Source organism: Balaenoptera ricei, chromosome 5 (genome assembly GCF_028023285.1).
Source record: "Balaenoptera ricei isolate mBalRic1 chromosome 5, mBalRic1.hap2, whole genome shotgun sequence".
NCBI lineage: Eukaryota > Metazoa > Chordata > Mammalia > Artiodactyla > Balaenopteridae > Balaenoptera > Balaenoptera ricei.
Window position 1 is genome coordinate 2,193,343 of NC_082643.1, and position 72,089 is coordinate 2,265,431.

Sequence of the window (72,089 nt, forward strand, 5' to 3'; positions counted from 1 at the left end):
CACGCCCCTAGAGATTCTATTTCAGTTGGTCTGGTGTGGGGTGCAGGTATTAGTACTTAAAAAACGAAACACGACAGAAACTCTCCCCTGGGGACTGTTACAGGCAGTCAGCCTTGAGCGTCTAGAAGATCTGTTCTCGGCCCTCAGAATAGACCAAATAAATATACAGACAAATGGTCTGGGGGCGTTTATAAAGGATTAGTGATTACAAGTGAAATCTGGTGATGTCGCAAGAGATAATTAGTGACATTAGTGGTTCAGATGAATTTCTTGACGTTCCATGAAAAAAAAAATTCAGCTTTAGATAATCTCTAACGACTGTGTGAAATTCCTTGTCCTTTTATCCATAAACGGTACAAATCATACCAAGCCCTGCGACATCTGGAGAGGGTGACACGCTCAGAGTTCCCTAAGCAATCATCTCTTAAGATGCACAAAACCTCTCTAGTTTGCTGGTTGATTGACAGAGGGCCTGGTGACTTCACATGCAGTCACGTGACCGTCCGCTGCCCAGCAGCTGGAAGAAGGTGTTTTCCAACCTGCCGCTCCGGGCAGGTCCCGGGTCTCCTTTGCTAAGCCCTCCCCCCTCCTCCCCCCCGCCAGGTGCGTCGGTCACCGTCTCGGCGGTAAGGAACGGCGCCCGGACTAGCGCGGGAACGTGGGTGCCGGAGTCCCGCCCTCCCCTCCGGCAGGTGCACAGGTAAGGGTCCCGCAGGAAGTCCAGGCTGGCCGGGTGCCCGGCGCAGAGGGAATCAGGCGGGTGCAGGCTGGGCGCCGGCGCGGGGGAGGCGGCCGCCCGGGTGCAGAGCCCAGGGAATTTCAGCCGCGGCCCCGGGCGCGGCGAGGACCGCAACTCAAGGAAACCCGAGCAGCTTTGCAGGGGAGTGTCTGATAAATTTTCAAAAAGTGCTCCTGATTGAAAAGAAAAAAAAAAAAAATCAAGGCTCAGAATAAGTAGGTTCAAGCACTGCTAATTTTAGCCAAGACACCGGAGGAGCTTGCCAGGGGATTTGAGGAAATTAACACGAAACTAAAACCGAATCTTAGGTGAAGTGGAGCAAGGAATATTGATCAGCACATACTAAATGCTAACAAAAGGTCTCCAGAGAGAGAGGTTCACAGGAAAAAGCTTAAACTACTACGAGAGATTTAAGGGAGAAGTACTATTCAATGAAACAAAAGTACTAGAACAAAAATAAATGAATATAGTTTAACAATATATCAGCATATACTTAAACATGTGAAAACTACTTTAGTCTAAAGTATATTAAGTTAATTTAAATATTATTCAAAAGTAGTCTGAGCCTTGTTAACTCAACAGGTTTGCATTTTAAAAAACTGGGTCTAGAGTGTGCTGGAGTGATATTTTTTTCCTTTCCACAGAACTTCATTGATTTAGAATGAGGTAGATTCTTCCTTAAAGATAGTAAACATTGCCAACCCACAGTGAAATTAGATCACATGCTTTCTGAAATGTACCAGAGGGGCATGCAATAAACTTCATTTATTTGCAGGTAATAACTAAGTAACACTGGTTAATGTTCACTCAGCAGTCAAAATGCAGTGTATGCGCCGTGATTAGCACGCCAGATTATTCTTTCAAGGAAACCTGAGAGGTTTAGGGTTGTCAGTATTCTTCAGTAGACACATCGTTTTGCTCATGTTGCTATTTTTTTAAGGGTAGGCATTCTCTTCGCAATGTGCTTATAAAGGGATTTTTTCGCTTAGCTGATTTTAGTTAAAATGGAAACAAAATTAGTTTCTTAGCTGAACTTAATCATGTGTCCTCAGTCGTGTGATATCCTTCCTGGATACCTCCTGCTCCTCTGACCTATTGCAGCTCTGGTATTTTAGCAACAATCCACCAGCTTGACCCTTGAGCAAAACCCATGGAAGCCATTGATGGAAGCCACAGGGCTGAAACTTTCTTTGCATCTAATAGTAAGACTATTATTATTTTTATTGAAGTAGTGTTACTGGGTCAGTGTTTAAATGTCTTAGCATCTCTTCCTCAACTATGGTCCCATGGAGGATATTGTCTTAACAGCATTTTGTCTTATTTTAAGAAAACACACAAGATTTTAAATAGATATCTTTTTTGCTAAAATTTATTCATCAATTTGAAGTTATTCCTGTTTTGGGTTAAACTATGTTTAATAATACCAAAGAAGATATATTGTAGGTAGTTGTATATTTGATAATTCTCTGCAAAGAACACATAAGGAACAATACGTGAAAAAAAATGAAACACCTTAAATGTAAAAATTTATCATTGTAAAATAAAATAATAAGGAAAGGTAATTTCAGATGTACTTTGTTCAATACATATCCACAAGAGGTTATCACTATAATATTAAATTTGGGGGAAAAAAACCACTGGATTATTTTAAATTCCATTCCAGAAGATTTATATAGAGAAGTGAATGAATCAAAAAGTCAATGTGCAAAATGATTTCAAAATGGTATTGTGGCATGACTCTGGTTACCTCCTGTGTTAAAAATGACTGTTATTTTTTTCTCATGTAGCTTGTACAACTAAAACAGTGAATTATGTTCAACACCCTTTTCCAGATGTTATCTTATGAAAAATGTCTGGTTTTTAGCCATTTGGGTTTTGGTCCTTTAGGAAACTAGAACTTTCTAATAAGCTTAGCAGTGTTGCCCAGTAGAATTTTCTACAATGATAGGCGTGTTCTACATATAATCTGCTCTGTCCAGTATGGTAGCTGCTGATTATATGTGGCCATTGAGCACTTGAAATGTAGTTAACTTAGCTAAGGAACTGAGTTTTTTTCTTTTACTAAATTTTAATTGATGTTAATGAAGATTCCGTTACCCATACGTGGCCAGTGGCTGCCGGATTGCACAGATATCTGAGTAGCTGCTCGCCTTTGTTCTGCTGGCTGGTTGATAGTATTACGCAAGACACAGCTGCTGACCTTGTACTGTCGGGGAGTCCTGAAGGTATTTTTCAAGAGCCTTAATCTGGAAGGGATTTAAGAGATATGTTTTTTTCATTTCATTTTTGATGACATTTATTGCTTTGTTTTCATATTACGAGCAATACATGTTCACTGCACACTACCAGAAACACATAAAAGCATAACGTAAAAATTTGCAGTCTCCCATAATCCCCACCCTCCAGAGATAACTATTTTAGCATTTTGACACATTTCCTCCCAGTGTCTACCTATTTTTTTTTTCAATTGAGGTATAGTTGACCTACATCACTCTGTTATTTCCAGGTGCACAATACAGTGACTCGATATTTCTATGCATTACAAAAGGATCCCTGCAATAAGTCTAGTTACCATCGTTCCCTATACAAAGTTACTACAATATAATTAACAATTTTCCCCATACTGTACCTTTCATCTTTATCCCTGGGACTCATTTATCTTGTAACTGGAAGTTTGTCCCTCTTAACTCCCTCACCTATTTCACTCACCCCCCAACCCTGTTCCCCTCTGGTGACCACCTATTTGTTCTCTGTATCTATGAGTCTGTTCTTTGTTATGTTTGTTCCTTTGTTTTGTTTTTCAGAGTCCACATATTAGTGAAATCATACGGTATTTATTTTTCTCCATATGATTTATGTCACTTAGTATAATACCTTCTAGGTCCATCCATGTTTTCACAAATGGCAAGATTTCCTTATTTTTATGGCTGAGTAGTATTCTATGTTGTGTGTGTGTGTGCATGTGTGTGTGTGTGTGTGTGTGTGTGTGTGTGTGTGTATATCACATCTTCTTTATCCATTCATCTGTTGCTGGGCACTTAGGATGCTTCCATATCTTGACTGTTGTAAATAATGTAATGAATAGAGGTGTGCATATATCATTTTGAATCAGTGTTTCAGTTTTTCTTCAGAATGATACCAAGAAGTGGATTTTCTGGATGATATGGCAGTTCTATCTTTAGTTTTTTTGAGAAACCTCCATACTGTTCTCCATAGTGGCTGCACCAATTTACATTCGCACCAACTGTGTAGGAGGGTTCCCTTTCTCCATACCCTCTCCAGCATTTGTGATTTGTAGACTTTTTGATGATGGCCATTCTGAAAGGTGTAAGGTGATATATCATTGTGGTTTGATTTGCATTTCTCTGATGATTAGTGCTGTTGAGAATCTTCCATGTATCTGTTGGCCAAGGGTGTGTCTTCTTTGGAAAAATGTCTATTCACGTCCTCTGCCCATTTTTTAATTAGGTTATTTGTTTTTTGATATTGAGTTTTATGAGTCCTTTGTATATTTTGGATATTAACCTATTATGAGGTATATCATTTGCAAATATCTTCTCTGATTTAGTAGGCAGCCTTTTCATTTGATTGGTAGTTCCCATGCTGTGCAAAAGCTTTTTAGTTAGAGTAGTCACATTTGTTTTTGTTTTTTAAAGATTTATTTATTTATTTATCTATTTATTTTTGGCTGCGTTGGGTCTTCGTTGCTGCGCGCGGGCTTTCTCTTGTTGCGGTGAGCAGGGGCTATTTTTCGTTGTGGTGTGCGGGCTTCTCATTGCGGTGGTTTCTCTTGTTATGGAGCACGGGCTCTAGGTGCGCAGGCTTCAGTAGTTGTGGCACACGGGCTCAGTAGTTGTGGCTCGTGGGCTCTAGAGCGCAGGCTCAGTAGTTGTGGCGCACGGGTTTAGTTGCTCCGCGGCATGTGGGATCTTCCCGGACCAGGGCTCGAACCCGTGTCCCCTGCGTTAACAGGCGGATTCTTAACCACTGCACCACCAGGGAAGTCCACCATTTGTTTTTTAATTTTGCTTTTGTTTCCCTTGTCTGGAGAGACAGATTCAAAAAAATATTGCTGAGGCCAGTGTCAAAGAGTGAACAGCCTATGTTTTCTTCTAGGAATCTTATGGTTTCAGGCCTCACATTTAAGTCCTTAATCCATTTTGAGTTTATTTTTGTACGTGGTGTGAGAAAGCAGTCCAGTTTGACTCTTTTTCATGGAGCTGTCCAGTTTACCCAACACCGTTTATCAAAGAGGCTTTTTCCCCATTGCATATTCTTGCTTCCTTTGTCATAGATTAATTGACCATATGTGTGTAGGTTTATTTCTGGGCTCTCTGTTCTTTTCCATTGATCTATATTTCTGTTTTTGTGCCAGTACCATATTGTTTTGACTACTGTAGCTTAGAAGTATGAAATCAGGGAGCATAATAACTCAAGCTTTTTTCTTCTTTCTCAAGATTGTTTTGTCTATTTGGGGTCTTTTGAGTTTCCATACAAATTTTAGAATTATTTGTTCTAGTTCTGTGAAAAATGCCATTGCTGTTTTGATGGGAATTGCAGGAAATCTGTAGATTGCCTTGGGTAGTATGGTCATTTTAACGATATTAATTCTTTTGATCTATGAGCATGGTATAGTTTTCCACTTGTTTGTATCATCTTCAATTTCATCAGTGTCTTATAGTTTTCCAAGTTCAGGTCTTTTACCTCCTTGGTTAGATTTATTCCTAGATATTTTATTCTTTTTGATGCTATTGTAAATGGGATTGTTTTATTAATTTTTCTCTCTGATAGTTCATTCTTAGTGTACAGAAATACAACAGATTTTGTATATTAATTTTGTATCCTGCAACTTCACTGAATTCATTTACTAGTTCTAATGATTTTTTTATTCATTTTTAGGATTTTCTATATATAGTATCCTGGCATCTGCAAACAGTGACAGTTTTACTTCTTTCTTTCCAATTTGGATTCCTCTTATTTCTTTTTTTGTCCACATTGCCACGGCTAGGACTTCCAATACTGTGTTCAATAAGAGTGATGAGAGTGGACATCTTTGTCTTGTTCCTGATCTTAGAGGAAATGCTTTCAGCTTTTCACCATTGAGTATGATTTTTGCTGTGGGTTTGTCATATATGGCCTTTATTATGCTGAGGTAGGTTCCCTCTCTATCCACTTTGTTGAGAGTTTTTACCATAAATGGATATTAAATTTTGTCAGAAGTTTTTTCTGCATCTGTTGAGATGATTATATGGTTTTTATTATTCAATTTGTTATGTGGTGTATCACACTGATTGATATACAGATATTGAAATATCCCTGCATCCCTGGAATAAATCCTACTTGATCAGGGTATGTGATCCTTTTAATGTGTTGTTGAATTCAGTTTGCTAATATTTTGTTGAGTATTTTTGCATCATGTTCGTCAGGGATGTTAGCCTCTAATTTTCTTTTCTTGTGATGTCTTTGTCTGCTTTTGAAATCAAAGTGATGCTGACCTCGTAGAAAGAGTATAGAGCATTCCTTGCTCTGCAATTTTTTGGAATAGTTTGAGAAGGATAAGCATTAATTCTTTTTAAATGTTTGGTAGAATTCACCTGTGAAGCCATCTGGTCCTGGATTTTTGTTTGTTGGAATTTTTTTTTTAACTGAGTAAATTTCATTTTCGTAATTGGTTTGTTCATATTTTCTATTTCTTTTTGATTCAATCTTGGGATATTGTACATTTCTAGAAATTTGTCTATTTCTTCTAATTTGTTTATTTTATTGGTATATAATTGCTTGTAGTAATATCTTATGATCCTTTGTATTTCTGTGGTATCAGTTATAATTACTGTTTCATTTCTGATTAATTTATTTGGACCTTTTTTTCGTGATGAATCTGACTAAAGGTTTATCAATTTTATTTATCTTTTCAAAGAACAAGCTCTTAGTTTCAGTGATCAAATCTTAGTTTGATTTTTTTTTTTTTTTTAGGCTCTGTTTCATTTATTTCTGCTCTGATATTTATGATTTCTTTCCTTATACTAACTTGGGGTTTTGTTTTTTATTCTTTTTCTAGTTCCCTTAGGTTTAAGGTTAGGTTGTTTATTTGAGATTTTTCTTGTTTCCTGAGGTAAGTTTGTATTGCTATAAACTTCCCTTTTAGAACTGCTTTTGCTATATCCCATAGATTTTGGATCCTTGTGTTTTAATTTTCATTGGTCTCCAGGTATGTTTTGATTTCCTCTTAATTTCTTCAGTGACCTATTCGTTGTTTAGTAACATATTGTTTAGCTTCCAGGTGTTAGTGTTTTTTGCAATTTTTTGCTTGTAGTTGATTTCTACAATCTCAGAGCATTGTGGTTGGAAAAGATACTTGATATGATTTCAGTTTTTTAAATTTAATGTGATTTATTTTGTGGCCCAGCATGTGATCTATCCTGGAGAATGCTCCATTGCACACTTGAAAAGAATGTGTATTCTGCTGCTTTTGGATGGAATGGTCTATAAACATCTCTCCATTTATCTATTTATCTAAATCCATCTTACCTAATGTGCCATTTAAAGCTTGTGTTTCCTCATTGATTTTCTGTCTGGATGATCTGTTGATTGCTGTAAGTGGAGTGTTAAAGCCCCTTCCCATGTATTTAGGTGCTCCTGTGTTGGATGCATATGTATTTACACCCAATATCTTCTTGTTGTATTGACCCACTTATCAATCTGTAATGTCTGCCTTTGTCTCTTGTTAACAGTCTTTATTTTAAAGCCTATATTATCTGATTTGAGTATTGCTACTCCAGCTTTCTTTTGACCTCCATTTGCATGGAATTCCTTTTTCCATCCCCTCACATTCAGTCTGGGTGTGGCTTAAGATCAGAAGTGAGTTTTTAGTAGACAGCATATAGATGGGTCTTGTTTTTTTAATCCATTCAGCCACTCTGTGTCTTTTGATTGGAGCATTTAGTCCATTTACATTTAAAGTAATTGATGATTAGGTATGTACTTATTACCATTTTAAAAATTGTTTTGGGATTGTTTTTCAGTTCTTTTTTCCTCCTTTTTTTTTTCTTTTGCTCTCTTCCCGTGTGATTTGATGACTACCTTTAGTATTATGTTTAAATTCCTTTCTATTTTTTTTTTGTGTGTGTGCATCTATTATAGATTTTTGGTTTGTGGTAACCATGAAATTTATATATAGCAACCCATATATATATATATATAAATATATATATATATATGTGTGTGTGTGTGTGTGATTTTTTTAAGTTGATGATCTCTCAACTTTGAATACATTTTAATAACCCTGCATTTTCTGCCTTTATTTATTTATTTTTTTAAATTTATTTATTTATGGCTGTGTTGGGTCTTCATCTCTGTGCAAGGGCTTTCTCTAGTTGTGGCAAGTGGGGGCCACTCTTCATCGCAGTGCGCAGGCCTTTCACTGTCGTGGCCTCTCTTGTTGCGGAGCACAGGCTCTAGATGCGCAGGCTCAGTAGTTGTGGCGCACGGGCCTAGTTGCTCCGCAGCATGTGGGATCTTCCCAGACCAGGGCTCGAACCCGTGTCCCCTGCATTGGCAGGCAGATTCTCAACCACTGCACCACCAGGGAAGCCCAATAACCCTGCATTTTAATCCCCACCAGATGTTTAATGTTTTTGACATCATCAAGCTTTTTCTGCATCTTTTGAGATGATCATATGGTTTTTATTCTTCAGTTTGTTAGTATGGTGTATCAGCTATTATTTTTTTTAAATATGTTTTCTGCCCCTTTTCTCTCCCTTCTCATTCCTACACCCCTTCATGTGAATGCTAGTATGTTTGATGTTGTCCCAGGGGTCTCTTAAGCTATCCTTATTTTTTTTAATTCTTTTTTCTGTTTGGCTTGGGTGATTCCCACTCTTTTGTCTTCCAGTTTGATGATCCCTTCCTCTATATCATCTAATCTACTGTTATTTTTTTCTAGTGTCTTTTTTTATTTCAGTTATTGTGTTCTTCACCTCTCTTTTGTTCTTCTTTGTATTTTCTAACTCATTGTTAAAATTCTCACTGTTTCATCCATTCTTTCCCCAAGTTCGTTGAGCATCTCTCTGATCATTACCTAAACTCTTTATTGGGTAAATTGCTTATCTTCACTTCACTTAGCATTTCTTGTGGAGTTTTATCTTGTTTTTTCATTTTGAAAATATTCCTTTGTCACCTCATTTTTCTGGTTCTTTGTTTTTGTTCTTCTCTGTATTAGATAGGCTGGTTATATCTTCTGATCTTGGAGAAGTGGCCTTAAGTAGTAGACATCCTATTCATCCCAGCAGCACACTCCCCCCTGGTCACCAGAGATGTATTCTCTAGGGGTGCTTCTTGTATGGGCTGCATGAGCCCTTTTGCTGTGTTAGGGCCAACTACTGTGGGTACACTGGTAGGTGTGCCTGGCCCTCAGCCCAGTTGATTGCCAGACCCTGCCTAGTGCAGAGGCTGCTGGCCACTGGTGGAAGTGACCAAGTCCCAGCATGGCTGGCTGTGGGGACCATGTTGTCCCAAGGCTGGTGCCCACTCACTGGTTGGTGAGGCCAGCTCCTGAGGCAGCTGGCTGAAGTGCACCAGGGGGTCATGTGTCTAGTGCCAGCCCAGTGTGGAAACAGAGACTCCACTCTTAAAGAGAGAATGCAAAATCTCACATGCTGTACTAGTGGTCTAGCACTAGTTCCATGACCCCCTAATGCAGAATCAAGTCCTGCAAGCCAGGGGTTCCTGGAGCTAGTCTTGGCCTGCTGATAGGCAGGACCAGGTTCTGTGGATACTGGGGACTAGGGGGGCTACCTATGGCTTCTGCTGGCTTGCTAGTGGGTTGGGCTAGTCTCTGCGTTGCTGGCTGCTTAGCCTCGGGCATCACAGGACTGGTGACAACTGGCCTTTGGGCGAGGCCAGATTCCAGTGCCAATAGGCTAGTGGGAGGACTTCAAAATGGTGCTTGCTAGCACCAGTGTCCTAGTGGCAGCATGAGCTCCTGAAAATGGCTGTTGCCAACATCTGTGACCCCAGGGTGAGAATTGCTTGCCGCCTGCCTCTCCAGGCAACTCTCTAAGATCAGCAAGAGGTCTGACCCAGGCTCCTTTCATATTACTGCCTCTGCCCTGGGTCTTGGAGTGTGTGAGATTTTGTGTGCGCCCTCTAAGAGCAGAGGCTCTGTTTCCTACAGCCCTCTGGTTTTCCCAAATGCAAGTCTCGCTGGCCTTCAAAGCTAGACGTTCTGGGGACTCATCTTCTCTGTGCAAGATCTCCAGTCTGGGGAGCCCAATGTAGGGCTTAGACCCCTCGCTCCTTGGGGAAATCTCTGCAATTGTGATTATCCTACTGTTTGTGGTCACCTACCCATGGGTGTGGGTCTCGACTCTACTGTGTCTTCACCCCTCCTCCCATCCCCTTGTGGTTCCTTCTTTATATCTTTAGTTGTAGAAGATCTTTTCTGCTAGCCTTCAGGTCATTTTCACTGATAGTTTCTTTGTAAATAGTTGTGATTTTGGAAGGAGGTGGGCTCTGGGTCTTCCTTCTCCACCATCTTGGCCACCTTCAAGAGATTGTTAAAGAGATCTTTAGGAGATTCTTCTAACTGTTCAGTTTTTTTAAAAGTCACAAATATAATTTCATGAACTATTTAAACTAATACACACCGAGGTGGTGCTACTGTTGAAGAAAAGTGCCTTTAGCTCTAGGGGATCCTGAGTATGTAGCAACAATACAACTTAAATGTGCCCTTAAGCTCGTGTTAAATAGTAGAACAGCTTGTGCTCAGAAGGCACTGATAGTTCGCAAAGTCTTCACCCGTGCTCTGTCATTTACTTGTCACAACAACCAATTGAACTGAACAGGATCCTGGTACACAAATCTTCATTACACAATCTACACACACAGAAGAATTTCTTTACAATATCATACAAATTGTATCCAGGTCTTGGAAGAAGTTAGGTTTTCAAGCTCTGAAGACAAATTTTGCTTGTTTTTCTGTTTGTTTTGTAGGTCAGTGATCAAAAAATATTTGTTGACAAAACAAATGAAAAAATGAATGAATGAACATGGAGTGTGAATGTAATACATAATTTCATAATGTTCTAACTTTTTATCTGGAAGAAGGACTCTTAACCTACTTTTCAAAAACTCAATAAGTATCATGTATTGATCACAATTTGCTCACAGATTCACAACTTTTTAATTGTTTCATTTTTATTCCTTTCATTTCAGAAGCTCTTGAAAAGTACAACAAGTTGAAAGTGAACCAGCTTGCTCTCGGGCAGGACCAGAGCCATGAGCAATAACGGAACAGACCTCACCACTGGTTTCATCTCCTCTATTGCAGCCATCCTTTTGTTTGGCTCAAACTTTGTACCACTTAAAAAATATGAGACTGGCGATGGTAGTTATGTTTCCTTCATTGTTAGTCTTAAATTAATTTTAAATGTGAAGTTCACTTTTTCGGTCTTTTATAAATGATGGCTATAAAAATGAATTTTGCTGTACCTGAAGCCAAATGAATAGAGCTTAAAAAAAATCATCTGACAATGCCTATGCCACAGGTTATCTGACTGCTAGTCAGTATAGGATAACCTTAAGATTGTGTTTCATCATAAAGCCAGGATGGGGAAGGCTTTTTAGCCATGTCTGTTATGTTTAGAAAAGATGGAAGTTAGCTCTACTGATAACACTTGTTTTGCAAACACAAATTGCCAACACAATTGATATAATAGAAAACAATTTGCACATCACACGAAATTTGTGTTTGCCTATGAGCAATTCTGACTCTGACAAACATTAGGTGAACACAGAAAACTGCACCCAGATGAACAAAGATGCATAGTAATGCACAAAATATGCTCACACACACCCCTTCACACAACCACCAGGTCTGTTACACCACACCCATACACATCTGGTGTTCAAACCCTCATTCACCACCTTCCCAATAATTCACAAGCTACAACACTTCTGACATCCATTTGCATAAGCCAACTTCAGATCTTTTTTAAGGTAAAGTTCCATATTTATTGCAGCATTTGTGAATGTCTTAACCACTTAACCAGTGTAAAACTGCACTACCATTTTTTTAGGCTCCTATCTTTTCTTAATAAGTTGTTGATGAAGTTTCTGAGTGTTGTGTCCTTAGCCCCATTTTCCCCCTAAGTTCTGCAGGTTTTATCACATGACTTTACACAGTGCGGTGATGTTTAGGAACACACATGTCGCATTATGGTAGAACTGACTGTAATGTGAATTTTAGGGAAGGAGAACAGTAGTTGTTTTTATCTACCTGCCTTTCCTGTTAAAGCCAGAAGGAGGGATTGGGGATGTTATGGTGAAAGCCTGGTGGGAAGCACAGTGTTTTCACTCCAATTTATGTCTTTTTTTTTTTTCAACTTTATCTCAGGCTTTTTTCTTATGTCTTTATACCACTAAGACAATAGAGTTACAAATCTTTTCCCTCCAGAGCCTTTCTTCTTCTTCCCTTTGGAGTTAGAACAGGAATGAAAAGTACTAAAAGAATAACAAAAAACATACTAAGGGGTAGAGGACCTGACTTTTGGGTGTTCTACAAGAACTGTGTGATCCCAGACAAACCTTATCCGCTCTTTTGTTCTCAGTTTCTCATTTGTAAAACGAAGTTCCCTTTCATCTCTGTGTTCTTACTTTTTTTGTCTTAGAGGTTAACAGCCTTTTTTCCTCTCCTCCACCATGAGATTGAATAGAAATAGTCAAAATTTTCCAATAGAGTCAAAAGTGCTACACTGAGTTATAACTACCTTAGTATTTTTTCCAATGTCGATGTTTTCTGTATCCTTTTAATCCCTAAACCCTCTTTCTAAGCCTCAGAAAAGTACAGATCCACCTCATATCACCATGTGACCTTCAAGTAACTGGCAGATGGTAGCCCAGAGCATAGGAAGGGGAGTAGCCCTGACCTAGAAGGCTAATTCTCAGGTCTGGAATGTCTGACTCATTGCCGACACTCAACTCCAAGTGCATGAGACCTACATATGCCCATAAAGGACTTTATGTTTATCCCAAAGTGGCGCATATGATCCCCAAAGGTTTAAATTACTATCATGCTATTGTGAAGTTCTTAATGCCATGTCTTTGGTGAGGAATGGCACTAAGTATAGCATCTGAATAAAAATATATGGTCTTGGTCTTGCCAACATTCTTTGGTAGAATTTTGATCCCTGTTAAGCAGGAATGCACAGTGTAGAGCAAGCTTTGGAGTCAAGTTAAGTTTAAATTCCAATTTTACAAACTGTTAGCTATCTGGACAAGTTGCTTCATCTCAGATTCATTTTCTGTCTTTGAATTAGGGTTAATTATGATGCATAGTAGTTACAAGAAATATAATAAACATGTAAAGTGCCTGGCATATAGGCATGCAATAAATTGTGACCATTACTGTAATAATTCATTGATATTCCTAAGCACTAATTTCCTTAAATCAGTTTGAACCAATGACACCAATTTTTTTTTTTATTTCCAGGAATGTTTCTCCAGTGGGTACTTTGTGCTGCCATATGGTTGGTTGCCTTGGTGGTCAATCTGATATTACATTGCCCTAAGTTTTGGCCTTTTGCAATGGTTGGGGGCTGCATTTGGGCAACAGGTAATATTTGATATAATTTATTCTTTAATCGTTTTATGCTATGATCAAAATAAATCTGGTTCATAATAGAAGGAAACTAAATGAACAGTTTAGTTTCTTTCATTTATATGCTCCATAAATATTTTTGTTACGTTTCCTGACTCTTTCCTTTTAATGATTTCTTTCTTAGTTCCTGGTAGATAATCGTGATAGTAAAATTATTACTATATATTATATATATAATTATATAAAATTATTATAGGAAAAATGTTTCACTCTCTATCTGTTCAAGCATAACTCATATATAAGTTTAAGTGTTCTGGTCTTTCTTTCTTTCTTTCCCATTATGTTTGTCAGAAAATATTTATTAAACAGTCATTTCTACTACTATCATTTTTAGGACTTGTCCTTAAAAGTAGACAAACACAGACACATTATTTCAAAAGCACCGGCAAAAAAACAAAAGCAAACAAAAATCTTCCCTCTGTTGCCTTCTCACTGTTGCCTGAAGTTATATAACTAGAACTCACACCTTTGCTTGGCCAATCAGGAATGTTTTTCTTCTGTTAATATAAATACACCCCAGGAGAGTTTTCTTCTCTTTAGCAAAGAGAATCCCAAGTATCAAGGCTCTCTAGAGGCCATTTGATTAAAAGCAAATAAATTTTTAAATGTTAAAAATGTATTGGGTAACTACTTAATTTGAATCTCTACAGAATTAAGTGATTTAGTGAAGATGATGAGTTGGAGGACAGAAGAGTTAACTTTTAAATTTCCACTAGAGTTGTAATTATTATAGCTCACTTATACCTTAGTATGCTTATGATTGCCATGTCTAATGGGAGAGGGGAACAGAGAAAGCAACCATTCATCCTGCAGATCTTGACAACCGCCATAGTATCTATATTCACCCAGCAGGTCCCACTGGGAGTCGGTGGGTTAGAGTCTAGTTTGAGAACTGCTGCAGACCGGGATGCTGTAGGTTACAGTAGCTGATTGGATGTGGGGAGCAGAGGAAAGGGAGGAGCCAATGGTGATGTAGGCATTTTATCGTTAAGTGATTAGGAGTGTGATGGTGTCATTGACTTGGATGAGGAAAACAGGGAAAAGAACATGTCTGAAAGGGAAAATAATGAGTTCATTTGGGACCTTTTGAGCTGAAAGTTCCTGGTGTTGGAAATTTCTTATTGGCACTAAGACTCTGGAGAAGGTCCAGGCTAGCACTGGGAGCATGTGACTCTAGCTGATAGCTGAAACCATGACACTAGTCAAGTATGCAAAGAAGCATACAGCAAGAGGTGGGGTGTGTTCTAGGGAAAATATTCAGAGGGCATCTAAATCCGGAAGGTGTGATGAGAAAGAGCAGCCAGAGAAAGAGAGAAACAGGAGGGAACTGGGAGATGGAGAGATCTTGGAAACCAAGAGAGGGAACCTTTCCAGAGGAGATTGACTGAGACCAGACAGCCAATCAAGAACTGGAAAGAGCAACCATGAATTTAGTCCAGAGCACGAAGCACTGGGTGCAGGAATCCAGAAGACAAGTTGGTGAGCACGGGAGAGCAAAGTCTGGGGCCGCACTGGCACAGGGACATCTGCCCGTGGTTGGCCCTGGTTCGAGTCGGAGGGGATGGTCACTACTGCTTTTATCATTGACCGGCTTCTGCAAAAAGACACAAAACAGAGACCTACGCTAAGGATGAAGAGCGCTGGTGCAGTTAGGCAAGGAGCTGATTCAACATTTTCTCTGTAGGACTTTGCCCCAAGCCTGGCTCTTTTAGCAGTCATAATCATGAGTTTAAATGCCAAAACATGTGGCTGTTTTATTTTTAAAATGATGAATTGCGCTTTACTAAGTTTGTCCAAATCCCATAAGCTTTTTTTTTTTCATTTTTATTAAATCTTTATTTTGTTTTATTTTTTTAAATTTTTATTGGGGTGTAGTTGATTTACAATGTTGTGTTAGTTTCTGCTGTACAGCAAAGTGAATCAGTTATAAATATACATATAACCACTCTTTTTTAAGATTCTTTTCCCATATAGGTCATTACAGAGTATTGAGTAGAGTTCCCTATGCTATACAGTATGTCCTTATTAGTTATCTATTTTATATATAGTAGTGTGTATGTGTCAATCCCAATCTTCCAATTTATCCCTCCACCCCCCTTACCCCCTGATAACCATAAATTTATTTTCTACATCTGTAACTCTATTTCTGTTTTGTAGATAAGTTTATTTGTAGCCTTCTTTTAGATTCCACATGTAAGCAATATCATATGATATTCGTCTTTGTATGACTTACTTCACTTAGTATGATCATCTCTAGGCCCATTCACATTGGTGCAAATGACATTATTTCATTCCTTTTTATGGCTGAGTAATATTCCACTGTATACACGTACCACATCTTCTTTATCCATTCCTCTGTTGATGGACATTTAGGTTACTTCCATGGCTATTGTAAATGCAAATCAAAACTACAATGAGGTATCACCTCACACCAGTCAGAATGGCCATCATCAAAAAACCTGCAAACAATAAATGCTGGCGAAGATGTGGAGAAAAGGGAACCCTCCCATGAGCTTCAGTTGAAATTAAAATAAAAATTAATTCAATTGATAAACATGTTTTCTGTATTGGAAATAAAACCTTTCTTCTGTATATTTCATCTACAGGAAACATTGCGGTTGTCCCAATTATCAAAACCATCGGTTTGGGCCTTGGAATCTTAATCTGGGGATCATTTAATACCTTAATCGGCTGGGCAAGCTCAAGGTAACACAAAGCAAAGTGTTTCAACTATGATTCTCTGCACTCACACTCTGTGTAAGGCCAGTGCTAAGAATGGGACTAGCTGAGAGGAATAATGCTTGGTTCCTACCCTCACAGAAGTCACCACTGGTAAGGCATACACATAACATATGCTACCTTGAATTACCATTTCCCTTAAGTTCTAAAGAAGTGATCTAACACTCTGATCAAGATAAAGTAAAGAATTGTCTCTAGGGAACAAAGTAGGGAGAGAGAAAGGACACTGATATTTATGTTCCCTTTCTATGTGTGGCAATTTGCTGGACATATTATACACATTATTCCCATCTCATTTTCACAACTATATGAGGTAAGTGCTATCTTATAAGAGAACTGACACACAAAGAAGATGAGGAACTTGCTGAAGTTCACAGAGCTAATCAGCCAGATTCAAATCCAGGCCTGCTGGTTCTAAAGCCCACATTCTTCCCTCTAGGGTCTGAGCCGGTGTCAGCAAACCCTGGTCCAGCTTCCCAGCCATTTTTGTAAATAAAGTGATATTGGAACACAGCCAAACACATCCGTTTAAGGAGTGTCTGTGACTGCTTGTTCCCTATAATGGTAGAGGTGAGTAGTTGCAAGAGGCCAACCAGCCCGCAAAGTCTAAAATATTTACCCTCTGGCCCTTTAAGGGAAAGTTTGCCAACCCCCAGCTCTAGAGCTGAGCTCTCCAGATAGGGTCACCGCAAGCCACATGTGGCCATGTGTATTTAAATTTAAATTAATTAAAATGTGATAAAGTTAAGCATCAAGTTCCTCGGCTGCACTGGCCACGTGTCAAGTGCTCCATCGCCGTATCTGGTGGAAGCTGCCCTGTTGTCCGGTGCAGCCTGGGAACAGCCTTATCATCTGAGAAGATGCACCACCCTCACTCAGCATTAAGATGAACATTCAAGTTGAGTTTGGGAAAATAAATAGAAAGGGGGCTTTTGCTCTAACCTTGCTTTCCGGGCTCCTCTTCCCGCTCAAAGCACTACAACAACCTCAGTTATAACAAAGCCAACTAACTTCCAGTACATTCTTTCCTGTCCTTTCCTCATCCTTGCCCTGCTTTTTACAAGTGCTGTTTTCTTTTTCCTGTCCTTGCCTCCTTTCTCTGGCCCTGGGTGGTTCACAGTGATTGTCGGTGATAATCACTACAACCTCAAGGCATGGAAAAAAAAAAAAAAGGAATTTAAAGGGATGCCAAAGAGCAGGGATCTTTAACCAAGCAGTTATTGAAGTCTATTTCAAGTATTATACAGAGTAGCCGTCAACTCATCAGCATTCGATTATCCACTTAATCTATTTTTTCTTCCTTCTTCCTTAGTCTTAATGAGAAAGGGACTTTTCTTTTAGACAAGTACTTTTACATATACTATCTCATTTAATCTTAAGAAACATGTACGTGAGGTATAATTATAGGTATAATTGTCCCAGCTTTAAACATGGGAAATTGAGGCACAATAAAGATAGTTAACTTATCCAAGTCACAGGTAGTAGGTAAGAGACCTAGGATTTCAATCCAGGAATCTGACCCCGAGTCCATGGCCTTAAACACTGTGATGAACACATATTCAACAATATCTACTTTGATATGACTCTTTCAATTTCCAGGTTTGGCTGGTTTGGAATGGATGCAGAAGAGGTGTCAAAACCACTGCTCAATTACATCGGAGCTGGGCTGTCAGTAGTAAGGTACATGGCCATTTCTTATGATTTAACTCTTCTTCCCAACATTCAGAACACTTGTTAAAGATCCTGATGTATTTACATTGTTTGACACCCACGTCTCATCAATCAACATGGTTTTTTCTCAGATTCTTCATTTACATTGACAGGCATGGCTTCAGAGGACAGAAAGTATCAGGTCTGGGGTTAGGGGCCCCAGCCTCAGTGGTCAAAAGCTCTGAGACCCTGGGAAACCTTTTAGCTGCTGTGAAGCTCATTTTCATTATCTGTAATATTCAGAAAAATCATAAGACATAGCTCATAAATGAGGATCAAATGGAATTAAAGTATTTTGCGAACTAGAAAATGCTGTTAAGTCAATGTTATTCTGGCTTCCTGATGCTCTGAAATAGCCACTGATTCTCTCTTATTACTCATGTATTCTTTGCCACTCACTTTCCGCTTTCCTGTCACATCACTCAGCTCTTCTCAACCCGCTCAGATAACCACTCTCTCACCTGTGACAACACACATTCATGTAAATACCTCTTTGGGGATGTCTAGTTATATTCACTGTATGAATGAGGATGAAAATGACTTTGAATCTCTGAATGGCAGTGTTCAGTCCATAAAACCATCACAGAATTAGGTCACCTTAGATTCGGTCCCTTTTCCTCTCTAGACTCCCATCTGTATTTCCCGTCAGCACCTCTCGTAATGGATAGTATTGCCTGCGAAGATTTTAGTACTTTTTTATTCTTCAGGGAAAGAACACTATATTTCCCTTCCTCCTGCGGTTGATGGCTTTTCTCCAGCCACATTCAGGAACAATCTCTTTGTCGTTGAAACGTTGCCTTAGAGAGTTCTTCCAGGCCAATCGGAGAGGAAATAACATTGATTATTCTAAAATAGCAGATTCTTGACATTTTTGGTGAGAGGCAATTTTGTATATTTTGTACAATTCACATAGCATTCGAGCTTTGAAGAGCTCTCTCAAAAAACATTTCTTTACACCCCAAAATTGGAATGTAGAATGCCTTAGTCTTGACTTAATGATAATTTGAGGCCAATTTATCCAGTCCATCAGGCTTTGTTTTTCTCCATATTCCTTCTTCCTTTGGAAAGTGTACATTCTCTAAAATTACAAATTATTCACGTTCTATCACTTCTACTTGTGTGACCTTGGACAAATCACTTAACTTCTCTAAACCTTGGTTTCTTTATCTGGGGATAAGGTGGGGATAATAATTGCACCAGCCTCATAGGATATTTTGAGGATTAAATAAATATGTTCAGTGCTACGTATAGTGCTAGACACATGGCTAACGCTCTATATGGTGGGTAATTTTAATTACAATAGTCACTCTTTTAATTAATAACTATTTCATGTTCGGTTACTGTTACCCCTTTGGGCCTACGTTGTCCATCTCAACAGTTAACTAGCCAGCGTGTCTGGGAGTCACCCAGCTTAGTCTGGATCTTGGTCTGAGGCAGGAAAATGCAGTGGTCTCTTCTGTGGTGCAACCTGGCTCTCTTCTAAGTTTCTTTTGTTGACCTGAAACAAATAGACGGCCAGATTGTCCCCAGCAAAAATGGGTTTATTCAGCATCAGCAGAGAATTGCAGTTCGGGGTCTGCAACCATGGCGAGCCAGTACAAGTCCCTCACATCAAGGGAAGGAGAACGCTTTTATAGAGGACACAAGGAAGTTGGGAGGGTTATAGTAAACAAGGAGTCCATGGCTGTCGGCCAGCTGAGGCCTGGCCAGGAAGGAAGAGGGGTCTTTCTCTTTCCTGTTGGGCTCTGCTATAATCACAGGGCATGTGAGCTCCCCATTCTGGTCTCTCGACTTGATTTAACTGAGGTTTCTGTTTGTTAATATTTTTTACCTTTTACTAAAAGGAATTTCTGGAACCTTTCCATTTTAACTCCGTTAAATCAGTTTGTTCTTAAGGGAATTCATTGAAATGACTTGGAGTTTCATAGCCACTATAAGGAAACTTGGAATCTGGTTACATTGGTTTAGGATGTTGCTTTTCTTTTTAAAATGGAAACAATTGCTCCCATCCTCTGTACAGCAATTGTAAAGCGTTGCTAAGGTCATGTCTAGCCTTACGTCTTCCCTACGTGTTATCCAGGGTAAGTATCAGTCAGTCTCCATATCCAAGACCACCCCAGGCATCTTAAACAGCAGAGGATTTAACACAGGGAATTGTTGACAAAAAGTGTTATAAAGCCCAAAAGAGCAAAGGGAGAAGGTGGCATCACCCAGAGCCCCAGGGCACCCACCCCAGCTGGCACTCGGGGGAGAAATGTGCCTGCCCTGAGCTGCTGACACGCCTGCAGCCAGCCAAGGCAAGATGATGCCCGACCCCCCCGCCCCCCCACCGCTGGCAAAGCTGAGATGAAGCACAGTTTGGGAAAATGTAGTTGTCAGTCTTCTGGTCCCTGTGGTTCAGGGTGGAAGTGGAGCGGATACCAAGAAACAAAGTCCAGGACACTCTCTTAGACACGCTTCAGTGAAGATCCAGGAGTCGGAGTTCACAGCAAGACAGATTTCCTTTTCTATTAACAAAAGGCTTTGAGGACTTCCCTGGTGGCGCAGTGGTTAAGAATCCGCCTGCCAATGCAGGGGACACGGGTTCAAACCCTGGTCCGGGAAGATCCCACATGCCACGGAGCAACTAAGCCCGTGCACCACAACTACTGAGCCTGCACTCTAGAGCCTGCGAGCCACAACTACTGAGCCCATGTGCCACAACTACTGAGCCCACGAGCCACAACTACTGAGCCTGCGTGCCACAACTACTGAAGCCCACGTGCCTAGAGCCTGTGCTCCGCAACAAGAGAAGGCACCGCAATGAGAAGCCCGCGCACCGCAACGAAGAGTAGTCCCCGCTCGCCGCAACTAGAGAAAGCCCGCACGCAGCAATGAAGACCCAATGCAGCCAAAATTAAATACATAAAAATTAAAAAATAAAAAAGGCTTTGAATTATCCTTGAATCTACTCTCCATTCTTTTCTCTACTTCCTTAACTTGCTTCCGCTGTAGAGTTGTGTTGTGAGGAAACCCAGATCTTTGATTCTAGCGGTTAGCTTTCTTCAGAGCCACAGTCCTTACATAGAACTGCGGACCAGGCTGAACATCTCGACGTGCATGCCCCCCGGGTGCCTCCTACTCCATCTCAGGTGGGGCTACCCGTGGAAGGGGACCCTGCCAGGTCAGGCACAAGGTCAGCCCTGCACAAACCCTGGGCTGGTGGTTCCTTTCTATCTGCCTTCAACATCTCCCAATCAGAATTACTTTTCTTACTTTAGCCTTCCCTGAAAACTGGTCCCTCTTCCTGCGTTCCTTCTCTCCGTAGAAGGTATTAGCCACAGTCATTCAAATTCAGAACCTCGGGCATCTTGAATTTTTTTCTTTGTACCTGACCCCAGATCAAATCCTGTAAAATTCTTTCTGAATCTTTCACAGGTTCCTCCTCTCCTTTCCCTCAGTCCCATACTACCTACCCACCTGTATACAGCTGTAAAAATCTCACATCTCATTTCCCTAGTTCCATTCTTTCCTGTTGCCAGTATGACTTGCTTGTATCTGCTCTCAAATCAGGACATCACTCTTCTATTTAGGAACCCCTGAAGGCTCCCCACTGGATTCAGAATAAATCTGTCTCCTTAATCCAGCATGTCCTCCGCAGTTGGAGATTCAACACTTCTTCCTAGCACAGTTTCGCCCTGGGTTGTCAGTTCACTGACCCAGGGTTACTTATACCCGACACTTCCCTCAGCCCCAAAAGCCCTTTCCTCTGCCTCCCTGAAATATCAGTTAAGATTTCCCATTCTATATGATGTTTTCTTGATTTTCTTCTTCCTAGTTATCAATAGAATGAGTCGCCCCTAAACTCCCGTTGTATTTTGCACTTCTTCTATTACCCACATTCTCAGGGTCTGTGTTGTATGATTCAGACAACCCTCTTTATCCTTAAACTATGAGATCCTGAAAGACAAAGTCTGTTATTTTCTTTGTGCACCATTTCTCCCACCATCACTATCAGACTTCGCTACACAGTGCTTGACATATAATAGATGCTTGTTGAAATCAGTTGTCAGTGTAAACACACATGTGAGTTTTACTAATAGTAATGTGTGTAGGGTTGCAAATCTAGGGAAATGGGAAAGGTTGAAAGTATAGAGAAGTACCCTTGCGTATAACATATTGATTTATTTTTAAAGTTTCCCATGCTTTTGAAAGCATTCACAGACTCGATCATGGAACTTTGTGTTTGACACACTGTACCAAGTTCTTCAAGTCTGTAGCCCAGAAGACCTTGTGATCTATTTGGCTTTATGTTCATATCCATAAGATACATCTCATTACCTTGTCCTAACTCAGCGCCACCAGATCTCCTCTTGACCTAATTGAGCTGGATTCTTCTTTCTGGCTCACCCATTTTGTGTCTAGTACACAGGCTCAGACCACTGATTCCTTAGTCTTCATTTCTTCCTCATGCTCAGCACCCCGTCTCCCATCCAATTTGCAGTTAAACTTCTCAACTGACTAACACATTTTGAGATTTTATCTCAAAAATACCAAAAAGTGCCAAAAAGTACCCTGAGAATTTTGTAGCCATTATTATTTAATTCTCATCACAGTTCTGTAAAGTGAGTATATCTCCTTTTTTTATTTTATTTATTTATTTTTTTTTATGTATTTAAAAAAATTTTTTGGCCGCATTGGGTCTTCGTTGCTGCGCGCGGGCTTTCTCTAGTTGCGGCGAGCAGGGGCTACTCTTCACTGTGGTGCGTGGGCTTCTCATTGTGGTGGCTTCTCTTGTTGCAGAGCACGGGCTCTAGGCATGTGGGCTTCAGTAGTTGTGGCTCGGGGGCTCAGTAGTTGTGGTGCACGGGCTTAGTTGCTCTGTGGCATGTGGGATCTTTCCAGACCGAGGCTTGAACCCGTGTCCCCTGCATTGGCGGGCAGATTCTCAACCACTGCGCCACCAGGGAAGTCCCTCCCCATTTTTTAGATGAAAAAAGTTGAGGGTCAGAGAGGTTAAGTGATTTGTTGGAGGGTCACACAGGTGTTTGAAGAAGCACTCTAGGGCTTTTCTCTGTGTCCTTCAAGTATATTTCTAACATATCATCCTCTATTGAAAAACAGACGGGTCTATACAAAGTAGAGGGTTTTCATGGTAACTTTGAGAAGAAAATGCAGTTGCAGTGTCTAATGTTAAGCTTTGCAAATTAACATATATACGAGCGCACACACATGCCTATTTAACAATTAAGATAGACACATATAATCAGGTTTTATGCATTCAATTTTACTGAGCGTCAGGTACTTCAAGGACCTTGAAGCAGATGGAAAATGTGGTTCCTATCTTCTATTGCTTTGGAAAGTCTTTAGAGAAAAAAGATTACATGGACCTGTGGCAGATGGTCTGGACCGTGTGATGACGATTCTCAGTGTTTTGGGAATTCAGAGAAGAGGAAGATAGGGGAGCACCGGCCGGGAGTGGGGCTCCCTTCTCACAGTCAGCACTTCACGTCTTCTCTAGTTTGGGTAAGAGGTGAGGACACGGTGTGTCCAGCTAAGGAAGGCTCACAAACAGGACACACAAGCTTGGAGCAAGGACTGGTCAGGGAAAGAAGTCTATGGGGGGATTATGTTGAGAAAGGTTGAATGGGGCATGAAGCAGAGAGCAGTAAAAATCAAAGCGAAACTTGAATTTCCTATGGAAGGGAATATGGAACCATTCAAGTTTATAAAGCAGCCAAGAAACTGAACTAAGGAAGCTCACTCGACATTTTTAATTTTTGTACAAAAGATAGCATATCTGGGTTCACTAGTCTGCACTCAGCTACCTATACTATTTCAGTCTCGTGTGCTTTGAAAACTTGTTATATTGCTTTAACTTTTGAACCATGCAAATGTTTTTAAAAAGGAAAATCAAAAGTATACCAAAGTTGTTAGTTTCCTTAAGTTAATATTTTAACACATTTTAGCATTTTTGCGTGGTTCAAAAGTCAAGGTCAGTGAGGCATTTGTTACAAAGATACTGTACATGAACAGTCAGTGCCTTAGGAGGGACAGGCGTTAAGCATAAGCGTGTGTTTTTATCTCTTAAAATATACTTTGGAGGTCTTTCCATGTCAGAGCACAGAGGGCATCCTCATTCCTTTTTTATGGCTGTGTCATATTCCACTGGACGATCATGAGGGTCGGCTCACCTGAGTGTGGCCGTACTTGTGTTAGAGGTCCTGGAGCAGGACCGGTAGGATTACGAGTGGACACACCTGTGCCTTTGGTCCATGGCCCCAGGGTCTCCTCTGTAGGGGGTCGCACAGTTCTGCACTCACACCAGTGGTACTTACCTCCTCAAGTTTGTCCAATTGAGGATGTTAAGCTTTGGGGGGGGGGGTTTGTCAATAGAACAGGTGAGATATATTATTTCAAGGTGTTTTCATTTGTGTTTTTTACCATGTGATTCCAGGGTTAAGCATGAATAAACAGAAAGATGGGGCCATTGACTAAAACAAGAAAATCAGGAGAAAGATCTGATTTGGGAGGGAAGCTTATGAGTCTAGCTTTTAAGCTGTTGTAATTAAGGACAAGGAGAGATGTCAAAGAGAACAGCAGCGCTGGAGAAATGGCAGGACCGCCAAAGAGGCAGTTTGGAAGTAATCATCGTATCGTTAAGACTTAATTTAAGCTGTGTTTTCCCTTAAAATTCAGTGAACTTAATGTGAACCAGGGTTATGATAAATGTCACTAAAATTTATTTTCTTTGCAGTGCTTTCATATTTTTGTTCATCAAAAGCAAAATACCAAATAACACATATTCTGTGGACACCACACCATTAATAACAGAACATGTGAGTAGAGAATGAGAACCACCTTGATCTGAAACATATAATTAAGATAAAAGGAAAATGCATGGATTTGAACGCAGATAAGAGGGTAATGGGGTATTTTTTTAAATCAGAGCTATCTGAAATATTTTAGCATATTTATTATGGCTGGGTCTATGTAGCAATCCATATTTCCACAGTAAAGATGCTCAACAAACACAGAGGTCTACTTATTTTTACTAACGGTAGATCCCTACTAGGAGACGTGCACACAAGCCCATATTCTGGAATAACTTAAGGATTTCCGCAGTACGGGAATGCTAAATACTGAAGAGGAACATGAAAGTGACTTTAGAAAGGGGGAGGAAGGAGGTTTTAAAGTAGGATTGGGGGAGGGCAGGGACCACAGATAAGACAAAGCCAGTGAAAGGGTAAATCAAGTCACACGAAAGTGGGAATTAGACCTGACTTTTTTCTATTTCTCTTTTCTGGCATATCCCATTCCACTCAAAGGTGAAGACGGGAAATATGGAAGGAGTCACTGTTTTGACCCTGAAGAACATAAATTAGTCTGGAATAGCAAGTCTAGGTTAAACAGGGGCAACCTTTACAAGACAGCCCGCAGCACTAGTGCCAGTGGCTCCATATACAGATGTTGTTCCAGGGCAAACGGCCACGGCCGTGAGCACAGACTCCGGCGCCTCGGATGCTGAGTGCACCTGCCCAGGGCCCAGTGCTGGCTGCCGCCCTTGAAATCCCACCTCCCACCCACACACTGAGGCGCTGCCTCTACTCCTTACTTCAGAATGAATCGTTTCTTCCCCTTCCTTCTTCCCCTATCAAAACTCTTATCAACTAAGGTGACAGAAACCTTAGTTAAATAGACACTAAAGTCAAATAATAAGTAGCTTAGGTGTAAGAGGAAAGAGATGTATTGATCCGTAGGCCTCTCTGATCAGGGAGATGTTTCAGAGAGAATGAAGGAGTGAGACGGGGAGAAGGCGTCTGGTGTTCCTTGCCCACTTTAGGGACCCAGATACCTCCTAACCAACTTCCCTGCACACAAAGGGGGAAGAAAGGAAAATAAATGCAACTTGGTAAAAGCTACAGAGTAAGCTAATGGCCTTAGATTTTTCCATCAAGATGGAAGTATGTAAGCAAACTGAAGTTTAAGGATACATAAAAAGTATTGGTTACGATGTTGCCATACATCACGAGCTGCTCGTGGGGTGAGAAAGCATGATTGCCAAAGGAAAGCTTGATTTAGCACATAACGTAGAAGTCAAATGTACAATAGTTTCTCATCTCTTATGACAGCATTAGGAGTATGGCATCAAGGAAACTTCAGCTAAGAGACAAAGATGATTACATTCAATAGTAGAAATATTATGAATTTGCTTATAACTTTTCCTGACTTAGAATATTAGCTAATCTTAAAACAAGGCTGGAAATGTTTCGTTAACTAATTTAGTTAAAAAATCTGGATAAAAATATGCCTGTTGATCTTAGGTATTCCATAGTGGAAGAGTCTAAGTTCTAATTTCTTTACAAGTTATTATAATTTGCAGGTAAAATGAAAGCATTAATAACTTTTGTTAGCTTTGACAGGTGTATCAAAATAGCCATTTAATAAGCTGTGAAAAACATTTAAACAGAGAAGTTGCCCACTGCCAGACCATTCTGAGTGAAAGAGAAACAGAATCAGAAACATTTGAGTCTAGAGATGCCCACAGAATCAGAATGCAGGGTGACATGGTCATATTTTAAAGTGTGTTTGAGAGAGAAGAGAAAAACACTGAAAATCTTCTTGTCACCAGTGTGGTTATCAATTGAATGCTGTTCTCCTTTTGATTTTTGCCAATGTTTTCAACAGGTGATTAACAAAACTCAAGATCCCGATCCTGATTATTCCTGGGTGGATAAACTTTCTACAGTGCAAAACCGCTTAGTGTAAGAAGAGGTTCTCTTATTCTGTTTCATATTTGGTTAAAGCAAGAGTGAAGTAATATTCATCTGAGTTCAAGACGAAAATGGTAACATAAGCTTTGACTTCCTAGCTCCATGGTAGAGAGACTTTCAGGTCGCTTGCTGAATTTTAAGGTACAGAGGGTCTTGGTCTCAGTGCTCCAAGGAATTTCTAAGCCACTGCAGTGTCTCTGGCCAATAAGTAGCTGACAAAAGCAATCTCATTTTGCAGGACTTTCGTGCCTAAAGTAAAAGTAAAGTTAAAAAAAAAAAAAGAAGCCAAGTAAAGTAAAACTATAGGCCACAGAGTATAATGGCCAGTACGCTCCCAGCAATCACAATCGAATTAGGTCCGCGTCTCCATTACATTACCCAGGATGCTCTCCACTGGAAATGCCTCCGCTCATGTGTCAGACAGTTTTATAATCCCAAGATATTGATTGTCAAATATAGTAGGATATTTTGTGTCCATGTAGGTCCTAGCGCCCACCCCCAATTCTTTGTATCAAGACCAGGAGAGTTAAGCTCAATGACAGCCCTTATATTTTAGGGTTTTGGGGGCTGGCAAAGAAATATGAGAATGTTTATGTTTTATGTATGAAAATGTATATTTTATGTAAGAAATATGAATGTGTAGTAGTATGTAGCTTGCATTTTTCAGTTGGGGGCTGTTTTAGACTTTTTGTGGTGACACCTCAAGGATAGAAGGCATGTCATCTGTTAGTATATACAATGATCTCACAGTGGGAAAGAGGCAGTACTGGGCACATAATAGATGCTCAATAAATACTTGAATAAATGGAATGAATGAAAGAATGAACTAACCCACACGCTTTGGAAGAAATAAATACGTTGCTATTTTTGCTTTGGAATAAAATAGATCTATCAAACAAAACATTTTTCACAAAGCATTGCCTTTGTTAAGGGAATATTTGTTAAGAAGAACGTTTTCAGTTGTCTCACTGGCCAGCCTAGTCTATTAGTCTGGTCTGCGTTTGGGACCCTCCTCCAGGACCACGTGGTCTAGGCCTCCCCAGGACGCAGGGGTTTCCATCATGAACAGAGCTCACTGGCCATGTGAGTGCCTACAGTCTCATATTCCTTAAAACACCACTAAAATAGACTTCTTTTTTTTTTTTTTTGGCCACACCCCGTGGCATGTGGGATCTTAGTTCCCCAACCAGGGATCGAACCCATGCCCCCTACAGTGGAAGCGTGGAGTCGTAACCACTGGACCATCAGGGAAGTCCCTAAGCATTTGTTTTCGAGCTTGGAAAGGTATGGTTTTTGCCTAAAACTCTTTCCTGTTTCATGCCATTGTCCTTTGTATTAAGCCAAAGGGATTGTTCCAGAATATTAATCACCTCCCTGCCAAAACCACTGGAAACGCTTGCTTCACGCAGATATGGCCCAAGTCTGAGGGATCAATGTGACCCTAGTGCTTAAGGCAAAACATTTTCTTCTTACAGAAAGTAATGTTTTACCTGAAATATTCAAATTATTTTGTTAGGGAATTCCCTGGCAGTCCAGGGTTAGGACTTGGCGCATTCATTGCAGGGGACCCGGGTTCAATCCCTGGTCCAGGAACTACGATCCCACAGGGCGTCAGCATGGCAAAAAAAAAAAAAAAAAAAGGTTTCTTAAATTATGTTATTAAATCAGCACTTCCCCTTGACCATGCCTAAGGCCTAGGCGAGTCTGTGGATCTCAGTAGTTGTTTTGAACAAACGTGTGTTTGGTCCTTAGTCTATTCTAGTCATTATTATTATCTGTGCTCTTGTCACAGAGGGTTTAAAAAAGAAGCATCGGGCCCGGTGTCAGTCCACAAATACTGCATAATTTAATGAGAGAGCCAGGTTTATTTATGTCGCCTGTAGAATATGATGGCAATATTCTCACCTATGTAATGACAGTTTATCGTGATAATCCATTGCAGCATCTGTAAATCATGTCCTTCCACCATTAGACGGTGGAGGACTGAAGCTGCATCACAGCAAGGTGGCATCAGGTACCTTGACCATGCAGGGCACTTCTGGGACTTTTGCTTGTCACCCCACTTGAGATAGATGGGTGATTGCTACATAATGCCTTGTGATTTCCATTCTGAAGCATGCTTTTGATATGATTCCATGTGTGCGTTTGGCAGAAACATTGCTTTGGGCCCAGATGAATAGTGATTTATTTGTTTTTAAGGGGCTGCAGTCTCGCAGTAATATCTGGAATACTCTATGGATCTACATTTGTGCCAATCATTTACATCAAGGACCACAGCAAGAGAAATGATAGCATATATGCAGGGGCAAGTCAGAACGGTGAGAGGAAAAAGTTATTTTACTTTATAAATAAACTCAATACCCATGTTTCTAGCTAAGACTATAAAAAGAATGGGACTGTGGTAGATATTGGTACATAGATTTGTCGATGAAAATTCAATGAACAGTCAAGTTCAGAAGCGAAAAAAGGGAATTTTATCTGAGCCAAACTGAGGATTATAACCCAGGAGACAGACCCTCAGAAAGTTCTGAGAACTGTTCCGCCTGTTAAAAGGCAAACGCACTGTCATATACTTTTTCGAGACAAAGGATCGTACATCAAAATGACATACTGATATTTTACATAAAGTTCACCAAGGATACATAGTCCAGGTAAGCAGTTACAAACCTCTGTAGCAGGTCACCATGACCTGCTACAGAGCTGGGAAAGAACACTCTTCTTTTAAGAAGTTATTATACATTGGTAGCATCAGAAGCAAAAAAGAAATTGATCTTTACGGTCAAGCAAGCACTCCCATTTTGAGAAGCTCCAGTAAAAGTGTAATGCAGATACACACCTCACATTAGGGAGGAAGGAAGCCCAGACAGACCCAGAGAGAATTTTATGTTTAGATTTTCTCGTCGCGCCTTAAAATAAAATTTCATTTCATCAGATTTGATCTTACTTTGTCATTGCAAGTGGTGAGTTAGAAGGGCAAGGGAAACTAAAAAAAAAAATAAAGGACTGTTTGAATATTTTCATGGAATCTTTAACATACAAATAGAATCAGTTTTAGTCAGGATTCATTTCAGCTACTTGGATCTTAACGCATGGTTCCTGGCTTTACTGCAAGATTTGGAGATTATTTTCCAGTTTGATGATCTCTAGGAAAATATGTATTCCTATCCTCTTTAAAAAAAAAAAAGACAAAAAAAAAAAACTGAAGTGTAGCACATAGTACTTTAAAATCAAATAAAGGTAAAAATATAGCCTGCTTAGTATATTATTTTTCGAGCACAGAGTAACGCATTGGAAGGCCCAATGTAATGCTGCCAAATTATCTCAGTTTCTAGCGCTAGAATTAATCTCTTAAGACGTCACTTCCACATAGTGTGCAACAACCTTCTGCAGGCTCCAAAGGAGGTGAGAGTGTCTAATTCAGGATCCTGTGATTATACTGAAACGTGGCTTACACCCACGAAACGATAAAAGAACGATGTCGTGGTTAAGACAGTTCTACATCCATGGCACAGGAAATGAATGTCATCAGATAAGGGAGACTTCTGGAGGGCAAGCCATGAGGGAAAGATTGATGGAGAAGCTGGGATTTGAACTCTAAATGAGCAGATAGACTTTGAGTGACTACCCATGATCTGTTTCTTCCTTTTTATATTCAGCCCCACGAACAGTACTCAAACTTTTATTAATTTCTGTCTTTTTAAAAAGATTTTATACAAATACCTTTTGTATTTTTATTCTTTTCATTTTAAAGGATCAAAACTAATAAAAATAGAATAACATAGGATAAATTAAGAGAGAAGGAAAAAAGAGTGACAAAATAAAACAGAGCCATGAATGAGTCAAAAAACTGTGCTACACTTGTACACTTGCTAGTAATGAGTCATAATTTGGCTCTAAGATTCCTTACAGCCACAAAGGAAATCAGATCAGCCCCAGAATTCAGCAAACACAAGATAAAAACAACTAATTGTTCAGGAGTACAGTTGTTCTTGGTACCGGGACATAATAAACAATGTCTTCAACAATCTCTTCCCGTAAATAGTACCATCAGTTCTTAGGGATCTTTCTTATGACAACTCAAATGTCGTCTGATAGAGATACACTGTATTCCAATTTATTCAAAAAATAATTCAAGGGGACATATTTTTTTAATGTCACTTATTTAACAATCACATAAATAGTATATGCTCTGTGCTGGCCACTGTTCTAGTTACAGTAATAACTCAAGTGACCCTCCTAGCAACCTTACTGGTTGGATACCATTATTATTCCAGTTTTACAATTGAGAATATTAAGACAGAGAGAGAGTAGGTAATTTACCCAAGTCTCCAAGTTAGCAAGTGGTGGATTGATGAGTCCCACCAGGTTGTCAGTGTTTTAATCGCTAGATTATGCTGCCTTTTCTGGTGGTCTTTGGGTGGATGTCTTGTTGTGATATGACTCAGAAGTAGGATTTAAGACTTTAGAAGAAGAGACAAACCCTTTGACTTTCAAGATTTTCTGGCTAAACAGGGCCACTCATCTTTCTCCAAATTTAGTTGAGAGAAACAATGAGCCCAGTGTGACCTTCCCAGCCAAGAACCTGCATTACACCCATCTGTTTGGCCAAAGGACCCTCTGCTTTAAATAGTCAGTGGAGTTGGGTTTCTCAGATATTGGGCCACCATCTGTGTTATTAACTCCCCCCGTGTAGTTAGGTTTATAGAAAACAAATAAAATCCTCTTTGGAATAACTTCCTGAATATCCTTCTGTATAGCTGCCGGGGTAGCTGCCATCTGCAACCTGGAAGCTGGTCTCCAGACTGATCAATACACCATATAAAATTAGCACTTCTAAAATTTTTTTACACACCATCCCCCAACTACAGTCTACTTGGAGATTTGCTACAATGGCCATAGCCATCAGTGAAATTAGGTCTGATACCTGTTCTTAAAAAAGGAGATATTAACGTGATATTCACATAATGTTTGTTGTTTCCTTTTTAGCTTTCCAAGATAATCATAAAAGCCAGCCTTTTAGATTTGATTATAGTAACTAACTTCTTACTATTTTAAGTATGTTAATTAAAATTCTGTGTAAATAACATGTAGATGATAAAATAGAATTAATGCTTCCTTTACATTTAAGGTTGATTTGAGTGAGTCTTTTTTATTCTTAGAACTCTAGATGTATTTGAAATGACAAAACTGATATGCTTGAGAGTTTTCTAACCTGTATTTCCAGATTTAGACTACGTTTTTGCACACTTCAGCGGCATCTTCCTCGCGAGTACAGTCTACTTTCTGGCCTACTGTATAGCCATGAAAAATAATCCTAAACTATATCCCAAAGCAGTCTTGCCAGGTAAGAATATTAACGACAGAAACTCTTCTTACTCCGTGAAAGTATCATGCCCTATTCATTTAGCTTGAATAATCGCCTTCTGGAAACCAAGCCATTCTCTGTGTGTGTCCGTTTTTGTGTGTCTGTGTGCGTATGTGTTCATTCCCTCAGTGACTTCGGCCCAGTTCACCACCAAATATGAAGGATTTAGAAACCATGAAACTGGGTTTGAAATGCCAAGTCGTTATTACAGAACCTAGAACTTGAACAATGAATCTAAGATTGTTTCCTGTGCTGAAACATCTTGTGTATTGAGAGTCAGACTTTAGTATTTCTTCTTCACCAACTAAGGATGTATATTAAAAGCCAGAGTCCTGGGGCTCTCTCTATATTTTTATTTATCTATCTATCTATCTATCTATCTATCTATCTATCTATCTATCTATTTATTTATGGCTGTGTTGGGACTTTGATGCTGCCCTCGGGCTCTCTCTGTTTGCAGTGATCGGGGGCTACTCTTCGTTGGGTGCATGGGCTTCTCATTTTGGTGGCTTCTCTTGTTGCAGAGCACAGGTTCTAGGCACGTGGGCTTCAGTAGTTGTGGCTCGTGGGCTCAGTAGTTGTGGCGCACAGGCTTAGTTGCTCCGCAGCATGTGGGATCTTCCTGGACCAGGGATCAAACCCATGTCCCCTGCATTGGCAGGCGAATTCTTAACCACTGCACCACCAGGGAAGTCCTGTATATATTTTTAAAGTGTCAACAAATACGAATCTCCAATCACTTGGGAAAATAAACATTTTCTCCAAAAATTTAGGGGAAATTATTTTAAAGTTTTAAAAAGTTATGTTAAATGCACATGCTTTTGGATTTAATCAGTTAGGCATTGGTTAAAAAAAAAAAGTGTATATATAATGAAAAGTTATAATTTCTCATTTAAGAGTTTGCTATAATTCGATATGGAATATAGATCCACAAGTAAAATTTTTTAAAGAACAAAATAAAGCATATGTCAGAGATTCATTCTGAGTGCCTGATTCATTTAAGCCAAAGTGTGCCACTGTACCACGATACCGTTTTAGAAAATGGTAGAATATTTACTGAATGTCTAGCTAAAGCATCCTGAAAATTTTAGCTGCTATTTTTATTCAAATTCCAGGAGGTTTTTCTTTTCCCCCCTTAGCTAAGCATCATCCTGAATTTCACATACTTTTTATATTGTCACTAGGGAAAACATTTTCTCCAAACAGTTAGGAGAAATTATTTTTGAGTTTAAAAATGGCATGTTAAATGTACATGCTTTTGAATTTAATCCACTAGGCATTGACGGTAATATATGTGTGTGTTTGTGTATATATATATATACATACACACACACATATATATATAATGAGAAATTATATGTATTATAAATATAATGAGAAATTATAATTTCTCACTTATTTAAAAGTTTGCTATAATTCAATCTGGAATATAGGTCCACAAGTAAAGTTTTTTAAAGAACAAAATAAAGCATATGTCAGAGATTCACTTTGAGTGCCTAATTCATTGAAGCCAAAGTGTGCCACTGTACCACTATACCATTTTAGAAAATGGTAGAATATTTACCGAATGCCTAGCTAAAGTATCAAACATTTTAGCTGATATTTTTATTCAAATTCTAGGAGTCTTTTTCCCCTTAGCTAAGCATCATTCTGAATTTCACAGATTTTTATGGTCATGGTTTAGAGTAAATGGTGTTTGCAGAATATGTTCAGACCCAGTATGTTCCCTGTGTCCCCCTCCACTACCCAATCTTTACCTCAACTACTATTTTGGGTACTTGATTTCATGTCAATAAGGTAAAAGGTAATCTTTATACCCATAGGAGTCAAGAAAAGAGAAATCATTTGGTTTCCAAAATGGTCCTAAAACATGGCTAAAAAACCCATGTTGACCGTCAGTGTTGATAAGAGTGTGTTGATCTGAGCACTTTAACATTCCTGCTCTACCTGGAGTGTGGATTTTTCAGGAGGGGAGGTGGTTGGTAAAAGTGTGGTGTGTGTGTGTGTTTCAGGATTCCTGTCTGGAATACTCTGGGCCATTGCTACCTGCTGTTGGTTCATAGCGAACCACTCCCTCAGTGCTGTGGTCAGTTTTCCAATCATCACTGCTGTAAGTAGCTGAACTGCTTTTCCAAATTTTTGTTTTTCAAACGTAAATCTAATTTTTCTCAAGCATTCTTAGTGAATCACTGAAGCCTGTCATGGAGTTTGATTTTTCAGGAGTATAATTAGTATAACAGATTCATGTAGATAAACTGATACCCTCTAATCTCATGTCCTTGATCTCTAAGGGAATATTGCTAACCTCATTTTAGCAGGTTTGTTAATCTTTGATACCCTTGCAGTTTTTGTTTGGTCGTTTTACCTAATTTTGTTTGAGATACATTGTAATTTGCTATTGATAACAATATTCATCTCTATATAACAGTTTATAGATGTAAAAAATGCTTTTGTGTGTATTATCACACTTGAATCTCATGATAGCCTTGTGAGACAGAGAGTATTTCAGCCCCTGTTCATAGGGTTCGTCAATATTTTAAGGAAGGCTTTCAGAAAGTGCTGAAGCAAAGTATTGTCTCTGGATGGTGCCATTTATCATGCATTCATAATGCAGTTTGCTTCATCTGATTTTTTTAGGTGCCAATCATGTAGTGCATAGATAACAGAAAAACAAAAATGTTTCTTTTGACATAGGCAGGACAGGTATTGTCAGGCTTGTCCCCATTTTGAAGATGAGAAAATTGAGGCAATAGCTGACAGAGTCGTCTGAAAAAACAAGGCTACGTGGACATCTCAGGGCTTCTCAGGAGAGAGTTTCTTTTCTGCAGGGCTACCTTTTGCCTTTAGTATAGAATCCAATTTAGAATGTTTCAGGTTCCTTATGGTACTAGGACCGAGACACACACACACACACACACACACACACACACACACACACACTAATTAATTGCTTTAACGTTGGGCTCTTACTTCTACTCTAGTATCTTAGATTGTTAAGTTGTTTACCTGCCTCCCTGCTTCCTAAATCATCATCATAAACAAAATTTGCCTAAAACATTTTAGCAGCACACCTGTGCAAGCCTACAAAACTGATATTTTTAAACACATTGTCTGGTCTAAAATACAATTGCATAAAAGTTTGAAACATCCTTAAATTTTAATTTAAATTCTGGGTTTCAAACAGCATATTTTGACAGTTCTGTGTTCATAAAACTGTTGGCTTTATTTTTTATTTGAATTTAGTGGTACACTAAAGTGAACTATTTTAATAGGTTAGGTTTTTTTTAATTTAAACGGCTCACATTTTGACATTCTTAATTTCTATTGAGGGAAAATGTTATCAAAATTGAGCAAGTTATAAGGAATATTTTTAAGTTTAAGTCCTCATCATTGGAATGGCAAAAGACCCAAATTTTTTCACAGAAAGGGTTTGTTTCTCATTATTTCAAATATATTTAATGCTAGAAGTGACCATATAACAGGAAAATGTAATGGGCAATGGGATATATCACTTACCAGTGAAATGCTTAAAAGTAAATTTGTAGAGCAAAGTATACAGTATGATATGCACCTTGACTAGGGATCAAATGTTATTTGACAGTCATATCCCACTACATAAGGAGGAATGACACATTAAAATAGATGCAGTTATTAATCACATCAAATTTAAACATTGTCACATGATCGTGATTTTGTCTTTCAATGAAGTTATATTCTTGAACAAATGTGGATTCTTCAAAACGAGTTTGAAGCAACTTTTTGTATAAAATACACAGATAGAATTAAGTCACACAAGACAAACAGAAATACAAACACAAATAGAAAATGAAAACTATGATAAAAGTGAGAAAGTAAGCAAATAACACAGAGAGTAAATAGTTATGTGATTAAACATTGTTTTGCTTTTGCTTGCAAAAGGGGGTGAGACAATGTGATAACTAATTCTTTTTAACTGGTAACATTATTTCCTCAGAAAAGACCAGTTATTTTCTAACACTAATTTTTTTTTTGCTTTTGTTTTTTAAACACTAAATTCTTAATAGAATTTATCCTATGGGGCCTTATACAGGGGACGTGGAACAATAATAAATAATATTCTTCACAAAAATTTTATAGTAGATAGAGATATGGTTTTCCTCCTACTGTTTCTTGTATTAAGTTATGGTAAAGATTTAGGACAAGACATTAAAGCCTAATTCAGTGGAAATAAATGGCTGAGGCAGGTGGGGTGTAGGCGAAGGGCCGGTGGAAGTGGTCACTGTGGCATTTGGAGACTCGCCCATCAGAAGGATGATTCTCAAACACTGTCATGAAATCAGGCGTCTCACCCACCAAGTGTGGCTTCCTCTGGCCCCTGAGGATTGTTTCCAGGAGGGACAGGTATTTCGGGGAGGTGAGGGCCTAGGTCTTTATTGCTACTGGGCTCTTGCTTGGTTTCACTGTCGTTAGTTCAAAGACAGCCTTATCTGTATGCAGAAAAGATTTGGCCCTGCCATTCAGGATCTTACCTTCTTCTTTATTTTATTTTCATGGCAGAGCTAGATTGGTTTTAATTTTAACTTTTTTGGCTGGAAAATTTCAAAGACACCCATCACCCAGCTTTAACAATTATGAATACGGTCAGTCTTGTTTCATCAAGAGTACATTTTTCAAATCCCAGCAGCATACCCTTCTTCCCTAGGACATGTATTTCCATTCTTAGGACCCATTGGTGACTAGATCGAGAGTTCCTTGAAAGTAGCACCTACATTGTTTATTGGCAAATGTTCAATTAAAAAGAAAAAAAGAAAAGGAAAAGAGAAAGAAAGAAGAAAAGCCCACGTAGCAGGAGAGAGGGCTGGGTACCTCTGCTCCCAGTCTTCCTCAGGGAATTGAACGGCCGAATCAGCTTCTCAGGAAGGTGAAGCCTCTCCAGGTGGCTCAAGCTCACCTTCTTTTCCAAGGCTGATTTATAAATGTGTAATTTGTACTCACTAACAATAGAAAAATACGCAATCCCGGTGCCAAAACAGTTGTGACTCTTATTTAAGATGCCCTTCTTCGTTGACTCTCCTTTGCCAAACAGGGTCCATACACACTTTGACTTCTGCTTGGGTTACATCTAGCAAAGCACCGCTTCCAGTAACCACAGTGCTCCTTGCAATAACTCTGAGGCCATGTCTAAACTCATATTTAGAAAGTCATCAGCCAGAAAGCTTCAGAGGTCAGTGGTACCTCTTGGTATTGTCTTCTCCCATGTACTCTGAAGGGATTAAACAGGATAAAATTCTTGAGCGACTGGCATGATAGCATTAATATTTACACCCTATTCTATCATTTCCTCCCATCCTGCCCCAAGTCACTATGAAACTGCTAAAGGGCCCAGGTGCTTCTTGTTCGGTTTGGATTTTGAGGCTTAGGACCATACGTCATTGGTAGAAGACAGTTCCTTTGACCTATTTCTCTGGCTCTTTTGATCTTGACTTTTCCAGATCCCAATAAACAGAGAGTAATGTGTTCCTATTGCTTTGCTCACCTGCCAGGTGTGAAGTCCAGCTTTGCTGAACCAGTCATGTAGACAGTTGGAGTGGTGGAGGGGAAAACAGGCTGGGATTGTTTATTTGAAACTCTTCCGGAGTGTGTGCAGGGTTTGAAAAGGAATCGTCAAAATGCTGATACAGTACGCCTTCTACACAAAGACTGCAATTAATCTAAATTCCAATGTTTTCCTTTCTCAGAGAAAAAAATTAATAAACTTGAATAGCTTAAAGTTTTCAGATTGCAGAATCATCCTTTTTCCATCTCATTTCTTCTCTTTTGTGCTATATTATCTCATTCCTGTCTTTGTCTCCTGCTGACTAACCCGTTGTTTATTTTTCCTTACACGGTTTTTCCATCTTCCCATAATACTATCTGTAGCATTCACTAGAGCATAATGTGAGACATAGCTGATTACTGTGCAGTAATATCAGCTAAAGAGAACTTTAAAGTACATGCTGCTCCCATATGCACATTATTTTTCAGGTCCAAAAGAACATACTAAAATTTCTTTAGTTATGATATTATCTAATGCCAAAGGAAGTTATAAGTTTATTCATACACTTTTTCCTCTTAAGCCCATTTCTAGAATCCTAAGGAAGTAGTTCACTAGAAAAAATAAACTACTTGCTTATTAAAATATTTTATTATAAATCACAGTAAAGAAACACATTGTATGGCATAAAATATTATAGCATCATCAAAATAATAAAAATGAAAACCATAAAGAAAAAAAAGGAAAGAAGTCTTCATTTTTTCACCTAACACTACTTAGTTTAACTCAATGTTGAGCTCAGATTGAGATCATGAACAGTTTTTCCTGACAATATTGTTATATTGTTTTTACAATAGAAATTTATTTGAGGAAAGTGTCAGGTCAGCTCTCCACCTCACTGTATTTGTGTAGAGTACAGTCACAGAAAAATAACCAATTTAAATAAAGTTCTTATTTTTATTTAAGGGTCCAGGATTTATAGCTGCAATGTGGGGTGTCTTCATGTTTAAGGAAATACAGGTATGTACACGAAAGGTGTAGGTCCAGTTGAGAAGGGTATTTAATACTATGTGTTATTTTCTGAAATCTGCATGCAACATGAATTAATTTGACAGGTCAGATGTTCAAAGTGATATTATCTCTAACTAGGAAAGAAAATATTAATGATATGACAATTATTATGAACATGTTTTTCTCCACCCCAACTTCAGGGAAAAATGCTTTAGTTGACTTTATTTTCCTGTAAGAGATTTTGGTTAAATAATCCAATAAAATATGATAGAGGGGAAATTTTATTTAGTGTAAAATATGGTAGATAAACAAGATGAAAGATTTTTTATCCCAAAGATTAAAATATCCCTGAGGGGAATTTGGGAATAGATTTTCTGTTGACTCTCATGCCTCCCAAGGTCCTCCATATCCAACGACCAACTTTACAGGAAAACAGTGTGGTAGCAGGTGACAACTACCTCTTCCCTCTCGAGTGTAAATGGTGTTGACATTTTTTTTTTTTTTTAATTTATTGGGCTGTGTTGGGTCTTTGTTGCTGTGCACGGGCTTTCTCTAGTTGTGGCAAGTGGGGGCTACTCTTCGTGGTGGTGTGTGGGCTTCTCATTGTGGTGGCTTCTCTTGTTGTGGAGCACAGGCTCTAGGTGCACAGGCTTCAGTAGTTGTGGCACAGGGGCTCAGTAGTTATGGCACACGGGCTTAGTTGCTCTGTGGCATGTGGGATCTTCCCGGACCAGGGCTTGAACCCATGCCCCCTGCATTGGCAGGCGGATTCCTAACCACTGCACCACCAGGGAAGCCCCCAATGGTGCGGACTTAAAACTGCATTTATCAAATAGTTCTAGGATGTTTGTGTGTATTCTCATTAAAAATTGTTTTAGGATTTTTCCCCTTTACCTTTATTTGTGGAAAAAGTCTTCAGTTGAGCAATCTATGTGAATAGTATTTTGTAATAGTTTTTACTAAAAAAATATATAAACTAGAGACACTGTCAAGGCATCATAGGTATAATACTTTTTGTCTTAATAAGCAGCAAATAATTCCTATTTCTAAGAAGATCTGATGTTGCTAATCTCTGGGAGCCATAAAGTGAACATGTCACTGGATAATTCTTAAAATGATTATTCAGTTTTACATTTAAAACATCATTTCATTCATTCCAAATGAAATGTTTTGACTTAGAAAGCCATAAGATGTTAATACAAGTAAGGTTTTCAGATTGAAGAAGTAATAAATTTGTTTAGAAGATATTTGGATCGTGATCTTAATTTTTGTGTTTTTAAATTTACAAGACAATTTAAAACATTTATAGACCCATAAGTTACTTTTGTGCACATGTTTCTTACTTATTTTAGTTAGGGTTGCTTTCCACAGAAAGTAATTCTATGCCAAAAGCACACTGTAAATCTCTTTGCAAATATTTCATCTGCCTCGTGAAGGATAATGATTTCTATTTAAGAATTGGGTATTATCCAGCATAACACTCTGAAGCCTTAGAAAAGAACAAGTAAGTAACCATAGCTTATTTACAACTATAGATATAAATAAGCACAAACTAAGAATAGATTTATTATGAAGCATTTAAAAATTATTTTAGTCACTACCACAGTAATAACGATACTGAATTTAAAATCTTCTTCCCTAGATACAAGAATGCCCTTGAGAGAGAGAATCCCTAACCATTGGGCCTCGTGTTAATTCTTTAGAGTCCTCTAAAAAGACACTAAGCACATTCAAAGAAATGTTTTTTTAAGACACCTTTTAAAAAAACAGCTCAGACCAAATAGAGGAGGAACTTTTAAAAATGATAAAACATGACCAAGTAGGGTTTAATTCAGGAATGCAAGGATGGTTCATAATATGCAAGTTAATTAATGTAATTTATTATACTATTAGATAAACAGAAAGAAACTCTGTGACAATATATATTCAAAAGGCATTTACTAAAATTAAAAACCAGTTTTTAATTAAGAAAACAACCTCTTACAATAGGAGAAACCTCTTACAAATAGGAGGAAGCTTTAGTTGATACAAGATGTCTACCAAAAAACAATAGCAAATACGTAACTAAGGTGAAACATAAGCGTTCTCTGTCAATTCTATCTCAATAGAACTGAAAAAAATAAGAGTTCTCTGTAACTTGGAAGTCATAGATTTTCCATCATTGCTATTATTCAGTATTTTCTGGAGATCCTAGCCAGTGTGATAAGATAAAATTAAGAAATAAGAGGACTAGGTATAGGAGAGAAAATTGTCATTTGCATATAGCATTCTCTTCTTTAAAAATTTAAGAGTATCAGCTGAAAATCTTGAGACCCACTAAGATCATTTACTAAGGCACTGAAATATAGGATAAATATTAAATCAATAGCTTTCCAATATGCCACTAAGTACCAATTAAAAAGAGGAAAATAAATGCTATTAATACCTACAAAAATTATAAAAATAAAAGAAAATAATTAACAAGAAATGTGCTGGATTTATAAAATCTTTTCCTTTACTGCAGAAGTTTACTACAAAACATAAAAGACTATCAGAATAGATAGGAGACTCATATATCCCTGATGGAAGAGCTCACTATGGCTTAGGCAGCACCTCCAATTACATTCAGTGTAATTCGGATAAAATCCCATTGTGTTTGATCTGCAGATTTGAGAGTGAGTGCAAAAGTTTGGCCAAGTATGTAAGTAAAAATAGAGAGAGGGCAAAGCTGAAAGCACAGTGAGTTTTGCTGACCTTTTAACTCTAGTTTAAAAAGCCTTACAAATCTGTCTACAAACAGAACTTAAGGTGTGTCCAGCGATACTTATTCAATGCAGATACTGAGTTGCCTCTTGACAGCAACTTTAAAGGAAAGTTTTAAATACTTCCCATGCCAAGGAGTTTAAGAAAGAGTTAGCAACTAGACAGTGATACCAAAATCCTATCTGAATTTTAAAAATTATTTTTCTTAAAAAGAAGATAAAACCCTAGAGGAAAACAAAACCAAAACGTTTATCTTTATGACTCATAGGTCCTATCAGCTATGTCTTGAAGCCGTCCTAAAAGACACATATTTAAAAGTCTACAACCTGGAGCAATAAGGACTTAATCGGAGATCCAAGCACTTTTTGTGTGAAAGAGTTTAACGATTTTATTTCATTTTAATGACATCAGTGCTCTGGTTTGTCTGCTTTGCCCTTGAGACATTCTTTTATATCTGATATCTGTTCTTCTTTGGGAAGTTTGTTTTAGAATCTTATATTTAGCTATTTTAAACTAGACAGACATTATATTTTTAGCAACACATTTTAGTCAGTGTGTCCACAGTAATCCCAATGCAGGGGATTGTTACCACAGCAATTGACAGGTCCGTAGCAACACCCAGATAAAAAATGAGATGATTTGTCATTTTAGTAGCTGTCTCAGAAATCCAAGTTAAACACTTTTTTTGCTTTGGGAAGGAATGTTAGCATGATCTTTCTAAGAGTCAACATTCACCTTTGACAAAGGAAAACTATTTTGCCCAAATCTAATCGTTCTTTTTATCTAGGACACTAGGCAGTTTGGACAGATTCTTAACCTTAAAAGGGAAAAAATTTTACCCCCTAAGAACATTGTTCTTCTGTCTACATAGACAATAAAATAGAGAGCTTATGAAGTATTCACATTATTAGGTGGTACAGTGCTGATAAGTGAGTCCCCATATATTGTTTTTTCTTATTTCAGTGATTGCATCAATTGGCTAATTCACAAAGCACATTTGGAAATTGCCCTAGTGTATTGATTCTTTGAACAAATATTTATTGAGCGCCCACTCTGCACCAGTACTGGTATTTAGGCAAAGTCTGCAATCTTTAAGACTAAGAAAAAGATGTCAGGGACCCTTAACGCCCTCATGCAGGAGTGTGTGTGTGTGTGTGTGTAAATAGGCTGCCCTGTGCCTGGCAAGGATTTGTGCTGCCTTTCACTTGTAGAACTTGAATTAGAGTGACTTCTGGTAGGGTTGGTGCTGACAGTGAATCAGGTAATTCAGCCATCCCAACCCGACTTGCAAAGACCACTGTGGTCATCAAATAGACGCAAAATCACCCACTTTAACCCAACTGTTTATTAAGATGAAAAAAAAGGGGATATACATTTTTGACTATATATTAATTGTCATTAATCTTAAAAAAAGCTGGTAATAGTATCATATGACTTGACTATCAGGAGATCTCAGTGTAATTGAGATCCTATATTACTTGCCTCAGAGTATTGGGTCTATATTTAAAGAGCTATATAGACAGCCTGGCAATCATTCAGAAGGGAACATCCAGGACCGTGCGGGAGCTTGAAACCGTTCCATTTGAAAGATAGCCGAAGGAGCTAAAATATTGACCAGGGAAAAAGATGCTTCAGGGATAAAAGACATTTGTTTTTCAATGTTTGAGGGTTTATCTTGTGGAAGAGAGATTAGAATTGATCTATCTGTACCCCTAGAGATGGAGCTTTTGAGAAATACAATATTTCTACCATGCACAGGACGGTATTTCTTTGTTAAGGTACAGATGGAGTGGCTGCGGTGGGAGGTGGTCCTCCGTGCTTCCATCTTTAAGACAACATAGCTGGGCGAGTAAACTCCATCTCTGTTTCTCCCTTGCCCTTTAGACTGGTCTCTGTCTCTCCATCTACACTTCATCCTTTCTGCCCAGGAAGACTGCGATCACCTTCTCATTGGTCCCCTTGCATCCATTCTGGCCCCCTCCGATCTGTTCACCATCTGCAAAAGCGTGGGCTTTGCAAAATGCAAATCCCGTCTTTTCGCCACACCCAGCTCTGGCCATTCCTCTGATGTTTTCCCACTGCTTGGACAAATAAAACCAAAAGTAGAGCATGGCCTCTAAGATGCCTGTGTGCTCAGGCCCATAGCTTCCAACCTCATCGAGCTCCACCTAACTCACTGCTGTAGCCCCTTGGACCTTCTTTTAATCCTCTCGGACCTTCTCTTAATCCCTGGCGAGTACCATGTTTCTCTTGCAGCAGAGCTCTGCACACACATTCCTTCTACCCAGGATCTCTACCTGCTGCCCTCCTTCCCTGCTCAGTTCATTGACACTTAGAGGCTCAACTCAACCTCAAACCTCCCTCCTTAAGATTCCTTGGTAACACACAAACAGCCTTGGGTGTTTGCTTATTAGCCTCTCTCTGGCTTTTAACATGCCTTTCTGCAATGATTTTATTCATTCCTGTCTCCCATATTATGTGAGTAGCTGAATAGGGGCACGTTTCTGTTCACCATTTTAACCCCAGCAAGTGTGGATGCATAGTGGGCGTGCACGTGTGTTTACTGAATGGTTAAATGATGGAGGATCTCCGGGGTTTCCAGAGAGTCAGGGAGATCAGGCAGAGGGGTAGCGAAAAACATACAGGAGGTAGACCAGATGGCTAGTAAGGTACGCAGCAATGTTGAGAGTCTGTGCTTTTTGCATATTTGGTTCAGGTTTTCTTAATGACAGTTATTCATTTTTATTACTTAGGGTCGACAAAACTACCTGCTGATGATACTTGCATTTTGCATCATCTTGGCTGGAGCCTTATGCACAGCTTTTTCTAAAATCTAACAACCACAAGGCCAGCAGATGGCAGCAGTGCTTGAGAACACACGTCTCCTGGACACAGAGACTGTGCTGAGAACAGGGTTCACGTTCATACGGCAAATGGATCTCCATCCATCCCGGATTAGGGTAGATGATTTTTTTTTTCCCCACAAATGTGAGAATGAAGGAAAACACTTTCAGTCGAGCATAAAAATGAGAAATTCTTCTAATGAACTTATTTATGAAGAATTACATCTAAGGATGCTGCTTTAACCACAATTATGTATTTACTGGTGCATAATCTAGAAAACAGTGTGGATTTCGTATGCAAAGAACTTGGTATATGTCCAAATTTCCAACATATGAACCTCATTAGTGAAGATAGGCATAAAAATGTTTGTGGGGAGAGGAGTGGGAAGAAGACTTATAGTGGCATTAGAATCCAAAGATATCTGGGGCCTTTGCGAGAAAAAGTAAATGTCAGAGTTGGTAACAGAATGTGAAAAGGGCCATTTCATTATTTTTAGCCCAGACTTATTTTTACCTCAGATTAATGTTGCCCACTTCTCCATCACCCACCTGACTTAGCTCAAAATGCCTTTTGATTATCTCCAGATAAAATCCATCCTCAGAGAACAAAAGCTTCCACCATTGAGAATATGTGTGTAACACATATACATACATAAACAAGTACACACATGAATACACATGCATATATGTATGTACTACTCCAAATTGGGGGGAGATTCTAGAATTGGTGAAGTGAGATTCTAGCTTATCGGAGTGAGACTTTTAAGGGACCAACACACTCCTTTAGATGTACAATTTAATTTTTTTTTCTGAAATATACTTTTCTAAAATCCCTCTTGTAACCGGTGGTTTTCTTCCTGTTTTAACTGGCGGTTTCCACTAGGTAAAAGAAAATCACAGAAAATGATAGTGTTCTTTAAGAAAACTGAAATGGAACTGCTAGTACAATGTTTATCACAGTGGTTCCCAAACTCTCAAAATAATCGAATTAAAAAACCTGGAAGAGTGCAGTGTCAGTTTCACCCACTCCCTCTCCTAGAAGCACTTTACTTTGCTGCTAGGACAGGCAGAAAGTGTGTGACTCCCAAGCTAATCTGTATGGGTTCAAATCCCGCCTCTGCTTCATCTTAACTGTGTGACTTTGGATAAAGGTCCTGTACCCCCTGTATCAGATTCCCCATCTGTAAACTGGAGATAATGGTAACATCCATCTCACATGGTTACTGGGAAGTTCAAATTAGTGAAAATCTGTAAAGTATTTTCATGAGTGTCTGGCGCTTGGCAAATATATAATTCCTTTTTTTAAATTCATTTTTGGCCGCATTGGGTCTTCGTTGCTGCGTGGGCTTTTCTCTAGTTGTGGCGAGCGGGGGCTACTCTTCATTGTGGTGCACAGGCCTCATTGCGGTGGCTTCTCTTGTTGCAGAGCATGGGCTCTAGGCACGCAGGCTCAGTAGTTGTGGCGCACGGGCTTAGTTGCTCCGCGGCATGTGGGATCTTCCCGGACCAGGGCTCGAACCCGTGTCCCCTGCATTGGCAGGCGGATTCCTAACCACTGCGCCACCAGGGAAGTCCCTCTAATTCTTAGCTATTATAATATGTCCTGTTTGAGAAAGAAAGCCTGTGTCTGTAGATTGGAGAATACTTTGTGAGAGCTACTCCTCTCACCACCACCCACACTCAAACAACTCCTTATGCCTCTCTATGAGTTCAATTTAAAAATGATACTGGAGTCCCTGTTTAATTGTTGAAGTGTGAATATAAATAAATATTTGATTGCAACATCTCCCAAAAATTCATTTTAATTTTAACCTAAAATGTTGATATCTTTGAATCAATTGACATGATACAAAGCTATTTTTCTTGTTTAAATATATTTAAAAATTTTATATTAATGGCATTGAATTATTCTTTAGCTGAGGTTGCCAGTTTGTATGCAAAATTTTAAATGTGAAGTAAAGCAATTGCAGAGGAAAAATGAAAAACAAATCTTATTACCACTCTACAGTTTCTGCTACCAGGTAGTGCCTATAATGTTAGTACAGTAGTGTGGGAGAGAACAAGCTTTTTCAAAATGCTTACCAAACAAACAACTTTTTATGTAGAGGTCAGTCTAAATGGGCAATTTCCAAATCTCCACTCCCTTCGCTTACCTTAGGAAGTTAATGCCCACGGTTCTTAAAGTTTGGGGGTTTCCTTTTTCCTTGTCTAATATGGTCAGATTCTTGTGTTTGCATTAATTTTGGCTTGGCTTTCTGTCTCTGTGTTCAGAGGGCAGTACCTTAGAAGGGCATAGCCCCCAATGAAGCTGGCATCCAGATTATGGTAATTTTCTATCAGAAGAAAAATGCCTGATTACCAAAAATCCCTAATCAGTTTTAAAGAATTAATAGTACAGACTTTCCGCTGAGCTACGAAACCTCCTTTTAGTCCTGTTACACTGATTTGTTTCTACTTATAGAGTTGCTACCTACTAGCCTTGTATGTATCAATATTGGGAGAGCTTCTGAAAAACACATTGAGCAAAAACGGTGAGTTGTAGAGATGTGTGCATGGTATGATACCATTTAAATAAATTTTTAAAAATCAAAGTAATATGTACATTTTCTGTGAATTCATATGTATGCAACATATTAGAAAAACATATGTCCCGAACTCATAATAGTGAGAATAAAATGGTGACACTAGGTCAAGGTGACCTTGAGCACTACCTGTAATACTCTAATTTTTATGGCAATGAATTCATCTATGTGTTCTTTAATATGTGTTAAAGAATCAACGGCAGAAAATCTCAGAAGCATATGTCTAAATGTTAAAGTAATTAAAACTAGGTGCTGTTTAAAATATCAAAGCAAGAATGCACACACAGGAACACACAAACTAAAAAGACAAAGATCAAGACAAAGCTGGGAAATTTTCCAGTGTGGGAGTCCCACCTCCTAAAGGTGGAAGCCAGAAACTCGCTTTCCTAGCCTCCCTGTGGTAGGATCTAAGGGTTTTTCTGACCGTGGAGTCTCCAAGCCCAATTCCGTGGTCCTGCTGGAGATTCTGTGAGCTACCTAATATAGTTGTTGCAGAAATTTGGCCTCATTAAACAACAACAAAAACTCACAAATACCTTGTAGTTTATTTTAATCAACTTTAAGAGGTATAATTTGCATCCATAAAATTCTCCCATTTTAAGTGAAGAGTGCTATAAGCTTCAGTGAATATACACTCATGTAACCACCACTACACCCTAGATACAGAACATTTCCAGCAACCCAAAAAATTCCCTTCTGCCTCTTCGTAGCTAACCGGTGATCTGTTTTCTGTCATTCTAGATTACTTTTGCCTATTCTAAAATTTCATATAAATGGGATCATATACAATGTACCCTTCATATCTGATTTCTTTCATCTTCTAGCCATTTTCAAACAATTTTTACTGATCTAAAACAATTATAATGCATTCTCAATTATTCTCCCTAGTGGAAGAAAGCATATGTGTGTATTCAAAATAACAACTAAAGCAAAAATGATTAACATTTGGAATTGTCATATTTAAGTGTGTGATGTGTCACGTTCCAGAAAGTCACCATTTTAAATTAATAGTGTAGTTAAGAAGAATTCTTAGCTACCCTTTGAGTCCATCCCCAGTCTATAATGTTCTCTTTTGAGGGGCTGTAAGATATTAAACTGCTTAAACTAGATGACCTCCATTTTCTACACGTTGAAAAAAAAATGCCTGTTCTTGGGTTTCTTACAATGACCTAATGGATTATAATCTCTGGGGCTGGAAAGTATGAATTTGCATTTTTTACAAGTACTCTTGGTGATTCTTATCACACTTGTGCTCTAAATTTTTTCTATTTGTGACTTATACCTTGCTATCTAAAAGATTTCAAAGTACTAGGTTATTACAACATAAAAAAGAATATTGTCTTCCACTCCTAGAGGAAAGAGAGAAGATATAAAAGAATAGGTATGCACTTAATTTTATGAAGATTTTGAGGAGAAAAAAATGAAATGCTTGAAACCATTCTGTTTAAGTGGATTTTTTGGCAAAAAATAACAGTAACAATGACTGAACATCATATTATCTTTTTTGGCTCAAACCACTTAACTTCCACACATTGAATCATCTTTGCCTGGTGGCCAAGTCTATTTTCACTTCAGATTATGCAGACTGATTCTTTCTCCAGTATAAAATCTCTAACACAATTCATGTTGACAAGATCCCATGAAAACAAACAAACAAAAATTCCAATTTCCAAATGGAGATTTTGCAACAAGATCTAGTGAAACAAATTTAAACACTGAATACACTGTTTGGTAATACTGTCATGTGGAGATCTTTATGATGTGTCTGAGACTCTAGTAAAAACATGTTTATTATAAACACACAAAAGAACATGCAATTCTTAGGAGGTTTTCCTCTGGATCATACCTGATCTGACATTAATTCGAATTTCACTCACTTATATTGAAGTCAAATTAAGCTCTATAGAAGTAAACATGTGGAAGCATGTAAAGAACATGGTTCAACCTTTTAAGAAATTTGTGCACAGTCTGAAAAAGGAAACAATAGATTCTCTCCACGTGTGTAATGCATCTTTCAGCTGAAACCTGACACGGAGCTGTTGAAATACAAAGGAGTACGGTAAGTTGTCATTTACTTGACTGGTCACAGCAATATGAGCTTGGTGGTCAGTTCATTCACAATAAATTTTTTAAATACATAAAATATTTTAGTAAGTGATAAAATTCCATAAATTTTGAGGGAGAAAAACATGGTAAGACTGTGTTCGAAATAGTGTTTCTGTTTGGTTCAAAATATGGTATAGTAAGAGAAAGAAGCTTTGGGGAAACTTTGAGGTTTCCTTTTATTGAGGCAATTTGTGAAATTTGCTGGGTGACAGGCCATGGGTAAGAGGAGGTCAGTTTGTGTGGACTGAACTTATGCTTCTTCTCCTAACAATGTCTGCTGTATGAGGCACGGAAGCCAGCAAAGAGCAAGGGGAAGTTGCCCTTGTCTGACTTGCAGACAGCTCTCCACTGGTTTTCAGTGTATAAACATCTACAGAGAAGCTTCTTCATCTGTGTTACAGCCCCAGTCAAGAGTGGACACCCACTAATGACCCCACTGACATGCTGGGGAAAGGTACCCAAGAGCAACTCTTTTGAGGACTTCCCTGGTGGTCCATTGGTTAAGACTCTGCAAGGGGGAAGGGGAGGGTGGGATGGACTGGGAGAGTGGGAGTGACGTATATGCACTACTATGTATAAAATAGATAACTAATGAGAACCTACTGTAGAGCACAGGGAACTCTACTCGGTACTCTGTGGTGATCTAAACGGGAAGGAAATCTAAATAAGAGGGGATATATGTATACATATAGCTGATTCACTTTGCTGTACAGCAGAAACTGACACAGCCGTGTAAAGCAACTATACCCTACCCCGCCCCCCCAAAAAAAGACTCCATGCTTCCAGTGCAATCCCTGGTCGGGGAACTAAGACCTCACTGGAGGTCTAAAGCCCCATAGCCGAGTACTCACCCCAGTGGGATTAGCATCTGAGATGAGACTGAAAGCAAATAGGAACAGCACATTTTAAAGAAAAGCAGGTTCAGAGGAAGCGTTACATTTTTGTTAGTAACAGGAAATATATCATACTTTGAAGACTATAGAGAAAATCACTGGATGGGGTTAGGGCCCCTACATATGACCAGCAGTGAAACTGTGGGCAGATCATTGGATTCTTCTGGATTTCATAGTTTTGCTTTTAAAGAAATACTTTTTATTGCGCAAGTAGTAAAGTTCAAGTTTGAGAAATTTAAAATTGTCAATCAGAAAAATTATCTGACCACAGTAACCACCGAGAGCACCAGGTATGATTGCTGGGTTAAGAGACTATAGCCTGATATACCGTGATAATAATGTACATGTCTGTGTTCCTAAGATATTCATTTCAATATGCCTGATAAATATGCATGGTAAAATTATTTAAGGCATTAAATAATTCATTGTCTACTTTTTAAGATTAAGTAGTGTAACAGATCGAGGAAAATATTCTTTCTTATTATTTCTGCATAAATTGTAACATATATAAATACCTAAATCCCAAGTATATAAGGAGTATTATCCAATACAATTTACTACTTACAGTTTAGAAAAGTGTAGAATTGGGACCTCTCCAAAAAAGAGCCATTCAACCTTAATAACTAGGGGAAATGTAGTCAGGTGAGTTAGTGAAAATGGGATATTCATACAATGTGAGGCACTTGGTTGCTCTACCTTTATTTATTTTGATGTATGCTAAATAGCCATTCATTTAATTCATCTGTATAAATACATTTTCATATTTGACCACCAGGAGGCAGTATAGGCTTAGTTGTGATAGTCTTTATGTTAAACCATGTAAACTTTATTTTTTTAAGTTTGGGCTTCCTCACTCTTCCCTGTCCCCACCCCTGCCCTGCATCTCTCTTCGGAAATGACTATAATTTGCCATCAATGGATTTTAAAAATCTGAACTAGGAAAGAAAACTACTATCTGCCTTATGTCTTACATATATCAGTCGAATCCCCAGTGTGACGTCTGCTTTTCAGTCTGCAAGTTTTCACGCCTTTTCAGCTTTATTATTTGGACTTTATCATTCGGTTTCGTAGAAGTTGAACACATCACAAAATAAACCCACACCTAGAGTTGTTCAAACAGAAGAGTGTGTCGCCTTAGAATATTCAGGACCTAGAAGAATTCTCGCAGCCCGCGCTGCCAACACTGTGAGTAAGGCTGAGCAAATACTGAGCTAGAAGTCTCATAATTCTCTGAGCCGGTGACAGAACCGTCATTACTAAATCGTCAGGCTGAATTGCCTCAGGTTTCTCTAAGATGCTCTAATAATTCTTCAGCTTCATTGGACATTTTAGGTCACAGAGACCTGGGACTATTTGCCCTGCTATTTTTGAATAACTTTTTGCAACCAAGAGGCAGAAATGTTTTCCCAATAGGCTATTAAGAAATCCTATGCTGTATCTGGATGGATTCTAAATATGGATTCTTAAGGGTCTTCCCATCACTGGTAGACTGGCTTGTGGAAGGCGTGTTCTCAGTTCCTATTTCCTGGGTACAGAACGATGTCTTACTAAGGTGAACCGTTTGACGTAAATGGAGCAGCAAATGAGCCTGTTGTCTGTTTCAGCTCTGAAGTGCCTAGTGGAAAATTACCGTGTAGCAAGTTCCACGGAGATAGGAAAGCTGGACATGTCTAAAATGCTCAAATCAGAAACGGAGATATTTTCCAGAATCTTCTTAATTTCTCTTCATTTACACAACAAAAGTCATTTAGAATCCTGTCTCTTCATTTACATCATCTTGTGATGCTTCCTATTGAGGACCTCAGGTCTGAAATTCCAAAATCACATATAGGTGTTGTCTTAGTAATAAAACCTTCAGCTTTAACATGGAAATATAACATAGTTCTTAAATAGGTAGTAAGAAAAAATATATAATTAACTCTCACAATATATTCCAGTAGGATTTTGTGCATTTTATTGGGGGCAGAGGGGTTGAATGACAACTTGGTATTTATTCCAGCACCATTTGTTGAAAAATTCTGCTTTTCTCTGGTGTTCTGAAATGTTTTTAATGAATGCCAAATTCCTATAGGTACTCGAATAAATCTGTGGGTCCTGTAATCATTTTTTGTGCTAGGACCACAGAGTTGTAATGTACTTTTTTTTTTTTTTTTTAATGTAAGTTTATTTATTTATTTATTTATTTTTGGCTGCGTTGGGTCTTTGTTGCTGCACGCATGCTTTCTCTAGTTGCGGCGAGCAGGGGCTACTCTTCGTTGTGGTGCACATGCTTCTCATTGCGGTAGCTTCTCTTGTTGCAGAGCACAGGCCCTAGGCACGTGGGCTCAGTAGTTGTGGCTCGTGGGCTCAGTAGTTGTGGCTCGTGGGCTCTAGAGCACAGGCTCAGTAGTTGTGGCGCACGAGCTTAGTTGCTCCGCGGCATGTGGGATCTTCCAGGACCAGCAATGGAACCCGTGTCCCCTGCATTGGCAGGTGGATTCCTAACCACTGTGCCACCAGGGAAGTGCTGTAGTTACTGTCTTAATAACATATATTAAAATTCTTTAGCTTGTCCATTATTGGTGTTATTCTCTTTCAGGTTATTCCAGGCTATTCTTGCATGCTTACTTTTCTGGATGAATTTAGAATAAGTCTATCAAGTTCCAAGCAAACGCATATAACAGCAATGAGACATCTGTTTGTATTTTGTTTGGATAGCATCTGAATTTGTAGATTTAATTCAAATATTGAATTATATTTTAATAACAATTCAAATAATTCAATATATAAATTTCAAATATTGAGTCTTCCTATTCAAGAGCATCTAATATCTTTGCACATTTTTAAAATATTTTGGTTGTGCTACTGCATGATTTTCTATCTTATTATTATTGTTTTGAAGTACCAGTTCTTGGTTTTATTTATCAATTCTACTACTTATCTTTCATATATCTGTTGTAATCATTTTAATCCTCTTTATTTTTAATCTGAGTTAAGTGGTTAATTCAATGTTTTATTCTATCTCTTTTAGTAAGTATAAGTTCCTAGTCCTATTAATTTTTCTATAAATATGGTTTTAGACAAGTCACATAATTTTTGATATCTAGAGTTTTTATTTTCATTTTCTAGGGATTCTGTACTATCCATTTCAGTATCCTGCTTTACACAAGAATAATTAAGGCAGCACTTTAAAATGTCCAGGTGGTTAAAATTTTTAATTTTTATTTTTCTACTCTCTATTTTTCACATAATTAATGCAATCTATATTCTTTCTATTTATTAAAATATCCTGAAGAATTTTTTGTGCGCTAAGATAGGATCTTATTTCTATAAATGCTTAATGATGTTTGAAAATAAGATGTCATAACTGTTCTCAGACTATTAAATTCAGTGTATACCTGTTAAATCAACCTTATTTATTGTCTTTTCATAGCCTTTAACAAATATTAACAATAAACAAATATTTGGGACCCCTGCTGTAGACAACTTAGAAGTATAAAAGAATATTAAAAAGGAAATCACATACCATCCCATAAAACTTAGATTATTATTATTAATATTTTAGTTTATTTTCAAGTGTTTCCTAAGGATATTTTATTTAATCATGCTATGAAGTATTAAATATTATTTTTCATTTATTTCTACATATTTCCTATGTTGTAAAAGAAGAACATTTTAATTAACATTAACATTTTAATGGATATACGGCATTCCAATATATCCAAGTCATAACTGACCTAACCCTCTCCCTGTTGTAAAACACTTGGGTTGTTTCCAACTGTTACTATAATTAATCCTGTTATGAGAACCTCTGTACTGGATCTTGGAAGTATCTCTATTTTCTTATATTAAAGTCCTGGAGAGTGAATTATAGGGCCAAAGAGTACAAACAATTTTAAGACTTTTAAAATGTATTGCCAAATTACTTTACAGATAAATTTTACAAAAATATACACCCACAAATTCTTGCTTCACTGCACATTTACCAGCATTGAACCTGAACACTATTTTAATCTTTCCAGTTGGATAATCAAACCTAAGCTCATTGTCATAATTTCCATTTTCAATGAGCCTGAATATTTCCTTATGTTTGTAGCCATTGACCTCTTCATAGGATTTATGTTGCCATAATCTTAATGTAATTGGTCCATAGGGACCTGTATTCAAAGTTCCCACCAACTTGCAAATGAACTTTCAGTGTGCATCTCATTTGTAAGTTAGAAGCTATTTATATTAGCTATAGGTTAGAATGGAACAAGAGAGCTGGCACACTACCAAACTCTATCAGAACTACCCAGAAGAACTTTCTGCAAAGTTGGAGATGCTTTATATTTGTACTGTCCATTATGGTAGCCACTAGCAACATGTGACCACTGAGCTCTTGAAATGTGGCTAATGTGACCAAGCAACTGAATTTTTTATTTCATTCCATTTCCAGTAATATAAATTTTAATTTTAATGGCCACAAAGAGCTAGTGGTTATCACATTTGACATCACAGCTCTCAGCCATTTGCCCGTCTTAGGGAACGGGTCAGTCTAGGCTTTGTAATTGGCCTACTAAATCCATAAGCAAGAGGGGAAAAAATAAGATCACGGGGCAAACTACAGAGTGTGAGTCAAGCTCAGTAAATGTAGTATAGACGCAATATATTTTTGTTGGTTTTTGAACTGAAGTGGCCATGTTAATCTAGCGTATTCATGTACAGTAGTAATTAGTACTTCTTCAGTGCTTACCCATGTGCCGATCTGCGTCCCAATGCTTTTCACAAACTAACACACAATCCTCACAGTAAGTCTTTAACATAACTGCTCTCAGTTTCTCCATTCTACAGATTAAACAACTGAGGCACAAATAGGCACTTGCCTAGGGGCCTACAGCTAATAAGTGCCAGAGCCAGGATTCAAGCCCAGCTGGTCTGACTCCAGAATCCATGCTTTTATTTTATTTATTTTTTATTTGTTCATCTATTTTTGGCTGCGTTGGGTCTTCGTTGCTGCGCGTGGGCTTTCTCTAGTTGTGGTGAGCGGGGGCTACTCTTCGTTGTGGTGCGCGAGCTTCTCATTGCGGTGGCTTCTCTTGTTGCGGAGCACAGGCTCTAGGCGCATGGGCTTCAGTAGTTGTGGCTCGTGGCCTCAGTAGTTGTGGCTCGTGGGCTCTAGGGCGCAGGCTCAGTAGTTGTGGCACACGGGCTTAGTTGCTCCGCAACATGTGGGATCTTCCCGGACCAGGGCTTGAACCCGTGTCCCCTGCATTGGCAGGTGGATTCTTAACCACTGCACCACCAGTGAAGTCCCCAGAATCCATGCTTTTAACCACTGCTTTATATTGCCTGTTGGTACATAATCACTATGGGTAAATAATACCTATTGTACTTAATGAAATCAAATATGCTATTGTCTGAATGTCTTTAATAATAGCGCCTGTAATAAGGGGCAAACCTTGTATTTCACAATTTAGAGTCAGCAGGCTTACAATCAAATCCCTTGCTAAAAACAAGAATTGTTTGTGAATGAAAAGGAACTCACTACCAGAAAGGCAGTCAGCACGTACAGGAACAGAACTGGCTATCAAATCATTCCCTGAAGTCTTCACAGAAAACAAATATAAAAGATTTCACAGCTTGGCCAAGAGGGAGGGGGGAGGGAGAGGGATGGAGTGGGAATTTGGGGTGGGTAGATGCAAACTACTACATTTAGAATGGATAAATAAGGTCCTACTGTATAACACAGGGAACTATATTCAATATCCTGTAATAAATCATAATGGAAAAGAATATAAAAAAAGAATGTATATATGTGTATAACTGAGTCACTTTGCCATACAGCAGAGATTGGCACAATGTTGTAAATCAACTATACTTCAATTAAAAAAAATTTTTTTAAATGGCCTTGTTTTGCATCTACTGGGTGAAGCAAATAGAAGAAAATCTCCGTGTTACTCTGCTGTTCAGGAATTGCAAGATGCATGATTTATGAAAGTCGTGTTTGTTAAACGTTTAGAAGCTTTGCTCTCAGGGGATTGTTTCATTAAGGCTGTGTCCTTTCTCATGTGAAATGTCTGTCTAGTGTTGAGAATAATATATTAGCTGACTCTTTTAATCTATAGCTTCCCAAAGCACAAAATTAGTCTACACTAAATTAGCTCAACACGAAGCCAATCACAAAGGGATCAAAGTTCTCAAATGGGCATCAAACTTCTTTTGAGGGGAAAAATATTTTAAGACGTACACACTTTTTAAAACACATACTTCCAAAAGTGGTACTGCCGACATTTTAAAACTTTTAAAGATTTGCAAAAGGAAACGTTCAAGTGTCCGGGGAAATTTAAATAACTGATGTGCAAGCAGCCTGTTCTGCTGTAATGAGTCACATATCCCTCCAGGGAGTAGCAGGGTTGCCTATGTTGTACGCTCTGCACGCACCTGTGCTGGGCAGAACTTGAAGATGCCCGTGTGGTGGCTCCTAGTTGGTGGAACCGCTCGTGGATGAGAGACAACTAGCAAGAGTACAGACAATCCTTGGACCGGGCTGAGAAGGTGGCTTTGACGACTTACTACACCCACTGCTCTCTGCCTCTGACGTGGAAAAGTTACAGCTGAGGTTGCTTGAGCTCCGGAAGCATCATCATTAAAATTAATACAGAGTGAGACAGGCTGGGACCTGGGACCCTTTGCTGCAGTGCTGCAGTGCTTGCACCTGGACAAACCTCTCCTTGAGCAACAAAATACTGCGTTGGCCAATATGTTCATCTGGGTTTGGCCGACCCAATACAAAGAAGCTATGTATATGGGACTAAAAATAACTGTGTGCACGCACAGCTGGGACAAATTCTGGACAAAAGATACGAAGAGACCAAAAAACCCAACTGCCGCTTCTGAAGAGCCTGGAGCAAAACCTGGGTGCTGGGAGCAAAAGCAGGGAGCTGCACACGCCCCCTGAACTCAGCACCACCCCTCCGGCCCGACCTCTGGACACACCCCTACCCCCACCCCATATAAGGAACAAGTTCGCCCCCCAACCCAGGAGCTGGCGAGCGCCCCATACAGCCCTGCCTGAATTTCTTGTCTGGTCTCTGATCAGTTTCTATTGACTGGGGGAGGCCAGGAACCCTGGTCGGTATCAAACACCCTGTGCAGTCATATTCAAGACTCTAATTTTCAGTATTATTCCAAACTCAGGTCTGGCTGCTTGCCGCTCCAAAATCAATACTGGAGAGAGGCAAATGCTGGTGGTCGGGAAAGCTGCCTTTAATCAGAATGCTGGCAACCTGGGGAGATGGTAGCCTCACTGTCTGCAAAAAAACAACGCTGAAGATTCTGCTCAGCCGTGAAGGTTTTTAAAAGCAAAAAGGGAAGTGATCTCAGTGAATCCCTGAGACGGGGGGTCACGGCTGTCGCCATCCCCCACTGTGTACAGGCTGTGGACTCCTTGTGAACTTTCTTGAGATGCTGTCTTGTGCACACAGCTTGTTCACGAGATGACTGAAGGGGAGGCTGGGGAAGGGATCTGGTCCTCTATTAATTATTTATTCTCCATTTCTACTTCTTTGATCTACGGAAACAACCAGCAAACTGGGCAAGGTGTTGTGTGATCAAAAGATTTTGAAAGGTGTGCTAGGGCCACAGATGAGTAGAGCATGGGGGTGCCTCGTTTAAGGTTAGTGACAAGACCGAGGGGCCTCCTGCAGAGAGCTCTTTCCTGCCAAAAGCTGCTTACAATACCAGAGAGGCAAAAGTTTAAAACCCCATCCTGCCACCTACTAGTAGTGTAGTACTAGATCATTTGATTAACCTCCCTGAGCCTTGGTTTCTTCATCTATTACGAAGCCATATTATTGGCCAGAGTGCTGAGGACAATCTGTGCGACAGCAAAGTTCCAGAGGCTTGTCACACAAAGAGAGGATGAGCCCAGAGACAAAATGGCATCAGCAGTCATCAGACAAGGATGAACTCAGGAAAAGACCAGACCCCAAACTGGGTTAACAGGGTTGCAGGGACAAAGCAAACGCAGCAACAGCTAGGGTGAAAAAGTAATTTCAGGTGCACGCCAAAGCCACAGTAAAAGCAAGATGATGTACCTGTCAGAACTCAAAACAATTTTTTCTGATGGCCTCGTGCCATATTCCACATCCAGGGTTGTTTAAAGAGGTCTGAGAACCGCTTCTGACAATCTGAAACTCACTTTTCATAATGTAAAATGAAAATTTAAAATACCAACCCCGCCTGAGGACATGGGGAGGGGGAAGGGTAAGCTGGGACAAAGTGAGAGAGTGGCATGGACATATATACACTACCAAATGTAAAATAGATAGCTAGTGGGAAGCAGCTGCACAGCACAGGGAGATCAGCTCGGTGCTTTGTGACCACCTAGAGGGGTGGGATAGGGAGGGTAGGAGGGAGACGCAAGAGGGAGGGGATATGGGGATATATGTATACGTATAGCTGATTCACTTTGTTATAAAGCAGAAACTAACACACCATTGTAAAGCAGTTATACGCCAATAAAGATGTTTAAAAAAAATTAAATTAAAATACTGGAAAAAATAAAATAAAATACCAACCCCGCCTAGCACAGTTATTTGGAGGAACAAGGGATTAATGCAAACGAAAACATTATTATGCAAACTAACATCCTGTAACATTAAGTGCCCATTAGTGTGTTTTCAGTGCCCTAATCAAGTCTCTTAGGAGAGAGATTTTACTTACCTCATTATCCTAGGAAATATAAATGTAACTAGTACTCAAATTAATAGTTATTCTAAGAGGATATCTTTGCTGCATCAATTAAACAGGTTTAAGACATGAAATCTCAGCACTTGTTTATTATTTAGGATTTTTATATATTCTCCTTTCTCTGATGGATATTTACTTTTGTCAGGGAGTGGGAAATTTCCCCTGGACCCCTCTTGAGTTCTTGTGGCTAGACTAATAAGAAAATTAACACAAGACAGATTAACAGGTGAAAAAAAAAAAAAAACAAGTATTAATTCATGCTCATGGAGGTCTCATAGAAATAGGACCTAAGAAGTGGTCAAAGCAGGCAGGTTTTATAATTTTTAGAGAAAGAAACAATACATCTGTGAGGGATTGAAAGGACAAAAAACTTAGGCTTTGGGCGCTCAATTAGTGAAGAATCTAAACAGTGTTTGGGCTTGGGGTAGTAAATTTAAAAAGAAATATGGTTTGTTTATATAGGTTTCTCCACCCAAATTCCCTGTCTCTGACAGTAAGGATGTCCTTCCACCTCTAGATGCAGGGAGATCACCTTTCACAGGGGAGGTTTATTTCCTGCTTTTCTGGGAGACAGAGAAGGGTCAATTTTCTTCTTGGATTGGCTGCTTCTCCAGCAACTTCTATTCAAAGTAATCCATATGCAATGGTGGCATATTTGGGGAAGGCCTGGCCTGAGCCCCAACTCTTTGTTTTTTAATATATAGCAACTGAGTTGTTCTTATACTAGATCAAGGGTTATCAATCATGTATGCCAAGGTTAGCCACAGGGAATAACGATTTGTTGTGACTTTAGGCTGCTTACTTCTTCTAGATACGTCAGCGCCACTTACGAAAGGGTGTGCAATGCAGTGACTGATACAAACAGACTAGCATTTTATTGATCAGTCCTCATTTTTTGAGGAGTCTGGTTAAAATTTTATCAATTTTTTAATCTTCTCAAAGAACCAGCTTTTAGTTTTATTGATGTTTTCTTTCTTTCTATTTCATTTATTTCTGCGCTGATCTTTATGATTTCTTTCCTTCTACTAACTTTGGGTTTTGTTTGTTCTTCTTTCTATCGTTCCTTTGGGTATAAGGGTAGATTGTTTATTTGAGATTCTTCTTGTTTCTTGAGGTACGATTGTATTGCTATAAACTTCCCTCTTAGAACTGTTTTTGCTGCATCCCATAGGTTTTGGATCATCATGTTTTTGTTGTCATTTTTCTCTAGGTATTTTTTTATTTCCTCTTTGATTTCTTCAGTCATCTCTTGGTTATTTAGTAACGTATTGTTTAGCCTCCACGTGTTTGTGTTTTTTACGTTTTTTCCCCTGTAATTTATTTCTAATCTCATAGCATTGTGGTCAGAAAAGATGCTTGATATGATTTCAATTTTCTTAAATTTACTGAGGCTTGATTTGTGACCGAAGATGTGATCTATCCTGGAGAATGTTCCGTGCCCACTTGAGAAGAAAGTGTAATCTGCTGTTTTTGGATGGAATGTCCTATAAATATCAATTAAATCTATCTGGTCTATTGTGTCACTTAAAGCTTCTGTTTCCTTATTTATTTTCATTTTGGATGATCTGTCCATTGGTGTAAGTGAGGTGTTAAAGTCTCCCACTATTATTGTGTTACTGTCGATTTCCTATTTTATAACTGTTAGCAGTTGCCTTATGTACTGAGGTGCTCCTATGTTGGGTGCATATATATTTATAATTGTTATATCTTCTTCTTGGATTGATCCATTGATCATTATGTAGTGTCCTTCCTTGTCTCTTGTAATATTCTTTATTTTAAAGTCTATTTTATCTGATACGAGTATAGCTACTCCAGCTTTCTTTTGATTTCCATTTGCATGCAATATCTTTTTCCATCCCCTCACTTTCAGTGTGTATGTGTCCCTAGGTCTGAAATGGGTCTCTTGTAGACAGCATATATATGGGTCTTGTTTTTGTATCCATTCAGCAAGCCTGTGTCTTTTGGTTGGAGCATTTAATCTATTCACGTTTAAGGTAATTATCGATATGTATGTTCCTATGACCATTTTCTTAATTGTTTTCGGTTTGTTTTTGTAGGTCCTTTTCTTCTCTTGTGTTCCCCACTTAGAGAAGTTCCTTTAGCACTTGTTGTAGAGCTGGTTTGGTGGTGCTGAATTCTCTTAGCTTTTGCTCGCCTGTAAAGCTTTTGATTTCTCTGTCGAATCTGAATGAGATCCTTGCTGGGTGGAGTAATCTTGGTTGGAGGTTCTTCCCTTTCATCACTTTAAATATATCGTGCTACTCCCTTCTGGCTTGTAGAGTTTCTGCTGAGAAATCAGCTGTTAAACTTATGGGAGTTCCCTTGTATGTTTTTTGTCATTTTTCCCTTGTTGCTTTTAATAATTTTTCTTTGCCTTTAATTTTTGCCACTTTGATTACTATGTGTCTCGGCGTGTTTCTCCTTGGGTTTATCCTGTATGGGACTCTCTGCGCTTCCTGGACTTTGCTGGCTATTTCCTTTCCCATGTTAGGGAAGTTTTCAGGTATAATCTCCTCAAATATTTTCTTGGGTCCTTTCTCCTCCTTCTGGGATCCCTAAAATGCAAATGTTGGTGCATTTAATGTTGTCCCAGAAGTCTCTTAGGCTGTCTTCATTTCTTTTCATTCTTTTTTCTTTATTCTGTTCTGCGGCATTGATTTCCACCATTCTGTCTTCCAGGTCACTTATCCGTTCTTTTGCCTCAGTTATGCTGCTATTGATTCCTTCTGCTATATTTTTCATTTCAGTTATTGTATTCTTCATCTCTGTGTGTTTGTTCTTTAATTCTTCTAGGTCTTTGTTACACATTTCTTGCATCTTCTCCGTCTTTGCCTCCATTCTTTTTCTGAGGTCCTAGATCATCTTCACTGTCATTATTCTGAATTCTTTTTCTGGAAGATTGCCTATCTCCACTTCATTTAGTCGTTTTTCTGGGGTTTTATCTTGTTCCTTCATCAGGTACATAGTCCTCTGCCTTTTCATCTTGTCTGTCTTTCTGTGAATGTGGTTTTCTTTCCACAGGCTGCAGGATTGTAGTTCTTCTTGCTGCCGCTGTCTGCTCTCTGTTGGAACCATCGGTTTCTATATATAATTTCTTTCCTCCTGTTCTGCAAACATTATACTGTATCAAAATTTAAGTTACCCATAATCTCATCAATTCAGATCCTATTAATCCAGCCCCCCAAATGGTATCTTCCATTTGTTAACTAGGTATTATTATCTTATTCAGGATTTCTATAGACTTCTGTTAGCTATATTTGGAATCCAAGGGAAGAAAGTATTTATTAAACAGTTTCAAATGTTTGATAAAAAATGAACAACTAATAAAAAGGCTAGGGTTTAATTTTTTAAACGTTCAACAAATATTTATTGCAAGTTTCCTTTTTACAGAGCCAGACAGTATTCTGGGCTCTGGGTTCAAAATAAGGTTTGTCAGTTAGAAATGACCAAGTGGCCAAGCGTTCAGTGAAGGAAGAAAGCCATTGCACACTTGCGTGGACGGGGAGGACCCATCATTTCTTTGATGTATATCAGTGTGCCCCTCTGCCCATGTAATCTACCAACCCTTTGTAGGACACCTTTAGTGGAACAAGCCTGTCCTCAGGTTCTGTGTAAAAGACAACACAAAGAACACAGATTATCTGCCCAGAATTCAAATTTAGAGAGAAAAGATGAAGAGGGGAAAATAAATATATATATGTGCGTGTGTGTATATATATATATATATATATATATATATATATATATATATATATATATATTATATAATTATGGTAATATAATGGAGACCCAAGAACCGGAGCTTTTGAAAGAAAACATAAGGAAGAAAATATTAATTCTTACTGCCAGATCTGTTGTAATTTCTAGAAGAAGGGGAGGTGATTCGCCCCTTTAAGGATGCTTCCTCTATTTAAAGCTATAAAGACAGGCTAGGTTGATCTAGACAGAAGGGAAAGCTTTTTAAAAGAAAGTCTGAAAAGTACATATTTTTAGAAAAGAGAGTAAAATCATAGGGTCATGTCGTAAACAGGCCAGTCAAGTATTCTGCCCTGCTTTGCTATTCTTTAAGAACCTGTAAATTCAGAGACCCCTTCAGTCTCTGGAAGTGTAGAAGTCAAGCCATCTCTACAAAATAATATGAAATCATTTGTTTTCCTTTTTCACATAATTTCAGGTTGACACTCATCAGATACAATCATGAGGTCGTAAAGGTTGAACCTTGGTGATCACAGTCATAATAAAAAAGTGAAATTTACTAGACATGAACTTGGAACTTATATCTGGCATATAAATAATTTTTGTAAATAAGAGTTAAAGTAATGACATTTTGGTTTATTGACATTACTGTTATGACATTATTGTTATTGACATTTATATTTATTTAATATAACATTAACTGCAAGAATAATGTTCTGTAAGATTATTTTTTCCTTTGCTTACTAAAGTGTAAAATGATTTCTGATTTTGGTAGTTGCCATTCATAATAATCTATTTTAAGGAAATTCTATTGTGTGAAAGTTTAAAATCTCTAAGCATAGACAATGTTATATAAATATGTGAGCAGGTAAGTTGTAATTTAGACTCAGGATAGTTAGTATTTGAAAAACTCTAATCAGAGCCCACACACAAGAGATAACTTGTGCAAATGTTTCAGCCCTCTTGTTCTCCAATACTAAAGGGTTTGTTATGTAGCATAAGTAATATAAGATGTTTTTTCCTATTGGTAAAACAAGTCGTGTTCAAGATGTGAATCAACTAGAAATACTATGCAGGTACCTCAGCTCTTGCAAGAAGTGAGAGTATTTAGCAAGGCTAAGACCCATTCCCTAGGCCTAAGGACTCTTCTAAATCTTCTACCGAATTAGACAGAGGCCGCCCTCTTGGGGCCCTGGCTGAACCCAAGCCCCCCGGTCAGTGGGGAAGTTCTTTCTGGCTCAGGTTCCTGCTGCCAATAAGGAAGGTGCGTTTGATGCAAGCAAGATAGGCTTTTATTCCATGGCCGGAGGATGAAGAGAGGGTTCATGCTCTAAAGGTGTCTTGTCCCTGATGACAAACGGGGACAAGCTTTTCACAGAAAAGGATGAAGGAGGTTATAGGGGGCAGAGGTCTTTTGTCGTCCCGATGGTGGAAATGGGTGGTGACTTCCCGGAATGAATGCCTCTTTCTGCCATGGTTTGGCCCCTTGGTGTCCGGGTCTGAAGCATGTGGAAACAACATGGCTCGGCTGGCAGAGATCTTAATATCATGAGATGGTAATGCTCTGCAGACCGACCTTTGTCCTAGTTTTGAAGCTCAGTCAGCTTACACTGGCGTCTTGCGGTTAAACCCCTTGTTCCCGTCTTGTAGACCCAGCTAGAAGATACAGTTTTGGTTTTCTGCAAGTTTGCCCAGAGTGAGGTTTTTATTAGCAGTGGGGGGGGCTTCCTTGCCTAAGACAGGTGTACTTGTTCTATAGAGACAGTTGAGGCGTGGGTTAGGGACCCTCGGGTTGCTCCCCTCGGTGACAAATCTTTTGAATACCCATCCTTGAAAGATTATGACCACAAATCTTTTGAATACCTATCCTGATGTGACTTGAGGTTTAGCTGATTGAAGATGTAAGCATCGTGTTCCCACTGTCTTAAATGAACCTTTCATTCGTGGTGCTGGCAGAACGCCCAGAATGACAGTAAGCTGGGGCTTCATCAGTCTTGCAGACTCTTTGCCCTTCTTCTGGCATCTTTGGTAATACTGTTTATATACGTGGCAAAACTTGGCCCGAGACAATAGAGGTTGTCATATCCCACCTATAAGCAAGATCGTGGACCACTGTAGCTCTCAATGACTATTAAATTCTGGAGGTCACCCATATCTGCCAAAATAATGTCATATGCTTCAATGACCAAATTGTCTTCAAGCAGTTTGTAATAAAAGATCTCCTATGAAAATCTTCTTTTCAATAGCCCTATAAACAATATAATATTTGGAGACAAGTAATAATGTTTCAACAAAACCTGGAGGGGCTGGACATTGAATGCTTACTGATGGTGGGCAAAATGCTGGAGGCCTGGGGATACCAAGGGGAGGGATAAGACATCAAAGAACTTATGGTCCTTGGGAGGAAATTGATGCTTAATATATTTAATTATAAAATATAATGCCAATTATATTTAAGTATAATACAATTTGATGGGTATAAAGACAGAAATATACATATAGAACTGGGGGTGGGAGATCCCCATTGATGGAGATCGGCAGGTTCTTAAGATAAAGAAAAACTTCCTGGATAAAGTAATCCTTGATTTGGGTCTTCAAGGAAAAATAAGATTCACCAGTGAAAAGTTAAGCAGTAGAGAAAGGGTTTATAGTGGCAAAGGCACATAAAAGAAAAATACCATGTTGCATAATGGGGGACCGCAAAGAGTTAGGTGTCCCAGGTGGGTGGTTATAAAATGAGGCAGAAGAGGTAACTAGGAGCATAGGGGTCTGGTCATGGATCTGTAAGTCATTTCTAGAAAGCTTAGAATTTAGTCAAAGGCTGCCAACTTTTTCAAATGTCAGCACCTCCTTTTAACACGGATGAATTTAGGGCCTCCACATGATGGTAACTGCTTTTCATATTCACATACATTAAAAATACACAATGTCAAACATTACCACAAGTTCACCACAACTGAGGAAATTATTATTTGTATTATTAGTCATAACCTGCATCTACAAACTTTTGAAAAACTGTCTTGTAATTATATATGACATATTATTATTTTTGTTGAAGTATAGTTGATTTACAATAATTGTGTTAGTTTCAAGCAAAGTGATTCAGTTACATGTATTTTTTCATACTATATTCCATTATAGGTTATCACAAGATATTGAATATAATTTCCTGTGCCTATGCAGTAAATCCTTGCTGTTTATCTATTTTATGTATAGTAGTGTGTATCTGTTAATCCCATACTCCTAATTTGTTCCTCCTTCCCTCCCTCTCCCCTTTGGTAACCGTAAGTTTGTTTTCTATGTCTATGAGTCTGTTTCTGTTGTGTATGTAAACTGATTTGTATTATTTTCTAGATTCCACATACAAGTGATATCATATAGTATTTGTTTTTCTCTACCTGACTTACTTCACTAAGTATAATATTCTCTAGGTCCATCCATGTTGCTGAAAATGGAATTATTTCATTCTTTTTATGGCTGAGTAGTACTCCATTGTATATACAGAACACATCTTGTTTACCCATATTCATTTGTCCATGGACACTTAAGTTGCTTTCATGTCTTGGTTATTCATGTCTTGGTTATTATTGGGGTGTATGTATCTTTTCAAATTAGAGTTTTTATTTTTTCCAGATATATACCCAGAAGCAGGATTGCTAAATCATATGGTAGCTCTATTTTTAGTTTTTAAAGGAACCTCCATACTATTTTCTATAGTGGCTATTTTATCAGATTATAATCAAATTTTGCATCCAGCATAGATCTGCAAACATTAACCAAAATATCAAAATATCATCAAAGGTTTATAGGCTACAAACTGGGTACTCTACTCTAGTCCATGAAAAGTCAATGAAGCTTTCAAACCCTAGAGAGAGATGGTCAGAATTGCACGACAGAGCAAGACCCTGGACAAGGAGAGCAGAAGTGGGTAGGGGGTCAGTTGTTCATTTGAGATTTCCTGCATGAGGGCAGTGAAAACGTGAAATGCTCAAGAGTTAACTGATAGCATAGGAACGGTGAAGAAAGGGGAAGAGTCAAGGCTAAACACAGGAGTGACCGGTAAATGCTGATGACATCAGCAAGTAGGAGGAGACTTAGAATGGAAGGTGGTCAGTTCGTTCTGGACATGCTGATTGGAGCTGCCATGAAGTAGGAAGATGCACGGCGGACAGTAGATAAGCACCCCAAAGCTGGAGGAGTCCACAGCGCAGAGTGATAGCCTCAAGCTTGTGAGGTCACACGGGGAGGTGCATAGAGTGAAAAGGAGGGATAACAGCATGAATTGTGGGAAAGGCCAAGATGTAAGGGGTCGGAAAGGGACAGGAGAGTGTGAATGAGACAGAGAAGGAATAGGGGCACCTAGGAAAGCCAGGAAAGTTTGGGACCCTTGAGTTCATGGTGAGGAGAGAGTCTGAGTAGAAAGGAACAGTGTGGTTCCTGCAGGATCATGTATCACCGTGGGCGGGCGCTACAAAGTAAGAAAATGAGACTGATGGAGCGAGAAGCAGCTCTAGAGACAACCTAGGCCAGTCAGAGCCCTCATTTTGCAGATAGGAAGTTGAAGTTCAGAGAGGTTTGGTGTCCGCCGTGGGTGAACTATAAACGGCAGATCTGGAATCAGGGTCAAGTCCTGTAACAGCAAGACCAGGACTCACCAACTGGTACTGAAATCTGAGGGTATCAAGTGCCTGAGAGAAGTAGCCAGGTTGTTCTAAGATCAAAACTAAAGATGGTATAGTCCTTACGAAACCACTTTCATTTCTAGGGATTTTTTTGGCCTGAGCATTTTGTCAGCTTCAGCTTACTGGCTTTGCCTAATTTGCAAATCTGTGAAAGCTGCACTGGTGTTTTATCCCAACACAGAGACACTGTGTGTCCCTTGCATGGCTCGCTGCCAGGTCCAGGTCACAGTGACAGCAGAAGCCACCGCACAGGAAAGAAGAGACAGTGGTACCTATGGGACAACTAACGCATAATTGCAGCACCTGCCTAGCACCTAAGGCCTGGCCTGGCCTTCTCTCTCTACCCCCAAAGTGTGCATGTGTGTGTACGTGCACACGCGTGTGGGTGTCAACAGAGATGTTTAGATATATGCAACTCTTTTATATCAGGGAAATTCTTATGTTGAATAATCCTGTGGTAAATATAAACAATTTGGAAGGGGAATGCCAAGTTTGTTTCCACTTTTTACGGCAGAGCTAGTGGAGTGAACGTATTGCAGTCACTGTAAGTGTATACCTTTCACAGCTTTGACAGCTATTTATGAGAATTAAACAGCTTGATTCAAAAAGTCTGAATATCATAAGTTTCATAAAGTTGAAACATTTTAAGGTCTTCCTTTTTGAATGGTGTTTGTGGACTTTTTTTTATGGAAAGTATATGAGTTTTTTTTGAGAGCACAAAATATTTTACTTAACAATTTGCATTTAGGAAACATAGCAGCTCCCTCCTTAGAGGAAGCTTCTTGAGTCAAAAGTCGCTGGCAGTCAAGGGTGCCGGGTGGGTCTTGGCCCAGGAACTGCACCGAGCGCTGACCCTGGGACGCGAGCGACTGCCCGTCAATGAGGTCGGCCTCTCATAAAGGGACGAATCAGTGAAACATTCTGGAACTGAAATGTTGGTTTCAAAGTCCCTTCTGGGTTTAATCTTATGAAATTCTATTCACAGTGGATTCTGGGAGGCCCTAATCCCTATGGCTGTTTAATAGGGAAATCTTATCAGAATCTAAATTTCACATAACATCTATACTTAAAATGTCTCCTTGCAGAAACTTCCTTACAAGTATTTTCTCAACTCCTGGACTAAGAATCATTTTATAAGCAAACACTATCACTTCCCTACAAAGTAGCTTTGCCTTCTCTCCCCGACAATTGAGAGCTTTTTAGCAATATACCAATTTCATTTGGAACAATCTTCTGACTTGAACATTATTCTTTTGATCTTTTTTTATATTCACCAGCAGAAAAACAATGCAAGGGCATATCATTTACCTTTTGACTATAGAGAATTTTGTTCTGTCCAGTAAGTCATTCTGTAGCCTCAAGTCACCTAACTTTAAAAAAGGCAGACTGCTTCAGAGAAACCAGCTGATCTTCCTAAAGATGCACTATTCATGACCCTAGCTCTTCAACTAAGCTGCCTTGGATCTACGTGAAATAAACACAACCTGTTTCAAAATAAATTCCTGGCTACTGAACTGAGATACTGAAAGCACACCCCTCTCCTGCCAGGGCCGTCGCCTCGGGCGTAAGTGTGTAAACCAACCGGAGTGTCAGGAAGCACCTGGGAGCCTATGCTCTGCCCACAGTCTCCCTCACGGCAACTGCTAAGCGACGTACCTATCGGACTAGGGGACACCGGACACAAAGACAGCACAGACTCCGACTTTTCTAAGTACAGAATCATACACATTTAGATGTTAAAGAAGGGAGTGTCTAAACACTGCGAAAAATGACAAAGAGCAAAAAGGACACTCGGAAAAGGTGTTTACAGAAGCAAGAAGGAACCGCATTAAAATCTGCACACCTATCCTAGACTACCGTAAACTTTCCGTACAATTTTGAGACTTACAGCAGTAACTGCTATTAAGGGTGTATGAGTCACAAAGAACAAGAAAGAATTGATTTTTTTTGCTTCTTGCTGTATCTTTGTAAGATAACAGCGCCTGGAACCCTAAGAAAGGGCGGGGGTAATAAAAACTGCAGGGGGGCTGAAACTTGCAAAAGTATCAACCTAGGAACAACTGTCTGTGACTCAGTTTACTTCTTGTCGTATCCGGGGATGGGAAATACCTCTCTGGTTAACATCTGCATCATATGTATTTAAAACAAAATCTTAATAAGCAACTCACAATCTCCAAACCAGTTAACGCTTTTCAGGTAGAGGGGCAACAACTGATTTTAAGTGGCTGGGTCACGTCCAGACGCTCTGCCGTAGTACTTTCATCACGCAACGGGCAGGCCGGCTTACACATTCCTCTGCCCCTTGACATAAGACACAGCGCTGGACCTCGGCTGCAACCTCTCGGTCACCTCGATGAACACAGAGCTTCAGAACCTTGGAAGCCACGGGCACGCTGAGCTCCTACCGAGATTCCCTGTTCCTACTGCTTAAAAAGTTGCAGGTCTGGCTTTTCTTCCAGCCTTTGCAACACAACCCCACGCTGAGGCCACCCCGGTAGTGTCCACGCAGCTGAGCCGGCAGCCCGTGCAGGCGGGGGCCACGTGGGCCGGAGCCGGCAGGCAGGCAGGGGGTCCGCCCGGCCCGCCCGGCCCGCAGGCCCCCGCGACCCGCGCTCCCGGCCTCCGGGCACAGCAGCCGCCTCGGCACCTCCGGCTCCGAGTTTTGCTTTTGATCTCGAGTGCAATGGAAAGAGGTAGACTGGATACTGCGGATTCCATGTGAAAGGAGCCTTCCAGAAGAAAAGAAGTCAGTTCCTGTCCCACAGATTCTGAAAAACGCACGGAGCACAATTCACAAAAAAACAGGCCCCCCGGTAATTTGCAGGGAACAGAAACACAAGGCAAGGAGTGTAAGAGATGTCTTGCCTTCACTGGGAAACAGGGGTGTTACTGAGTGCAAGCTCCTACTGCTGGCTGCACGACAGGCCGGGAAATCCAGAGACAAGGCGTTGGGACAAGGAGTTGTGACTTTATTCCGAAAGCCCGCAGACCGAGGAGATGGTGGACTTGTGTCCCAAAGGACCATCTTCCCCGACTTAGAGTTCAGGGCTCTTGTACATTGAAAGGGGAATCCTGGTTCCACCAGCCTCCGGAGGAGGTGTGTGAATTTCTTCCTTCCTGCGGCCATTCACCGGTGGGCCTGGTCAGGATGTTTCCTGGGAGCTAAAGGAAGGTATTTACTTAATGCTCATGACCTGGGGAGCAGGGTTAGGGTTAGGGTTAGGGCCCCCAGAGATGGGCCATTGTGTGTAACTGAAGCTTCCAGGCGCCATCCCTTTAGTGATGAACTTGTGATACAGCACAAAGTTTCCTCCCTATTGCAGAAGCCGCTAGGGTGAAGGGTTGTACTCTGTTACTTCGGCAGTGGTGGCCGTGGTAGCGGTGCTGTGGTTTTCGGGGGAGGGGAGTTCTCTCTGATTTACAGAGCAGTATTTACTGTGAAGTGATGGCACATGTTTTGCTAAAGTTTCTCGTATTTTCTCACATAACCCCGGTTGTTTAATTATATTTTAATATAGCTATTCAATGATAAAGCACACTATAATCAAGAGCTATGAAGCCATTATACAAACTTGCTACTTCCATTTCCCCAGGGTTTTTGAGGGGGGGAGGGGGCTTAGTAGCAAATAGTTTTAATTCAATAAAGGGGAAGAAAGATGTCAAAACACTGTACCAATTTACATGTGAATTTAGTTAGGTTTCACAAATGTATTGAAGATAAGTTATTTCCATAGGTTGAAATTTTTAAGGTCTAAAATTATATTCAGCTCTCGGAGGAATCTGTGTTCATGGCAGACTCTAAAACCTCTTCCACACAGAGAAAAGGCAGTGGCTTTAAAAATTGGTTAAAATACACAGATCAAACCAGATATCACAAGTAATACTGTTTTATTGTCACCATGTTACTGCAGCCTTGGCCTCAAATGAATTAAATTTCCAAACATAAATCACCTAGAGATCAGTGCTGTTCCTGAGCATTTCTCTGTGTTGGAGAGAAAGCACACGTGTGGACTGTTTACCCTGAAAAAGGCACTATATTGGTTCTCGTGGAATACAGCTACCCCTGCCCCTGTGGTTACAAGAGAAGTGACGGTGTGTCTCAGGAACTACGCGGTCATCTGAGCCCAAGCCGAGTCTGGCTGCTGCTGTCATACTGACGTTCCAGGTCAAATCCCTTCACTCACTTGTTTCGTTATCTTAAAAAAATTATAGTAGTACATCACTGCAGCAAGAGCCCCAGTGTTATATTTATAACTCTAATTTCCTGAGAAAGGTACAAGTTCTTCTAATTGGTCCACTAGCAGAATTCTCCTAGCCTAGTGTCATGAGAGGTAATTTCCTTATGGGCTACTAAGAAGATGCCTTAGCAAGACTGAGGTTTATTTGAAACTTTAGAGAAAAAAATTCTTCCCGAAGACACTTAACTAATACTTTAAAAAAATAGGATACTCCTTAGTACATCGGAAAAAGCAGATTAGGTCACTGAGGTGATATCTTTAGTACAAAACCATCTATAAAATTTTGTTATGAATTAAGCAATTTATTTCTCTTGAGATGTAAAGTCAAATGCGTAAGCTAAAGACTATTCAGTTACATTTTCTCTAATGCAATGAATTAGAATAAACAATAGAATAGAATAAATAATTAATTGCCCTTGCGATTTCCTAAGATAATAAAAACACAACAATTTTTTAGGAAAATTTTAATTTCTTTGAAAGAAGTTTAAATATTCCTGGAAAATAGAAACGTTGCCAATCTCAACATTCTTTTCAAGAAATTTTTATCTTTCCAGTTAACTGACCAGTCTAAATTATAACAAAAATCGTGGTAGTCACTCTGGCCCCTGCTAAGATATCATATGTTGAAAAATACAGTTATGTATTAGGAGGCATAGTGTATACTGGGGAATCTTTGAGAGCCATCAATTTAATAGCACTTGGCCTATATTTAAAAGGTCAAACGTTGACCAAGTTTATTATTTATTTATGATTATCATAGTTTATAACTTGCATATATCTTATAATACTTTTTGTTATGTATAAAATAATGATTATTCATTATTATATATATCTGGATTAAAAGACAAACCTCAACACATACAGAGAATAACCACAACAAAATTCTGCCAATCACTTTTTTACTTTGGAAAGTTTAGAAAACACAGACAAGGTCAGAGAGTAATGCAATACATATTCATCTACCCACACACAGAATTAGCAAAAGTTAATATTATATAAAAATTTTTGTTCCAGATATTTGCATACACTTGTGTAAGAACAAGTTTTCCTTGCAGCTGGGCTGGGGCAGCACTCTGTTATCTCTGGGGATGCACGGAAGTCGGCCAGGACC

The 72,089-nt window shown here is 39.1% G+C and overlaps 1 protein-coding gene across 1 annotated transcript; it reads left to right on the plus strand.

The window, feature by feature from the left end:
• Positions 1-536: 536 nt before the first annotated feature.
• On the plus strand, positions 537-45,875 carry TMEM144 (transmembrane protein 144). The gene is made up of 12 exons (XM_059923867.1): positions 537-700; positions 10,952-11,123; positions 13,227-13,349; positions 16,001-16,100; positions 17,733-17,813; positions 24,580-24,661; positions 26,511-26,587; positions 28,796-28,914; positions 31,821-31,940; positions 33,974-34,071; positions 38,440-38,493; positions 43,980-45,875. Exons 2-12 carry the CDS (start codon positions 11,015-11,017, stop codon positions 44,061-44,063), a joined length of 1,047 nt encoding a protein of 348 aa, XP_059779850.1. The 5' UTR covers positions 537-700; positions 10,952-11,014; the 3' UTR covers positions 44,064-45,875.
• Positions 45,876-72,089: the final 26,214 nt, after the last annotated feature.

Bases quoted from the DNA above. Each gene is read 5' to 3' on its own strand.
- TMEM144 (XM_059923867.1), top strand. From the start codon at position 11,015: ATGAGCAATAACGGAACAGACCTCACCACTGGTTTCATCTCCTCTATT. The intron at 31,941-33,973 runs GTAAGAATATTA...TGTGTGTTTCAG, and splicing joins TCCCAAAGCAGTCTTGCCAG to GATTCCTGTCTGGAATACTC. The intron at 38,494-43,979 runs GTATGTACACGA...TTTATTACTTAG, and splicing joins TCATGTTTAAGGAAATACAG to GGTCGACAAAACTACCTGCT.